Source organism: Ursus arctos, unplaced genomic scaffold, assembly GCF_023065955.2.
Source record: "Ursus arctos isolate Adak ecotype North America unplaced genomic scaffold, UrsArc2.0 scaffold_23, whole genome shotgun sequence".
NCBI lineage: Eukaryota > Metazoa > Chordata > Mammalia > Carnivora > Ursidae > Ursus > Ursus arctos.
The window spans coordinates 34,221,282-34,293,370 of record NW_026622908.1 but is presented as its reverse complement, the minus strand read 5'-3'; the positions used below and the strand labels follow the sequence as shown (position 1 = coordinate 34,293,370).

At 35.9% G+C, this 72,089-nt stretch overlaps 6 protein-coding genes across 6 annotated transcripts; 2 read left to right on the top strand and 4 right to left on the bottom strand.

Annotated features, from left to right (window-relative positions):
* The first annotated feature begins 9,747 nt into the window (after positions 1-9,747).
* On the top strand, positions 9,748-10,680 carry LOC113246481 (olfactory receptor 4P4-like). The gene has a single exon (XM_026487079.3). It carries the CDS (start codon positions 9,748-9,750, stop codon positions 10,678-10,680), a length of 933 nt encoding a protein of 310 aa, XP_026342864.3.
* A 12,303-nt stretch (positions 10,681-22,983) lies between these two features.
* On the top strand, positions 22,984-23,922 carry LOC113246445 (olfactory receptor 4P4-like). The gene has a single exon (XM_026487054.4). It carries the CDS (start codon positions 22,984-22,986, stop codon positions 23,920-23,922), a length of 939 nt encoding a protein of 312 aa, XP_026342839.3.
* A 3,229-nt stretch (positions 23,923-27,151) lies between these two features.
* On the bottom strand, positions 27,152-28,093 carry LOC113246480 (olfactory receptor 4P4-like). The gene has a single exon (XM_026487078.3). It carries the CDS (start codon positions 28,091-28,093, stop codon positions 27,152-27,154), a length of 942 nt encoding a protein of 313 aa, XP_026342863.3.
* Positions 28,094-38,738: 10,645 nt separating this feature from the next.
* LOC113246427 (olfactory receptor 4P4-like) lies at positions 38,739-39,668 on the bottom strand. The gene has a single exon (XM_026487036.4). The coding sequence runs from the start codon at positions 39,666-39,668 to the stop codon at positions 38,739-38,741; it is 930 nt and encodes a 309-aa protein (XP_026342821.3).
* A 10,588-nt stretch (positions 39,669-50,256) lies between these two features.
* LOC113246528 (olfactory receptor 4P4-like) lies at positions 50,257-51,192 on the bottom strand. The gene has a single exon (XM_026487122.1). The coding sequence runs from the start codon at positions 51,190-51,192 to the stop codon at positions 50,257-50,259; it is 936 nt and encodes a 311-aa protein (XP_026342907.1).
* Positions 51,193-62,648: 11,456 nt separating this feature from the next.
* On the bottom strand, positions 62,649-63,578 carry LOC113246461 (olfactory receptor 4P4). The gene has a single exon (XM_026487068.4). The coding sequence runs from the start codon at positions 63,576-63,578 to the stop codon at positions 62,649-62,651; it is 930 nt and encodes a 309-aa protein (XP_026342853.3).
* Between the last annotated feature and the right edge of the window lie 8,511 nt (positions 63,579-72,089).

The following is a 72,089-nucleotide window of genomic DNA, read 5'->3' as shown; positions in this document are numbered from 1 at the left end:
GTGATCTCAGGGTCGTGAGATTGAGCCCCACACTGGGTTCTGTGCAGAGCATGGGGCCTACTTGAGATTCTCTCTCTCCCTGTCCCTCTGCCTACCCTCTTGCTCATGCAAACTCTCTCATTAAAAAAAAAAAAAAAAAAAAGAAAAGAAAAAAAGAAATGAAATGAAAGAAGGGACAGTGTTAATACCTTACAGAAATAAAGAGGATTACAAGAGAATATAATTAACAATTATACACCAACAGTAACACAACCTAGATGAAATTGACAAATTCTTATAAACACCCCAGTTGTCTAAACTAACTCTGGAGGTAGAAAATCTGAAGACCTAATAGTGAAGAGATTGAATCCATAACCAAAACTTTTCAAGAAAGAAAAGCCGTAATCATAGTTTCAACTACTGTGAACTCTACTAAACATTTAAAGAATGAGCACCAATCTTTCTCAAACTCTTCTGAAAAAAAGGGGAAAAAAGTGAACATTCTTTCTCATCTTAAGAAACGACCATTACTCTGATACCAAAGAGAAAGATTAAAAAATCACTAGAAAAGAAAATTACTGAGCAATATTCCTTATGAATATGATGAAAAAATTCTCAACAAAATACTAGCAACCAAATTCAATGGCACACTTAAAGTCTTAGATACCAAGGCCAAGTATGATACATCCCAGGAATTCAAGACTCCATCTAAAAATTGCTAGTACTCATACAGGAAGTCAGCAAAGTGGCAGGATATAAAAATTAATGCACAGAAATCAGTTGTATTTCTATACACTAACACATAGACAGAAGAAAGAGAAATGAAGGAATCAATCCCATTTACAATAGCAGTAAAAACTATAAGATACCTCAGAATAAACCTAACCAAAGAGGTAAAGGATCTATACTCTAAAAACTCCAGAACACTTATAAAAGAAATTGAGAAAGACGCAAAGAGTTGGAAAAACATTCCATGCTCGTGGATTGGAAAAATAAATATTGTTAAAAGGTCTATGCTACCAGAACAATCTACACATTCAATTTCAAACCCTACCAAATACCATCAACATTTTTCACAGAGTTGGAATAAATAATCCTAAAATTTGTATGGAACCAGAAAAGATCCCGGATTGCCAGAGAAATGTTGAAAAAGAAAACCAGAACTGGTGGCATCACAATGTCAGACTTTAGACTATATCACAAAGCTCTAATCATCAAGATAGTGTGGTACGGGCTCAAAAACAGACACATGGATCAATGAAACAAAATAAAGAACCTAGTAATGGACCCCCAACTCTATGGTCAACTAATCTTAGACAAAGCAGGAAAGAATATCCAATGGAAAAAGGACAGTCTCTTCAATAAATGGTGCTGGGAACATTGGACAGCCATATATAAAAGAAGGAAACTGGACCATTTTCTTACATCATACACAGAGATAAACTCAAAATGGATGAAGGACCTAAATGTGAGAGAGGAATCTATCTAATCCTAGAGGAGAACACAGGCAGCAACCTCTGTGACCTTGGACGCAGCAACTTCTTGCTAGACATATCTTTGAAGGCAAAGGAAACAAAAGGAAAACTGAACTATTGGGACTTCATCAAGATAAAAATCTTCTGCACAGTGAAGGAAACAGTCAAGAAAACGAAAAGGCAAACTATTGAATGGGATATTATATGCAAATGACATATCAGATGACTCAACACCCAAAAAACAAATAATCCAGTCAAGAAATGGACAGAAGACATGAACAGACACTTCCCCAAAGACATACAAATGTCAACAGACACATGAAAAAATGCTCCACCTCATTTGGCATCAGGGAAATACAAATCAAAACCACAATGAGATACCACCCTACACCGGTCAGAACGGCTAAAATTAACAAGACAGGAAACAACAAAGGTTGACGAGGATGTAGAAAAGGGGAAACCTGTTTCCCTGCTGGTGGGAATGTAAACTGGTATCTGGAAAACAGGATGGAGATTCCTCGAGACATTAAAAATAGAGCTACCTTATTACCCAGCAATCTCACTACTAGGTATTTACCCCAAAGATACACATGTAGTGATCTGAAGGTGCACCTGCACCCCAATGTTCATAGCAGCAATGTCCACAATAGCCAAACTGTGGAAAGAGCTGAGATGTCCACTGACAGATGAATGGATAAAGAAGATGTGATATACATAAACAATGGAATATTACTCAGCCATCAGAAAGGATGAGTTCTTACCATCTACATGGACATGGAGAGAACTGGAGGGTATTATTCTAAGTGAAATAAGTCAATCAGAGAACAACAAGTATCATATGGTTTCACTCATATGTGAAATATAAGAAACAGCACAGAGGATCCTAGAGGAAGGGAGGGTAAAACTGATTGGGAAGTCATCAGAGAAGGAAAAAAAAAACCATGAGAGACTCTTAAGTATAGGAAACAAACTGAGGGTTGCTGGAGAGGAGGTGGGTGGGGGGATGGGGTAATTGGATGATGGGCATTAAGGAGGGCATGTGATGTGATGATCACTGGGTGTTATATGCAACTGATAAATTATTGAATACTAGATCTGAAACTAATGATGTACTATAGGAGGGCTCATATATGAATGAATGAATGAATGAACAAACAAACAGTAGGTAAAGGTCTTGAATAGACATTTCTCCAAAGAAGATGTGTAAATGGGAAAAAAAGCCCATGAAATGGAGTTCACCATCATTATTTACTAGAGGAATGCGCATGAAAACCACAATGAGAAACCACTCCATACTAAGATATCAATAGCAATGATAATAACAAACAGATGTTGCCAAAGATGTCTAGAATTTGGAACCCTTATACAGTGCTGGTGGGAATTTAACTGGTCCAGCCACCATAGAGTAGGGTTTGTTGGTTTCTCAAAATGTTGTAAGTAAAATTACCACATAACACTACTAGTGATATGCCTAAAATTATTAAAATTAGGGACTCAAATAGATTTCTATATATCAATGTTCTTGGCAGCATTTTTCAAAATAGGCAAAAGGTGAAGACAACCCGTGTCCACCCACAGACAAAGGATAACAAAATGTGCTATATGCCTACAATGGATTACTATTCTTCCATAAAAAGGAATGAAATTCTGACACATGCCGCAACACGGATAAACCTTGAAAATGCCATGCTGAGTGAAATAAGCCATACACAAATGGACAAATATTGTATGAATCCACTTATATGAAATATCTAGATGAGGCAAATTCATAGAGACAAGTCAATCGGAGGATACCAGGGGCAGAGGGAAGGATGATGGGTACATAGTTTCTGTTTGAGATGATGAAAAAGTTTTGGAAATATACTGTAAGGGTCATTGCACAACACTGTAAATGTAATTAATGCTCCTGAATTATGCACCGAAAGTTGCTGAACTGCCAAATTTCAAATTTGAGGAATATGGCCTATGGCTCTTGAGAAAAATTGTATCAGAGAGGATATGGTTACTGAGAAATCAATTGTAAGACAAAAATAAAGCACAAAAAGTGGGGCCTGGGTGGCTCAGTCGTTAAGCATCTACCGTCGGCTCAGGGCGTGATCCCGGAGTTCTGGGATGGAGCCCTGAGTCAGGCTCCTCAGTGGGAAGCCTGCTTCTTCCTCTCCCACTCCCCCTGCTTGTGTTCCCTCTCCCGCTGGCTGTCTCTCTCTCTGTCAAATAAATAAATAAAATCTTTTAAAAAATAAATAAAGCACAAAAAAAGACTTGGGAATATCTTACATTCCAGGGATGTGGTGTATAAGGGGATTGCTTGGATGAATTTTTGACAGAAAAGTCAACAGCCAAGGAAGGAAAAGGAAAAGACAACAGATTGTGGTAACTTATCAAAAAGTTTTATTAGGGGTGCCTGGGTGGCTCAGATGGTTAAGCATCTAACTTTTGCTCAGGTTATGATCTTGCAGTCCTGGGATGGAGCTCTGTATTGGGCTCCCTGCTCAGTGGGGAGTCTGCTTCTCCCTCTCCCTCTGGCCCTCCCCCTACACATGCTTGCTTGCTCTCTCTCTCTCTCTCTTTCTTTATCTCAAGTGAATAATAATATCTTTAAAAAATAAAATAAAAAGTTTTTATTAGACAACAGGAGATGCCTGCTGAAATATTTAGCGTCCTCTGCAAACTGTAAATCGAGGCAACATTAATGTTTTCCTTTTATCTACAACCCAGAGTTTTCTTTGCTTTCTAATTTTTTCTGAAGTGCCAGGTCTTTCAGGTTATCAGATTTTCTGTATAACTACACCCATATTAAATGGAATATGAGCTGGTCTTCGTTTCCATATACACACAGGAAAAATTTCACTTGATTAACAGAATTATTTTTAGGTATTGGAATAAAGTTAAAACATTTTTTTTTTTTAAAGATTTTATTTATTTATTCGACAGAGATAGAGACAGCCAGCGAGAGAGGGAACACAAGCAGGGGGAGTGGGAGAGGAAGAAGCAGGCTCATAGCGGAGGAGCCTGATGTGGGGCTCGATCCCATAACGCCGGGATCACGCCCTGAGCCGAAGGCAGACGCTTAACCGCTGTGCCACCCAGGCGCCCCAAGTTAAAACATTTTTAAACATTAAAAAATAAAAGTTCAGCTTCACATTGGTCAAATTATCCCAATGGGAATTTGTAACCTCACAGATACACTGCAATAAATTTCTGCAAGTTAGGTATCTCCCAGGTAAAGCCGTTTTGGAATCAGACAAGAACCATGTGTATTGTCTTTGTTTTCATTTCCCCCGGAGAATGCCATAAAGTGCTATCTGAGGAGCGATAAAGAGTAGTTGCCAAGATAAATGCTGAAGACATCAGTTTCTTCCTCTACTGAGTTTTAAAATATACCTGGGGAGACTCCTGAATTTGCTTTGGAAGAAAACTGGTCACCTTACCTTAGAGAGCTGGTAAGTTGTAGTTTCAGGATTCTTTGGAACAGTCTAGAAAATGAAATTTATTAAGACACATTCATTGACTTTATTGCTTGATTCTGAGTGTGGTGGTTTTGAATCATTGTACGTACCCTAGATGTAAGCCAAATATCTGGTGACTTGGACACAAGTTAAGTTTTATTTAACCAACCCAAAATTATTCACTGTCCTTAGATCAGAAAGAACTATTATTTTAGAATTTATTGTTAAAATATCAATTTAAGGATTATTTATGCCTTGACCGATGTTTATTGGAAAACTTCAGCCATAATTTATATACAATAAACTATTGAAACTATTGCTTCCTCTATCTGGTAATACAGAATATCTCTGTGGGCATATTTTGTGACAATCCCTATATGATAATTTATCCTCTCTGTGTCAATTGCATAAAGGAATTCAAAACATCACAGTGCTAATTGTTTTGGTTTTTTTCATGACTTGAGATAATTTCAAGGGAAATAAATAAAACAGAAAGTTAGTGATTTGTATTTTGGTGAAGGATACAGAGAAAATCTGAAAAGGAAAACTCAAGAAATACAGAGTGTAACAGATAGCCCAGATTTGGCAGAATCAGAATAGGTGGTGTTTAAATACAAAACTGAAAAATGGCCACTTGACCATTCGTACTTCTTGTTAATCGTCTACGTCATATCTGTAGTCTGTGTTTTTCAGTTTTGTATTTAAACACCACCTATTCTGATTCTGCCAAATCTGGGCTATCTGTTAAAGTGGGAAGTGGATAAAGATGATCTTCCTATGCCTCCAGCATGGGTGAAAGAGTGGGGAATAAAGCACAGCCAGGTTTATATCTGCATTTTGGGGGCCACTAAGGTAGGAGACTGCCACTTTTGGGGAAAGAGACATGAGTGTTAACATATCAGACTCCACTCAAGCGTGGCATCTCCACAGTAAGCCAATGGACTAGTAAGGAATGAGGGAATGTTAGAGGGAGGAGATTTATGTGACTACCAAATAGTTTTTACTAACAAACAGGCACTGGTAGAAATCAAAAGGACCTTTCTAAATGGTTACCTATCTATCTCTGTCATTCAGAAATCACTCTGATTATAAATATTCTGTATTTTTATATCTCTTCAATATAAGAAAAATTATAATGATAATGATATATAATTAAAATGAACTTCCATTTCCTTCTTTTAAACATTGAAAGTAAATTTATTCATTGATTTGGTAAATGAATACTAATTACTTAAAGTGATCAAACTATAATGTGTGGCTATAGAGAGAAAAGAAATAGAAAAAAAAAATTTTTTTAAAGATTTTATTTATTTATTTGACAGAGATAGAGACAGCCAGCGAGAGAGGGAACACAAGCAGGGGGAGTGGGAGAGGAAGCAGGGGTCATAGCAGAGGAGCCCAATGTGGGGCTCAATCCCAGAATGCCGGGATCACGCCCTGAGCCGAAGGCAGACGCTCAACCGCTGTGCCACCCAGGCGCCCCCCAAAAATGTTTTAATACGTGCTGGGGCCAGCTGTCATCTAGTTGATTAAATTATGAATGATTATCTTATTCATCGAATTCTTCACAATTCATGATTTAATTATCTAGTCACAGTCTTACTATGGAGGAATCAGATAACTATCTTACTATTTAGAACTTGAGTGCAGCAGAGGTAATTTCAGGTTTTGCCCATCAAGCCCAATCTGGCACATAATAAGCATGAATTCATTCATTCATTCATTCATTCGACTTTTTTCAGTTTGACAGGAGATGAAATTTATTTTCCTTACTTGATTGATTAAAAATGAGGTTCAGAAAGGTCATATAATTTGTCCAAAAATCAGACACCCAACAGATTCAACACAGATCTGAAAGACATACAATTTTATTTTGTTTTGTTTTGGTTTTCCATTGGGTCCATTTATGCAGTGGCACTAACACTCACCAAGATTCCTTTAGAGAGACAAGCCAAAGCATTTAACAATCAGACAAAAATATGCAATATGAAACAAAGTCGTTAGTTCTAAGTTGGAAGGATTTGGAATATTGGAGCGTGAGTTGTACGGTGGGCTGCAGGAGTCTGTAAAATCTCTCTGGAAATAAGGGGAGTGGAATGGACTCTGATTGTACAGGGCCTGATTGGGAATGGTAAAGGTCCAGTCAGGGGGCTGCAGAGAACCCGTAGGCGTTTCAGGGAAGAATACTTAAATTTAAGCCTATAGGCACAGCCAGAGATTCCTGCGTACCAAAGTACATAAAGGAACCAGTGTTTAGGGAGTTTAAAGTAGCAAGCTATGAAGGACCAGGGAAAGGGATCCTGAGAAGAAAGGCCATTTTGTTGTGATTGTGCAATTAAGTGATTGTGCAATTAACTCAGTTGACCTTGAAGGGGATAAGAGAGGCAGCAATCTGAAGCTTAGTTGAAATTTATTCTGGTGTGTTTGGAAGAAAGGCAATGAGCCATCAATAGCCAGCTGCTGACTCCTCCTAACAGAGGTCAGAATTGCAGATAGGTCAGTCCCAGAAGTTTCCTTAAAGATCTAGTTTAACACCCACAGTTCACTTAGGGTTAAACTGAATACATAAACGGAACACAGCCTATTAAAATCATCCAGTTAAGAAGTAATAGAGCTAGATGAAGGAGATAATGTTTTGTTCTATTTTACAAACAGCCCAGTGGTTTAAGGGATATTTACTGATATTACTAACATTACTATCCATGCTTTAAAATTATGAAATGAATCTTGTCTCATATAGGAATCATCCCTTCTTAGCTTTCTATAGAAATACTTGAAAATAGGGGAAATGATACACTTTCAAGCGACTCAGGAACATAGATTATAGTGTTTGGGTCATGTACTATGTAGATTTTGTATTTCAAAAAGTAAATTAGATAATGTCTTTTTCACATCTTTTTCTCCCCATCTTTCTAACAAAATGGATTGGGTGCATTCACATGATTATACTTTTTAAAAGAACAGTGTGTTTTGTCTGCAATATCTGAGTATTTGCTAAAACAAACTATCTGCATTTTTAAAAGTCTTGTTTATTTTCCTGATAATCCCTAATCATTCTATGTATTTTCCACTTTGGGTTCGAAAACATAATCTTAACAAAATTGCACTTGCACCATATTTTTCAAGTGTGATTTAATCTGCTCCCTGACAAAAAGTTCCTTGCATATTATATCTAGCAGAAATGTAGACTGCCATTAAGGCAAAAAAAATCGAGAAAAACTTAAGTTCATCGATCAGCTCTGGAGCAAGTTGATCACGAAGTAACGACTAGATCGTAATTAAAACTTTAACTTGTAGTCCCTTTCCCTAAATCACAAGAATAGAATATTTGGGAAAAGTTATACTAGAGTGCTAAATTCTTTTAAGTTATTGGGAATAATTTTAAAAGCCTAAAATGTAATTGTTAATTGAATGAGATGGCTTATTTGACCACTATCAGTATCCCTTCTTCATTTTATGGCATAAAAGATACCAAAATATCAGTTTGTGACAATTGATGTTAACTCTCATGCACTGGATAGATTTCTATGTTTTTCTTTTCAAAACCCAACTTTTGGAGCTTTATGTACATAAATTTGAATGATAACTCCACTGAAAGGCAAAAGGGGAAGGGAAGCGTTATAGTTTTGAAAATCAATTGTGAATATGTTGGTCCTGAAGTTACAAATAATTAACACAAAATGTTTTAAATACTAAGGTTAGTGTCCTATATAGCTGAAGCAGAGAATTGATGGTATACTGTAGTGGGAAGTTGAAAGCTTATTTCTCAAAAATTCTTCCTGAATCTATTGATGACATTTGAAATCTACCAACGAGAAAGGTATTTCTCTGTCCTGAGGTTTAATAGTTGTTACCAAAGAGACATTAATAGAGCTGATCGTACAATACTTTATTATAGTGAGAGGGAGGCAAATGCAATGGCAATGAAAGAGAAAAGAAGGAAAGGGATATTAAGACTGGCAATGTGCTAAGTGAAGATAGCACACACTTTCAGGATGGGTGGTTAGGAAAAAGTGAACAATTTATGTACATCAATTAAAAAAAAGCCAATTTATGCAAGTGAGTAGGGCTTTACAGGGAGACCCTAAAATCCAAACTCTACCTACTACCATTATCTTCAAATGCCTTGATTAATGTCAAAGGCATTTGAGATGATAAAGTTTTGATAAATAGAGATATTCATACTTTTCTTGTTATCCATTTATTGACTACGAAATATAATCAATCCTTCATTTGTAAATTAAGCATATTTACAAATGAAGCACAAGAGAAATAAAACTGATTATACCCATGTATAAATACTTCAGAGTTCTAAATATATTGGTTGGTTTTTCTCTTTATTCCCTTTCCACATGGGACATGCGGCAGGAAATTTCTCTCATATAACATTATCCACCTATTATACTACATAAATTTGCATTTTTGTGTGTTTTCTCTCAATGTTTCATTTCTATTTCTCAATAATAAAGAATGAGAACAGCAAGGAGATTTATTTTTCTTTCTCTAAAATACCGTTTTTGTCATTCTATTGAGGCCTATTATCCAGTGATGTTTTATAATACATGTTAAGAATGATTACATAATATACTGTATTTTACAATGTTAGTCTTCATCTCAGGCACCTAAGACATTTATCACTAATTAATATTTTCAAGAAAGTGACACAAAGACCTGCAGAAAAGCCTTCATTGATAACATTTAGATTTCTATTTTCTTCAACCTTTGAATGCTTTCCATTATAGTCTGCCTCTTACCAACGAAAGGTATGTCTCTTCATATTTAAATATATATCATAAGAATTCATAATTTATCTTATTTCAGGTAGCTACACACTGCTCTGGATCATGGAAAATAGGAATAACATCACAGAATTCATTCTTTTAGGACTTTCTCAGAAAAAGGAAATAGAAATCCTCTGCTTTTTACTGTTCTTACTTTGTTACATTGCAATTTTGATTGGAAACCTGCTTGTCATGATTTCTATTACCTGCAGTCAACTCATTAACCATCCGATGTATTTCTTCCTGAGTTTCCTCTCCCTGGCAGACCTTTGCTACACCTCCACTGTGACCCCCAAGTTAATCATTGACTTGTTGGCAGAAAAGAAGGTCATTTCCTACAATGGCTGCATGACACAGCTCTTTACCATGCATTTCTTTGGGGGGATTGAGGTCTTCATCCTCACTGGGATGGCCTACGACCGCTACGTGGCCATCTGTAAGCCTCTGCACTACACACTCATCATGAGCAGGTGGAAGTGTGATGCCATGATTGCAGCTTCCTGCTTTGGTGGATTCCTACATTCCTTTGGTCAGTTTCTCCTTGCCATCATTTTACCCTACTGTGGCCCCAATGAGATAGATCACTTCTTCTGCGATGTGTATCCTTTGCTGAAGCTGGCCTGCTGGGATACAAGTAGAATCGGTCTCCTAGTCGTTGCCAATTCAGGACTAATGGGTCTGGTGACTTTTGTCGTCTTGCTGGTATCGTATGCTGTAATCCTATATACTGTCAGGTCCTACTCTGCAGAGAATCGCCACAAAGCTCTTTCCACATGCAGTTCCCACATCACTGTGGTGGTTCTCTTTTTTGCTCCTTTACTCTTTATTTATATTCGACCAGCAACTACGTTACCAGAAGACAAAGTGTTTGCTCTTTTTTATACTGTCATCGCCCCCATGCTCAACCCTCTCATCTACACACTAAGAAACATGGAGATGAAGAATGCCATAAGGAAACTTTGGTGCCGCATCATGGGAAGTAAGGACATAAATTAAAAGGCATCCCTGATTTTCACTACAGAGTTTATTAAATACATGACTTCTTTACTATGAAACCTTTAAAATGCATAATGCTTTCCTCTGTGTCTTGTATGTAGCAACGTGTGTAGCCCCAAATATGAGCAAAAGATTGGATTTCCCAGATTTACCCAGGCTCCTCTCTGCTGTGTTTCTTTTTTAGTTGCCTTATTTATACCTCCTCTGCCCCATTGACCCTTTGTGCAACTAACTTAGCTATTTATCAGCAGACTACCCAAGGCAGTGTGCCACACAAATCAGCCCTGCAAGCCCACATAGGTCATTTTGGGGTATGGCTACATTCAATGAAGCCAATTCTAGCCACCAAACAATGCTAAAAAAAAATTCTGAACTTTTACTTGCACTATTAAAGAATGTTCTAACATATCTAATTCAGGTGCCACAACAATATTTTTCAAAAAATTCTCCTTCTATTCTGATCGTTTTGTAGCCAGTGGCATTCTGGAGCACATGCCCGACACCAGCCCTTCATCCCAAGCCCCATATCAAAACCTTTTGTTTTGCTTTAAGGCACTTGCTCTCCCAGCTCTGTTCATATATAAACTAACTGCATTTCTCTGGCTAATTCTAGCAACTTTCTCTGAAGATATGGGGTATAAGGATGGGAAAAGTTGAGGAACACTCCCATATTAATGTCACATTCCTGTTACTGGTGAACTTACATTTTCCAAGCGGAAAATATCACTTAAACTCAATGATGTGGTTTTTTAGCCCTGCAAAAGTTAAAGGCAGGTTTTGTTTTGGTTTTAGTGGTAATTGAAAGTCACCCTGGAGAAAATTAATATATGCCCCAAATCAGTAACACCTAGGTTTAAAATCAGGCCATTGGATATTTAATCAGAACAGAGGAGAAACTCAAAGTTGCTTGGAAACTTTCAGACTTGAAATGCTTGCAGAAGAATCTGTGTCAGGCTGATATAAAAGACATACTAAAAAGAGATGGGTTACAATTTATTCTTAAGGCTTTCCTAAAATGGGTGCAGAACATAAAGAGAAAAATAGTAGAGTGCTGTGATTCAGTTTAAAATACCCAACAAATGAAAGTGAAAATATCACAAGCTAAAAATTCTTGAAAAATATACCAAAATACTTTCTTAGTTGTTCTTTGTCTAATTCTCGATAGCTATACCAGAGCTCCTAAGAAGTGATGTGGGGAGGGTGCCTGGGTGGTTCAGATGGTTAAGAATCTGCCTTAGGTTCAGCTCATGATCTCCAGGTCCTGGGATTGAGCCCCATGTCAGGCTCCCAGGTCAGTGGGGAGTCTGCCTCTCCCTCTCCTTCTGCTTCTCCCCACTGCTTGTGCTCTGTCTCTGTCTCTCTCTCTCTCTCTCTCTCAAATGAATTAAAAAAATCTTAAAAAAAAAAAAAAAGAAGTGATGTGGGAAACAGAGGCAGAAGAAAAATTACTAAATTTCCTTACTATCTATAGCCCATTGACAAGTCCTTGAAACAGGCAGAGTGGCATTCCTTGTGGCACTCAGCTTCCTTGATGTTAATAGCTTGCTAAGGGCAAAAGACAATCTTTTTTTTTTTTTTAATATTTATTTTGTTTTATTAGTCACCATACAGTACATCCCCAATTTTTGATGCAATGTTCCATGATTCATTATTTACATATAACACCCAGTGCACCATGCAGTATGTGCCCTCCTTAATACCCATCACTGGCCTATCCCAATCCCCTACCCCCTCCCCTCCAAAACCCTCAGTTTGTTTCCCAGAGTCCATAGTCTTTCATGGTTCATTCCCCTTCTGTTTACCCCTCCTTCATTCTTCCCTTCCTTCTCCTACCGATCTTCCTATTTCTTACGTTCCATAAATGAGTGAAACCATATGATAATTGTCAGGACCCTGTAAGTCTGCTGTAGCATATAAAAATTCCTTTGGAAACTTCCTTTATCTTTACCCCCACCACCCCCAGATACATGTTGGCAATCATCCCCCAAGCACATGACCCACTGATATACATCTGAAGGGTCTCATGACTGAGTTTTTACTAACAGTAATAAATGACCTTTCCCAACAATAACAAGCCCCCTAAAGATCCTGGAAACCTTGTTTCCAAAATACCTGGGAGGCTCATGCTATCCCTAACCCCCTCCCAACTTGAAAGGATACAATGGGCCACTCCTCATGACCCCAGAGCAGCTCTTTTTGCCCACGGGTCCTGTCCCTGTACTTTAACAAAACCACCTTTTTGCACCAAAGATGTCTCAAGAAGTATTTCTTGGCCGTTGGCTCCGGACCTCACCTATATTCAAAACTACATCAGAAGGGCTTGAACAGGACATGCCAGAGGACAGCAGCAGAGCCAAAATGTAAAAGATCACTTTCTGGTATACAATAAGCAGAGTCTCTGGCACGAAGACCAGCAAAACCTTGAACTTGGACGCTGTTTCAGAATCTTTGTCTTCCAGGCCAGCCGGACTTGTATGACTGAAAAATAAAACTTCTCACCTTCTCAAGAAAATGTCTTTGTCATCACCTCATTGATTTTCCTGTCTTTCTCTGCAAGAGCAATTATTCTCTCTCCAGTGGGATCATTGATATCTGCATAAAACTGTAGGGATAAATGATGAGATTCTTTACAATTTAGTGAATGTCCTTCTTAGCTCTTTCATTCATATGAACCACCTTTCACTGTCTTTGACCAGAATATTTCACAACGTTATAGATACAGAAGTTAACTCATAGAAAATAATAGGAATGCCTGTTCATAGAAATGCAAATTATGTCCAATGAAATGCAATTGATTGGAGCCTTGTGGATATTTTGCTAGTTTTGCAGCCACTTATAAATTGATTTCAGCATTCTTTCCCAGACTATAAATGTGTGGAACATATTGTTGTTGTCTGAACCAGTGATAACATCTTACTGGTTTCTGCATTCAATACTGAGTTAAATAAAACCTTTGATGTGTTTGTTCATTATTCGTACAAAAATCATGATTATATCCTCTTTTAAAATTTGTTCTTTAACAAAATAAACTTTCATCTAAAATAAAAGGGGGGTGCCTGGGTGGCTCAGTCGGGTAAGCATCTGCCTTCAGCTCAGGGTCCTTGGATTGACCCCCATTTGAGCCCATGTTTGGCTCCCGGCTCAGCAGGGCGTCTGGTTCTCTCTCTCCCTCTCTCTCTGCACCTAACTCCATTCTTGCTGTCTCTTTCTCTCTCTCTCTCTCAAATAAATAAATAAATCTTTACAAAAAAAAGAAAGAAAGAAAGAAAGAAAGAAAGAAAGAAAGAAAGAAAGAAAGAAAGAAAGAAAGAAAAAGAAAGAAAGAAAAAAAGAAAAAAAATTACATTTACATGTTATTTCAAGATTTGCTGTTTTTATAATATCATTTCCTGGTCTAAATCTTTGAGATATGATTCTATTGGTGTTTATTTTACGGCTTTAATTAAAGTTATATGATTTTCTTTCTATTGATCCACAGCTTCCCTTAGTAAAATGTATTTGTAAATTACTTGTTGTTTTTTTACTATTTTAAATAGAACCTCTTCTTTCCTTTTCTATGTTTTATTCCTAGATTAAATACAATCTATTTATTTGGTGTGTACATATCTTGGATCTAAATACCTTAGCAATTTTCTTACTAAATCTAGATATTTTTACCATTTTTTCCCTTTCATAGAATTACAGTCTACCCCATTTTATAGATGAATAAAGCTGTCTCACAGAATTTTAGTGTCTTTCTCACTAAATTAGTAGCTAAAAATTTATCTCTAATTCTCAGTTCAGGGCATGCTTCACCAAATCATTGCAGCCATTGGTTGATTTAAAGAAAGTCACCTATGAGATAAACTGTTTCCAGGCTGCAAGCATAATACTGTAATTTTATAAGATACATTATTTATTTCTGGAGCATATAAACATTTGTAAAAAGCTCAAAAAATTTTTCAGTTTGAAAGGAAGAGACCACATGCTAAATTAGGAAGTAATGAAGGAGTTTTAACACTGCAACAGCTGGTAAAGTTAGGGCATTGAGATAAACTTAAATTAATTAAGGAAAAGGAGAATTTAATGCTATGGTCCAAGAACTGAGGAAGTGGGATCTGGAATAGTATAAATGTAGTCTAAGTTTACCAGGCTCTGAATCAGGTCTCCTGAACACTATTTTGAAAACAGAAAAAGATGAAAAGTGAAAACAAATGTTACTTAAAAATGAACAAATTATACTAATTTCTCTCTTCCATAAAGGATAGGGGATTGAAATTCAAGGCTTTCCCAATTGCTTTGTATTCAGAATAGAGAGAGCTAGAATTGATGAAACTTAATTTAGTGAGCAAAAGTAGTCCCAAAGGAGAGTAGAGGGTAAAAAGTTCATTGAAGGAAGTAGATATTGGAGAAAATAGAGCAAAATGGTAAAGATAAGGTACTTGTAAGAAATACCTCAATACTGAAGGGCTTTAAAATATTTTACCATGATGTAAAATCTCTTTATTACTTTAAGCCTATAGGAAAGTCTCCCAGAACCAGTAGAACAGTTGGTGTTTGAAACCAAACATTCTGGGTTTAGAGCCCCCCCACATCTCCCAACACACCTATTGCCTATATAAGGTACATAATAATATTTCTAATAAAGAAATTGAGATATACTGTAAGAATTATAAGTCTCGATGAAGTCCCACAAGCTCATTTTATCTTTTGTTTCTCTTGCCTTTGGAGATGTGTCATGAAAAACGTTGCTGTGGCCGATGTCGTAGAGGTTGCTGCTTATGCCCTCCTCTAGGATTTTGATGGATTCCTGTCTCACATCAAGGTCTTTCATCCATTTGGAGTTTATCTTTGTGTATGGTGTGAAGGAGTGGTCAAGTTTCATTCTTTTGCATGTAGCTGTCCAATTTTCCCAGCACCATTTATTGAAGAGACTGTCTTTTTTCCACTGGATGTTTTTTCCTGCTTTGTCAATGATACTACAGATAAAAGACTGGTATCCAAGATCTACAAAGAACTTCTCAAACTCAATACACGAGAAACAAATAAACAAATCAAAAAATGGGCAGAAGATATGAATAGACACTTTTCCAATGAAGACATACAAATGGCTAACAGACACATGAAAAAATGCTCAAAATCATTAGCCATCAGGGAAATTCAAGTCAAAACCACACTAAGATAACACCTTACACCAGTTAGAATGGCAAAAATTGACAAGGCAAGAGACAACAATTGTTGGAGAGGATGTGGAGAAAGGGGATCCCTCCTACATTGTTGGTGGGAATGCAAGTTGGTACAGCCACTCTGGAAAACACTGTGGAGGTCCCTTAAAAAGTTAAAAATTGAGCTAGCCTATGATCCAGCCATTGCACTACTGAGTGTTTACCCAAAAGATACAGACGCAGTGAAGAGAAGAGCCATATGCACCCCAATGTTCATAGCAGCATTGTCCACAATAGCTAAATCATGGAAGGAGCCAAGATGCCCTTCAACAGATGACTGGATTAAGAAGTTGTGGTACATATATACAATGGAATATTACTCAGCTATCAAAAAGAACGATTTCTCAACATTTGCTGCAACATGGACGGCACTGGAGGAGATACTGCTAAGTGAAATAAGTCAAGCAGAGAAAGACAATTATCATATGGTTTCTCTCATCTATGGAACATAAGAACTAGGAAGATCGGTAGAAGAAAGGGATAAAGAAAGGGGGGGTAATCAGAAGGGGGAATGAAGCATGAGAGACTATGGACTCTGAGAAACAAACTGAGGGCTTCAGAGGGGAGGGGGGTGGGGGAATGGGATAGGCTGCTGATGGGTAGTAAGGAGGGCACGTATTGCATGGTGCACTGGGTGTTATACGCAACTAATGAATCATCGAGCCTTACATCGGAAACCGGGGATGTACTGTATGGTGACTAACATAATATAATAAAAAAACACATTAAAAAAAAAGAATTATAAGTCTTACAGTTATTATGTTCAGAAAACAAATAGATTAAAGGACATTCTCACTAAAGATAACTCTCTTGAAATGTGGAATAAAACCTGAAAATTAAAAATCTGAGCATGCAGATGTCTTAAAATATTGCTGAAATTAAAAATAGATGCATTCATAGACATCTGCTGTTTAAAACAATATCAATAATAAATGAAAGGATCTGACAAGCTTTTAGGCAGACAATAAAGACAAAGTACATTTTTAAAAAGCTAATTAAATCATGTAATTGCAGTTTTAGAATGAATCTAGGGGCACCCAGGTAGCACAGTTGTTTAGAGTCTGCCTTCGGCTCAGGGCGTGATCCTAGCATTCTGGGATGGAGCCCCGCATCAGGCTCCTCCGCTGGGAGCCTGCTTCTTCCTCTCCCACTCCCCCTGCTTGTGTTCCCTCTCTCGCTGGCTGTCTCTCTGTCAAATAAATAAATAAAATCTTAAAAAAAAATGAATCTAAAGACAAGATATTTCAGATACAAAAAAGATGAGAAAATGCAAGTGTCTTGTAGAATTAATTACACACTAATTCAAGAGACAAGCAAGCAGTATTATCTCTGTAACATAACAAAGTCAAAGACATGCTATTTAATAGTTTCCATAAATTAAAAGAAAAAAGACTAACAGCACCCAGTTCTTTGCTTTTGAATATTCTGCTTATAATCATACATTTGTTTCTTTTGTTTATTTTCTGCCCCTCTAGTCTCTATCCTCACTGAAGTTAGAGGCTGTTGTTTTCCACCACCATATGCATTCTTTACACTGAATTTTATCCAACAGACACTTTTTATTTTATTTTTTAGAAGATTTATTTTTTCGGTGCCTGGATTGAGTCCCAGGATGGGCTCCCTGCTCAGCAGGGAGTAGGCTTCTCCCTCTCCCCCTCCTCCCTGCTCATGATCCCTCTGTCTCACACACTGTCTTTCTCTCTCTCAAATAAATAAATAAAACCTTAAAAAAAAAATTATTTATTTATTTATTTGAGAGAGAGAGAGAGAGAGTTGGGGAGAGTTGGGGAGAGTGGGGGAAGAGTGGAGGGAGAGAGAGTCCCAAGCAGACCCCACACAGATCTGGGATTCCCACTCAGGCTCAATCCACGAGTCTGAGACCACAACCCTAGCAGAAACCAAGAACGAAGGCTCAAGTAACTGCACCACCCCGGCACCCCAACTGACCCTTCTTAGATGTAGGTGAAAGTAAATATTTTTTAAATGAAGGAATTGATACCATTTTATTTACTGTAATATTTTTCTCTGTGAACATTAGGTGCAATGTTTCCTTATAGTCCTCTGTCCTATGTCTAATCTCAGTGCTTTGGATACCGATGCATTAGGGAAATATAATTATTGACTTTGGCATTGCTGTTAGGGAGAAATTTAAGTGATAGCTCATATCTTTGGCCAAGTATACTGATGGGAAATTTCTAAACCCTCAGAGATGGGAGAGCTATTCTATATAACATGTTTTCTCAGAATTTGCTTTAAATACCAATTTGATATCAAAAAGCATATACATACAATAGATATCAAAGTACATCAATATATATCAATATCAAAATATATATATATAATTATAAAATCATATATATAATTTTTCGAGGCAAATGAATGTCAGAGAGAGGATTCTTTTTTTTGAAATGGAAACATAATATGCTAAAAATCTCAAATTTGGGTCAGTTTACCAAATGTATCTCTATTAATGGTATATCACAAGAGTTTCTTCATAAGACTTTATGCAATTTGTGATTTATAATTGCAGAGCAATGTTAATTTTTCTTTTATTCTGACTTTATCTTAGGTATGAAGCCTCAGCTTACAAGAAATCTGCTGAGTTAAGCAGCTGGTAAGTTAAATCCAATTCATAAATATACCAGTAATTTTGCTTCAAAAGAATATTTGAATCACCTGATTATGATTGGTATCTAATGTTTTTAAGAAACCTTTGGATGGAAAAAAACCATAATCATTAAAATTATGATTTTTTTTTTGTTTGGGGAAAACTTCTGCTTTTCTTCCTTTTTTTTTTTTAAAGATATTATTTATTTATTTATTTGACAGAGAGAGATAGCCAGCGAGAGAGGGAACACAAACAGGGGGAGTGGGAGAGGAAGAAGCAGGCTCCTAGTGGAGGAGCCTGATGTGGGGCTCTATCCCAGGACCCTGGGATCAAGCCCTGAGCCCAAGGCAGACGCTTAATGACTGCACCACCCAGGAGCCCCAGAACTTCTGCTTTTCTTCCATGTATAACAAACTATAGCTATGATGGACCTAAGATTTTTGTGATGGATGTTCGAGTCATCAGTACCATTTTCTCAAGAGCTATCAAAGTATTAGTAGATTTATTTGTTTTGCCTTATTTAGAATGCCATAAATGTCATCATCTCATTAGCCCTCTATATTCCATGATCAAGGACAGTTGAATGTGAAGAAGGATGTACTGGCTCGGCAGGTCACTGGACAGTGTTTCAGTGAAGGGGCTGAATACATAATGATTGAAAAGCAAAATACCAGCATGAACCTAAGGCTGAAGAAACAAACTATGGAAAAATTTTCAGTCAACCTACTCAAATGCATCTACTCGAATGTATCTATGGGGTATGTTTCTTTCTTTCTAGGTTTAATATAGACATTTTATTTATTTACTTATTTTTAGGTGAAGGGGGGATATGAACATCCAACTAACATAGAGAGGGTTAATGATCCAAAGGAAAAAACAAAAGCAAATAATGACTGTCATGAACGGCACACTGGCCTTCAGGTTTGTGGGTTGAAGGTCAGCTGATGAGGAGGGGAAGATTTTGTTTAAATGAAAGAATGTTAATCCCGATGTGAGAAACCCACCTCTCAGGTAAGAAAGAACAGATTGTTCATGGCAGGGAAACTATGCTACGTCTTATCTACCTACCTTCATTCACCCATGTTGAAATATGATGTGTTTTTAATAAGCTATTCAAAATTTGTAATAAGAATAATGATATGACATATTATTCTTAATTTATATTTATGTCCACTGATACGGCAAAAATGTATCATATTAATACTAAAAAGTTTATTGAGTATCTAATTTTTATATAGCGGTTTCTGTAATTAGCTTCTACATAAGTGAACTCAATGAATCCTTATAGTAGACCTCAGAGTTATTGTATTATTCCGTTTATAAATGAAGAAAATGAGGTTACATATTTTTCCCCAAGATTTTCCCATGAATTTTGGAGCCAAGATCCTATCTTATTTTATGTAGCTCCAGAACTGAACTTCTTAATTACTAGGATCTCCTACCACTTGAGTATCTGAGTACCTCCTGCATTATAACACTATTAGGAAGTTCCAATGAGGAAACAGGAGCAACTAGTAGGTTTTGAACATTGAAATTCATATGCATTATTTTATTTGAATTTCACAGTAATTCTGTAAGTTAGGCACTGCAATGTTCATTTTATGGAAAAAGAAAGGAATTGTTCAAGGAAGTAAGAATCTTACATTTAAGTATCAAAGCTATTTTCAGAACTAAGGTCGATCTCCAAAGTTTTTGTCATTTCCAGTATTATGAAGAGAGGGATAGTTAAGGTACAATTTCTGATCTGATCTACTTGCATTTTCTCTAGGGCTTTGACCTTGCATTTAGTAATTGTAGAAGGTGGCTAACAGTCATTGAATGTGTCATACTTTCAGGTACTGCTTTAAGAGATTTCACATTTATGAACTGTACTATTTCTAACATCACCCTATATGGAGATATTATTGTTACTTCAATTTTACAAAGAAGGAAACTGAAGCACAGACATGGTAATAAACTTGCTAATACTATATATTCTATAGTTTCAATGTATCCGAAGGATCTTGGAAGGCATGAGGGAGGCAGACAGGTGTTTTCCCCAAACTAATGGGAAATCAGGAGTCACATATTCAAAATCTGGGAAGAGATCTTCAGAGATTATCTACTCCCAACTCCTTTATTGGATTCCCATCCAAAATCTGAGGGAATCAGCAATTAAGATCTGCTGCTATAACTGATGAATTATTGAATTTTACAACTGAAACTAATATGTAGTAGATGTTGGCTAATTGAATACAATTTAAAAGATACAAGCACCAAAATAAATAAATATAAATAAATAAATATAAATTCTAGTTAGTTAAAATATAGTGGTATATTGGTTTTAGGGGTAGACTTTAGTGATTCATCACTTACATATATAAAAGAAAAAATCTATTGCTTTAGTGCATTGACCACACAATTTCCTCAGAATGTAGTATAACTGCTTCTATTTGACACAATACGAAGAAATTAAATTATTTTCTAGAATCATGCCACGTGTGCAGACGGATTCTCTAAGAAGATAAGGGAGAAAATGAAGCAAAGCAAGCTCCACTATTTTCTTGTATTGTGTTTGAAGGCTCTGTTCTGAAATTAAAGGAGTCCACTTCTTTGTAGGATATTTCCAACCTAGGCAACCATAGTTGATCACTTGATAAAATGGCCTTCAAATAACTTTTCTGAAAAATTACTTATTTTGAAAGAGTATATAATTAGGAAAAAAGCAGGGAATTATTAAAAATGAATTTGCACTGATCTTCACATTATTTCTTCATTCCACGCTGAGTGACAGTCTTGTGACAACAACTTTCAAAATTGTATAATGCTTTGGGATTTTCTGAGTCCTTATTTGTTTGTCTGACATTGCAAGATCTTTGGTATCATTGACACAGAAAATTGAAATATTCCTTTTATTTAACAGATTTGGAAAGAATTTGCAAGTTTATCAATCATCCAAGTAAAAGAAACCTGATAAAAATCAATGCATTTTTGTTTCTCAATAAATTCTCACTTAAGGATAAATAATTTTCAGTGACCCCCTGGTGTTAGTTTCCTATAAAAGTCTAAATGGGCTTCCTAGTCTAAAAGTCTAAATGGGACTCTAGTGGGCATAATTCTTCAATATTTTAAACTATATTTAAAGGATAAATGGATAATCATATTTACAAAGATACCTTCAAATTATTTTAAATCATAAGCATTAGTAATGTAAAACATACTTCTATTTATAAAATATACCCGTTTCTAAAAATGAATAGAAGTACATGGTAACTTTATGTTGGCTAATTGAATTTAAAAAAAAGTTTCGACAATAAAAAAAGAGTATAAATTAGAAAATTTAAATCTCCATAGTGCAATTATCATGAAATAGCCATTGTGAACAATTTACTTAAATATTTAAATTCATTTCTCTTGGATATGACATAACTAAATATAAACTGAAGAACTTTTTCACTTGGGATATATATTTCTTATAAAGAAGCAGCACTGATTCCAACTAATAATTCTGAAGTTAAAAAAAATTAAAAAAAATATTTTTCAGCTACATGCCTCTTACTTAGCATTAAGTTTAATTTTACTTGTAGTAGAATACATCCAATTTTATATAAAAGCAGAAGACATCAATAATGTATACACATGTTTTAATTCATTTAAAAATTACTGAGCCAAGAATAAAATTTGGTTTTCCTATAATCCTTCAGAAGACAGAAATAGGAAAAGTAAAACTGTAGATATATTATGCTACAAATAAATCTTAAGTAATATAAAAGTCTCATGGAGTAATTTCTGTAGTTATTTCTTTTTTTAAATCCAAAAATATTACAAGTCAATTTAGAAAAATAATTTCCTCTTTAGGTCTATCATGAATTACCTGATTAATGTACAAGTGGTTATTTCTAATATTGTATTATTTCTTCAAACCTATAACACAGTCTTTACTTTCTAGTTTTTTCTTTAGTTAATACTTATTTAACATCGACTATATGCCAAGCACTGTATAAATCACTCACATGCCCTCCACCATTTTTGTGATCTCATTAGAAACCATCTGTTGGTAAATTCTATGGTTACCTCCAGTTTACATCCTAAGATGGCACACTATGTCTCCGTAACATTAATTGAATTAATACTTAACATTAATATGTATACTTTGAACTTAGTATTTGAACAAATACTTAACACTGTTTGATATATATATATATATATTTTATTCTTAACAAGTATAATTTCCTGCTTCTTCACACAAGAATTTAAATTACACAAAAGCTAAGAGTTTGTTTAATTCATCATTATATCAAAGTTCTTGGAAGAGTACTGGCACTAGATACTTGAAAAGATTTTATTAAATGAATGAATTACTTCAATGGATCTTAAAATGGCTAAGGTCTTAAAATATGCATTAGGTCATTTTAACTGAATATTAGATTTCTGTTTTCTCATCAATGATTTGCTTTTTTTTTTTTTTTTTTTTTTTTGGTCATTTCAGAGACCTTTCCGGAGCATCAGATCATGGAAAATAGAAATAATGTTACTGAATTTATTCTTTTGGGACTTTCTAAGAATAAGAAAGTTCAAATCCTCTGCTTTTTATTTTTCTTACTCTGTTACCTAGCTATCTGGTTGGGGAATTTGATTATTATGACTTCTATCACATGCAGTCAGCTAATTAATCAGCCCATGTATTTCTTCCTTAATTACCTTGCCCTCTCAGACCTCCTTTACACCTCCACTGTGACACCCAAACTAATGACAGACTTACTGACAGAGAAGAAGGTCATTTCCTATAAAAACTGCATGACACAGCTGTTTACCACGCACTTCTTTGGAGGGGTCGAGGTCTTCATCATCACCGGGATGGCCTATGACCGCTATGTGGCCATCTGTAAACCACTCCATTATGCCATCCTCGTGAATAGGCGAAGATGTAACTCAATTCTCAGAGCATCCTGTGCAGGGGGGTTTCTGCATTCCCTTGGCTTGTTTCTTCTTACGATTTTTTTACCATTCTGTGGCCCCAATGAAATAGATCACTATTTCTGTGATGTATATCCTTTGTTGAAACTGGCCTGCATTGATACACACAAAATTGGTTTCTTAGTCATTGCCAATTCTGGCCTGATGGGACTGCTGATCTTCGTGGTTTTGATGGCCTCCTACTTTATGATATTATATAATGTGAGAGCATATTCTGCAGAGAACCGCCACAAAGCACTTTCCACTTGCAGCTCCCACATCACAGTTGTGATCTTGTTTTTTGCACCTGTCATCTTTGTTTACATTAGACCTGCCACAACTTTACCAGAAGATAAAGTATTTACACTCTTCTACACAATTATTGTCCCCATGCTCAATCCTCTTATCTACACACTTAGAAACGCAGAGATGAAAAATGCCATAAGGAAAGTCTGGTGCACTGAAAGATTTTGGAAAAGGAAGCCAATGATTTGAAGGCTATTCATCTTTGGATGTGAATGGGTATCATTCATCACACATCCCCTTTCTTTGATTCCTTGCCGATGGAAAAATTAGAGTATGTAAAGGCCAAGGCTTAAATATCAGTTTGCCATTGGTGGGTTCCTCTTTCCTATTCCTTTGCTAATGTGTTTCACTGGTTTTCATCCTTCACTAAGTTTTAAGTTCCATGAAAGTAGGTAGGGGTCATGTCATTGTTTTTTCACTGCTAATTTCTTAGTAGTCAGCAAAGTGTATAGTACATATTAGGTGCTCAATAAATATTTATTGAATGAATCTATAAATGTCTTGCCACATAGCTCTCTCATCCCTCATAGGAATCACCTTCATGGCTTAATGACCCTCTTGGACATTAGACACCACCACTGTGTTGATATGTATCCTTCTTCACATATTTCTATTTCCATATATTTTGGCTTCATATAGCCAAGAAGGGATTCTACCCCGGATCCAGTCAGTCAGACAAGATACTCCAAAAAGTGTATGGGTAGCAAAGATTAGTATGGCTGAAATCATACTATTTTAACTTGACATTCAGTATATATGATCAAGGAGTAAACCACAGCTACCTGTCCTGTAAAAAAGAAGAAAACATAAATCCTTCAAGATTAAGGATTTTTTCAAAGTGAGAGATTTTCATTTACTATCTAAATTCAAATTTTAAATAATCTGAAAATAATATCTGACATCAACTATAGAATGGATTTAGTGATGGGTAGATGATGATTATGATGATGATAGATAAGTAGATGATAGATGAGAGAGTGAGTGACTGAGAGGAGGGGGAAAGGGAATGGAACATTTAAGCAGTTCTCTGATGGAATTTAATGGAAAGAAGTGCATCTTTTGGAGAAGTTGGATTCACTCACCCAACTATGTGGGTTTGGGTTTTGTTTTGTTTTGTGCTGTTTTTAGCAGACATTCCTCAGCTGTATCTAGTCTGAAAGTCTCATCTGACTCCATCTTCTACTCTTTCTTTTATGCCTGTTACTATCAAGAATGAATTCTTTGATCTGGCTTTTATGAAGATTTCTTTCTTGCTGGCAAGCTTGAAATAAAACTTTGACATTTGCCTCAATTTGTATAAAAATTCTTTTTCTTTATCAAACTACTTAACTACCACTCTAGGTTCAGGTTTGATGCTTAGAGAAATGTTAAACCTCTGAATTTCAGTTTATTCATGTGTAAAATAAAGCAGATAAGTAGATCATGAATTCGAAATGAAAGCTTTAGAACTTTTTAAGAAAAAAATCCTCACGAATATCTTGCATTGATTGAAATCATGCTTTATTATAATGTTATTTAAACATGTATGGGCATAAGTCACAAAAATGCTAATCTTTCTAAAATAAAAATTTCAAAGTATAAAATGAAATAGTTATGTTAAAATTTTTAATTCAGATGTTTCACAGAAATTATGTACAGATACTAGGGATAATAACAATAATAAAAATGTATTCTGAGCAGTTTCCTTTCTTAAAACAATACTCATTTCCATTCATTTATACAATTACCTTATGAGGTAGTTACCATTACCTCCATTTTACAGAGGGAGAAAAAGAGGAGGAAAGCAGATTTGCCTTCCCAAGATTCCTCAAGTTGGGAGATATTTTTCATCCACTTGCTTAATTATCAGCTGTTACTAACTTCATATTTTTTTGAGCATTAGGAGAAATCCTTTGAATTCTAATTGTCACCTGGTATTAGTTTACTTTGCAATACCAGTTATATATAATCAAAATCATTTTTATTAGACAATAAATTTAAGAGCTTAACCCAAAATCAAGTGCTGATAATAAAGCATTTGTTAATAATTTTCTCACTGTTTCCAGAGTTACCTTTAATGAACTCGTACAGACCGACTGACATGTATCACGATGTTGGCTATATAATAGTTTCACTAAAGATTCAGTTAGGTAATCAACTGCTCTGGTAACAATTCTCTTAAATTTTTAATACCTTTGCAAATATGCCTTTTATAAAGACAACTCTCCAAACATATTTTTCTATTTGAACTTCTCTAAAATTTTTCATTACGCACTGTGCTATGACCTTTTTTTGCTGCTCCATTTACATATTTGGTCTAAGTTCCTTTTTCCCTGTAACCTTTGCAATATAATGCCTCACTCCATTCCATCATATTTGTTTCATGATGTCCAGTGAGTCCAATTTCATTAAATAATTAGACCAAAACAGTTATTTACTTCAATTATTTGAAAACCTTTTTCAATTCTACCAACAGGTATAAATATCCAGATGTACAGAAGTTCTATAGAAAATGGAAATTTGTAGTTTTCATCTTGATGACAATGGAAAAAATAAATTTAAGCATAGTCTAGATCAAGTAGTTCCAATGCTGACATTAATATTTGTTTTTACAATTACATTGTCTAAAAATAATATTAATCTAACTGGTACTAACCTTTCTACTAGGGCATCCATACTTCTCAGACATTTAAAAGTAGCCAAACTTCCTACTCTCCTGACACAATCTCCTTTTATGTCTGTTGTGTCAGCACAATTGTCAGTAGACTCTCATTTTACACTCAAACGAGGCTCATTTGGAGAATGAATTATATGGATACCCTATTTATTACCAACACTACTTTTTCGTTACTATTTTATAGCAAATATTTCTATAATTTTTGAAATGCTGTGATTTTGAAATACCTGTAAGCCATTTGAGAAAAACTCATCCAGTTTTATACAACCATTATTTCATACATAGTGTTTTTATTGCTTAGATGCTGTTTAAACAATTTTTGCTTTTTAAATTGTTGCAGTGAATATGGAAACTCATGAGCTAAGTGAAAAACATGAAATCTAAGTTTCTGATGCTCCCTTCTGTTGAGAAAGCAGGTAGGACCCTTTATGTCTGGGATGATCAAAACGGATACAGCTTATGTACATATAAAGATTCATTCATGATTCCAAAGCATACGGAGATTAGAAGGGGGACCTACAGTTAGCAACTTATGGATAAAATCCAAACAAAAAATAGATCAAAGAAAATTGTAACAGAACTTAAACAAGAAAATGATGACTCAGATTACTAGGGGAAAACGTGAATAAGAAACAAATCAATAAAGAAGAAAGTAATTCAATATAAATGATCATATTAATGGAGTAACACTAAAGTCTGTGATTATTTTTCTTACAGCAAAGTTCATGGTTTTTCAAGTACAGTAACTATCACTTAAGTAGGTTATGTAATGATTTGCCTTCCAATCAAACAGGGTTTCTGACACCACATTTTTCTCATGGCATTCTTCATCTCCATGTTTCTGAATGTGTAGATCAGAGGGTTGAACATGGGGGCAATGATGGTGTAGAAAAGAGCAAACACTTTGTCTTCTGGAAAAGTTGTGGCTGGTCGAATGTAGATGAAGAGAACAGGCACAAAGAACAAAACCACAACTGTGACGTGGGAACTGCAAGTGGAAAGAGCTTTGGTGCGGCTCTCTGCGGGGTAAGCCCTGATGGTGTACAATATCAGTAGGTAAGATAGCACCAAGACCACAAAGGTCACCAAGCCCATCATGCCTGAATTGGCAACCACTAGGATTCCAACTCTGTACGTATCTGTGCAGGCCAGTTTCAGCAAGGGATACACATCACAAAAGTAGTGATCTATTTCATTGGGGCCACAGAAAGGTAAACTGATGGTAAGGAGACATTGGACAAAAGAATGCAGAAATGCCCCAGTACAGCTAGCAAGGACTATGGCATAACACTTCTGCCTGTTCATGATGATGGTGTAGTGCAGGGGCTTACAGATGGCCACGTAGCGGTCATAGGCCATCCCGGTGAGGATAAAGACTTCAATCCCCCCAAAGAAATGCATGACGAAAAGCTGTGCCATACAGCTGGTATAAGAAACCATGTTACTTTCTGCCAGCAAGTCGGTGACCAGCTTGGGTGTCACCGTTGAGGTATAACACAGATCTGAGAGGGCAAGTTTATCGAGGAAGAAATACATGGGTTGGTCAATTAGCTGACTGCATGTGATAGAAATCATTATGAGCAAGTTTCCCATCCAAATAGCTATGTAACAAAATAAGAAGAGTAGAAAGCACAAGTTTTTAATTTTCTTATTCTGGGAAAGTCCCAACAGAACAAATTCAGTGACGTTGTTAATATTTTCCATGGTGTAATGCAGTTAAGTGTTAAAGGTTTGCCTGGGGGAAAAAATGACAAGTCAGCATGAGAAATATTGAACTAAGCATGGGGTAAATTAGAGGGAGTGCTGTAAAAATAAATTCATTTATTAAATTGGTTTCCTACAGTATATTTTAAAGTAATTCTAAGCTTCATATGGATAAATGACCATATAATTTAACAGATCAGGTTATTTTGTAGAGTGAAAAGGAATAGTATTAATAGTTACACTTATTCAAGTCATAAAGATGTGTGGTCATCTTATGTAAGGATTGCAAAAGTGAGCTTAGGGAGGAAGCATTTATTCTCCTGGAGAAGCTCATCTGTTTGATAGGTTGAAATAGCCAGACTTAAATCCAAGTAAGTGAGAGGAATTGTGAAATTGCGAGGTACAATCCTGTCTTTATCTAAAATTCCAGTTTTTGTTGTTGCTGTTGAATCACTGAATTCTCTACCTGAAACTAATATTACAGTGTGTATTAACTAACTGAAATTTAAAAAAAAAACAAACCTTGGAAAAATAGATAAATAGAATTCTATTTTTATGGTGGAATTTGCATTTTTTGAAAATACTGCATAAAAATCTTATTGTTTTCATTATTGAATTGTTTGCACGCAAGGTGAGTAATTCATTTGCCACACCCTAGTCCTGACCCTGGGTTGAAACCATTTAATATTTACCAACATTATAGAGAGCAATAATGAAAATATGATATCAGTTCAAGCCTAAGTGGCTGTGACATTTCTTTTGACTTAAACGGATGTACGAAATAATAATAATAATTAAATACTTAATATTGAGAGTCAAAGACTTTCTACAAGACTAAGCTAGAACAACACATAGAGGCACACGTGGCACTTGTTTGACACACTTTGGACTTCAATCATTGTTTTTTTAAATACATAAAGGATTGCATTAACTAAAAACTTATGATTTCATCATTTCTTTTATTTTTTAAAGGTGACTGAATTATTTCTTGCAGAACTAATATGAATTTCATAAATAGTGAATCCCAAGGACTATTTTTCAGGCTATCACAATATTCTCAGTATTTCCATTATCAGAAAAAATATATAGAAGTTACTTTAAAAAAAGAGCTTTACTTTAGATTGAGGTATGTCCATTTTCAATTAATTTGCCAATATGTTTCTATAGTCGTAGCATACCTTTTGTCCTTTCCAAGAATTGAAGCTCATTTTTAATACTTTTCTTCATATAACCCTTGAAGAAAAACATGATTCACATAATGGAAAAAAAAAAATACAAGTAGCAAAATTTCATTAATTAACCAGCAGGGTAGTTTCAAACTCTTTCTTTCTCTGGCACTCTTCCTCTCATGTTAAGTAGATCCCATACTGGCAAGATGGACAAATAATTCAATGACTTCCCTTGTTTCCCTCAGCTGAATATTTCTTCTTGACAATTCTCCAAAGTATCATCAGATACCCAAAGAATTCGTAATTACGCTATTTAAATTAGAACTTACATTTCCAACACCTTCACATTATTTACAATGTCTCCTTTGTTAATATTACAGTCACTGAATTTTAGATTTACAAGATCCTGATTTTATGTTTGTGTGATTTACATAGAGAACTTGGTATCAGAAACTACGAGGAGTAATTCTGGCGCAAGGCAAATTCACGAGCTGTAACTATAGTCTGGTTTCTTTACTTTCCCCCAGCCCCTCCTTTCTCTAATCTTGTAGCTAAAATAACACTTTCCATCTCTGTACCACATGGGACTTTTCAAAGTTTCAAATCAATTGCATGAATAATGGTTTCAAGATGCTGAGGACAGAAAGTGAAATGAATAATTTCTTTATTTAACAAACATTTTTTGAGTTCCTACTATGTAACAGGTACCATCCCAGGCACTGTAAGGACTTTAAAACTAGATATGGAAGGCCCTGACACTCATGGTGATGACACGGAGAAAAGCAAAATAAATTTCAGAATGAAAATGGAATCCTGGCACTTAAATTTAGGTTTAAATATGGAAACATCACATAAGTATTCTCAACTTTTACGAATACCCACACAATAAATATATGAAACACAAGTAGAAAAATTAAAACTGGCACTTCCTAGTTGATTCAGTTAATTCTGCAACAACATCTATCAAAATCGTGGAAGGTACAGCCCACATGCTTTTGTAGGAAGCATTAGCCTTAACAGACTTTCTCAAATAGGAACAGTGATATGTCTTTTTTTTTTTTTTTAAGATTTATTTATTTATTTTGGAGAGTGGGAGAGCACAAGAGCAAGTGGGGGGGGATGGAGGGGAAGGAGAATCTCTAGTAGACTTGCCACTGAGCGAGGAGCCCAATGTGGGGCTTGATCCCACAACCCTGAGATCATGACCTGAGCTGAAAGCAAGAGTTGGACGCTTAACTAACTGAGCTACCCAGGTGCCCCAGGAGCAGTGATATTTCAACCTTAATTTTATGTGTAGTCAAAGAGCTACCTAGTTTACGAGCTGAGAAACTTTTTTTTTTTTTTGAATTTACTTTGCTGTATTAATTCATATGCCATAAGATCCAGTCCTTCCTAGACTCTTGGGCTTTCCCTTTTTTTTTTTTTTTTCTTTAGAATGTAAGAACTAAACCAATGTTTTTAAGAACTTGAAGTTCTGATGCTAATTGATTCCTTGATTTTGGAAAAAGAATGTATCATTTTTTTTGAAGGATGGAAGGGGTAACAGACTGTTATCTGGCCATCCTAATTTGCAACTACTAGATACTCTAAGGCACTATTGGGGTGATATTTCAGGCTCCCTCCTGCTGTTAGTCCTCTCTCCTTTCTGATAGCAAAGGGTCATATAACAGCACCCAGGTAGTCCCCTTGTGTATGACGGAGATAGTCCACATCTATTTTAATAACTCTGTTTCTTTGTAGTTCACTCAATATACCATGCTAGATTAACCTCTAAAATTTCGGTTTCCTATGTTACACCCACGGCTAAAAGCCACTCTTTTGCAAATATGTGCACTCTTACATTTATTGCCACATTATTTACAATAGCCAAAATATGGAAACAACTCAAGTGTCCATCAATAGATGAATGGATAAAGAATACACACACACACACACACACACACACACGGAATAGTACTCAGCCATAAAAAAGAATAATCTTGCCCTTTACAACAACATGGAGGGACCTAGAGGGCATACTGTCAAGTGAAATAAGTCACTCAGAGAAAAGCAAATACTATATGATTTCACTAGTATATGGAATTTAAGAAACCAAACAAACAGACAAAGGAAAAAAGATACAAACAAACAAAAACTCTTAAATACAGTGAACAAAGGAGTGTTGCCCAAAGGGTGGTGAATGAGGGGATGGGTGAAATAGGTGAAGGGGATTAAAGAGTACACTTACCTCGATGAGCACTGAAAAATGTTGAATAAACAAATTTAAAAAGCCACCTCTTCTTGTCTACCTCCAGGAAGACATTTTTTGGCTCTTTAAACCTATGGAAATCTTTCTCATTTAACCCTCCCTGAAATACTTCCATTTATCTCATTATTAACATTTAAATTTGAGCATCCAGGAAATTAATTTTCATTTAATTTGTTCAAGGCAGCTCATGAGACAGTGATTGTGCCTTGTATTCTTGCCCTTGATAACTTGGTATTATAGTCCGTAAATTAACTTTGGATTCACGCAAAAGACCTGGATAGCAATCTGGCCATATGGTCTGGAGTAAGGTAATTAACTTGTCTGACAATCAGTTTCTCCCATTTTAACATGGGCATTCCTAACACTGATATTCCGTAGTTGTGCGGGTTGAATAATCTTGTACAAAGTATACAATAGGCACTAATTAGTTTCCCTTTCACATTGCTTTTGCTCATATCATTATGTATAAATTAGGTCCCCATATATAATGGAAAAAATAAGCAAATGTACATTAAAATTTTAATAAATAAAAATGCAACCTATTACAATTTATATCAAATAGGTTGCTTTTATCAGCAGTCTTGCACAGATATAAGATAGAAATAATGATAATGCGTAATATTATTTAGTCCTTACCATACTCTGCAGGCAATTCTAAACCTTCTACATGCATTAAATTGTGAACCCTAAAGGGCCCAACGATTCTTTTATTATCTCTAATTTGCAAAAAGGAAACCAAGTCTCTTTACAATTTGGATAAAATACTGATCGTTCTAAACACTAATTTTAGGCATATTTTAATTATTTTTTATTATCTGGATACTGATAAATTTGGTTATCAAGTTCAAATTATTCTTAGAATTATTCTAGGCTCATATTACCATTTTTTGCTATTTCTTTCTGTAACCAAGTTGCCTCTCCCAAAATCAAGGTTGAGCTAAATTTTTGCCAACAATGTCAAAGTTTTCTCCCAGTGCCAGTATCCAAGCTTGACTGACCCAATTCTATTTCCTTTCTTTCTTATTGTTTACCCTTTTCTCATTCCCCCTCTTCAGATTTGCCCCACAATGATGTGTAAGATCCTGTGATATTAAAGTTTTCCAAATCACAACACATCATACTCTTAATCACTCACTGTCCATAAAGAGCAGCAAAAGAGGCGAGGGGGGAACGTGTCTCCACTCTAGTGCATTCCTTTCATTATATTTAATTTATACCTCTTTCCTCTTTATTTTGCTTTCTTCTGCTTAAATTCAAGTTGCTCGCTTGATTTACTATCAATTCTTTTTCAGATACACCCCATATATGCCATGAATAGCATTATTATTTCTTTCATGAATTTCCCAAAATCATACTACAAAATGGTCTGCTTCATTTTGACATCTGCTAAGGGACATAATATTAATCATTCATTGAATTGTACTAATGTAGTGGAAAGTTATGTTACAAAATATTTGCAAAACTTGAAGAGGGAAATGCATCTATAAAATCAGTATACTTATAGATAAAAATTTAATTTTTATTATATACTATATATATATATACAAGCTATTTTTAATTTGAAAGTCATGTTTCTTTACTATATGTTGGTTAGATTTTTACTTACCAGGTGATTATCTCATTAGATACATTTCATTATCTTTGAGGAAAAGGTGGGATCTGGTGTTTTCAATACAGTCAAAATAAATGCTTAATTTTGCTGCTGAAGATTAACGAATTTCATTATGCAAGCAGCCCATGTAGGTCCTGGTTCTGGGACTTTCCTATTTCCCTTATAAAGGGAAGCATTCTCTCCTGATTTTTGAAACTAAAAGGAAATAAAATCATCATTGGCATTTATGTTGAAAAATGTTTTTGTTTGTTTTCTACCCAAAAGTTGCACATCCATTGGTTTCAGTATTGGAAATATATACAAGTTTCCTGTTTAATTTCCAAGTGTCATTTAAAGTAGATTACCTGGGAGAATACAACCCCAAACCTCCCTATCACTTTTGCTATGGAATGAGACATTTCCCAAAAGAAAAGTTGGCCGATGTACATCTGAAAATAGCTTACGTCCTTTCCAGTCCTTAAAAAATGGTTACTCCATAGTTAATAACTTTTTATACTCTGAGGAGTTCAAGCACAAACTAAGAGTTCACTTCTATTCACTGTTGATAGGCCATAAATCATATGCTTTCTATTGAAACATATTATGAGGAGCAGTAGGGAATACTGTCTCAACATGGGTTAAATTAGAAAATGCCCAAGACGCCTAAGGCCAGGTTGTGAAGTCTGCTTTGGCGCAGAATAAATTAATTGAACAATGGGTCCAAACTTCTTGTGCGCTACCTCACATCCCAATGGCCCTACTTCCTCCAGCCCCCATGTTGGCAACCAGTGTCCACAGACCTAACTCAGAGAGCAGGTGTAAATTTATAGCCCTTCCTCCTACAAATACCACAATGAGGAGTTGTGTTCAATAAAATGTAGAAAATGTTCCCCTAAAATAAATAAGATGTTTTTGTACCATTGACCCTTGAACAACATGAGCTTGAACTGTGTGAGTTGTATTATATGTGGAGTTTTTTCAATAAATACAGTATAGCGTTATAATATATTTTCTCTTCCTTATGATCTTCCTAATAACTAGCTTATTTTATTGTAAGAATGCAGTATATAACACATATATCATGTATAACATACAGAATATATGTTCATTGACTGTTCATGTTATCAGTAAGGCTTCCAGTCAACAGTAGGGGATTGGTAGTTAAGTTTGGGGCAGGGCTCAAAAGTTATACACGTCCCTAATCCCCATATTGTTCAAGGGTCAACTGTAGATTATGAAAGGCATAACTGAGGGACTTTCTGATCTGGATGAACAATATGAACAAAGACTTGAGGCAGACTGAGCATGTCTGAAAATGATGCGTAGGTTATGATAAGACCGGATAAGGAGAGTATGCTGACTCATGCAGGAGAGAAGTGAGGAATTTGGTTGTTATCAGGGCAACCATAGTCTAAATAACATTGAAAACCATAGAGCTGGGTATTCCTTTCTGTGGAAAAAAAATTGTTAAGTGCACAAACATTTAAGTTAGTAATTTGAGAGAAACTCTAATAATGCTTATGCTTTAAAAAATTTGACCTTGTGTTTGAAAGAACATTTTTCTAATTTTCCACACAAAAAATTTACTGATTTTCCACAAATAGCATTGACATGTTGGGATTTACAATGACTGTGGAGCTTGAATGGTGTGTGGGCAATACAGAATTATAAGGATTGTGAAGTGGCCTGCCTTCTGTTAGTGGCATGGGCAGCCTAACGTAAAGATAGGGTAGTTATTGCTTGGCCTACACAACTTCAGGTACACCATCATGATGAGAGGTCTTCTGCTGCAGTTCAGTCTCCAGAAGCCAAAACACAGACCCTGATGAAAATGAAGCCATGGGTATGATCATAGGCATGACAGGGCTTTAATGGGAACAGAAAGCACAGCCTCTATGGTCTCTTATGTCAACAACAGAACACTAAAAAGAAAAAATAAAACTGAAATTAGAGATAATGATGTCTAGGATTGAATCTGAGAATTCTGAGCACCCAAATTCCCTGAAACCTCTGCACAACAGAATCCACTTCCTGCATCTTTCTAGAGGAGAACAGATTCTCATGGCCTGGGGATGATATAGTAACCTCACCTGAGTTATTTCCTTGCAAAAATGATGCTTATTTTTTTAAGCTCTGATAGGCTCAAGAAATTTTGATAAAATTCCGTGAAGTTGTCTCCTTTCTCTCAGTCAACACCTGTAGATTTATGGGAAGTTGGCCAAAAAGGAAATATATGATTGTATCTGTAGTTCTATTTGGCAACAACTGAAATGGAATGTTGTAAAAGCCTCAAATATGAAAGTCATAAAAAAGATAGAGGTTAAGGAAAATCTCCTTAGTTAACAAATCCTCAACCAGTGCATTTGGTTGACTACTTTGTACAGACCAAGAGATAACTAGAGGCATAGATCTATTCCAATTCACTGCCGTGAATTGGACCAACGAAAACCTTGCTAAAGGTTTCGCTTGTGTTTAGGGATTTAGAAAGTATGGGTAGATGGTGTGATTATATGGGTAGACCTCATGGACAAAACTAAGACATACAAATGCTCACTACGTGGTGTACATGGCAGAGGAAATTCTCAGTCGTGGTGGATAAGATGACTTCGTGGATCCCAGCCATCATCTTTACCCAACTACCCAAGTTCTAACTCATTGGTCTAGGTCTAAAGAGCCGTGGGTAGGGCACCTGGGTGGCTCAGTCGGTTAAGCTTGAAACTTTTGGTTTCAGGTCATATCGTGATCTCAGGGTTGTGAGATTGAGCCTGGTGTTGGGCTGCACTCTCAGCATGGAGTTTACTTGAGACTCTCTATCCCTCTGCCCCTCCCCCTGCTCTCTCTCTAAAATAAATAAATAAATAAATAAATAAATAAATAAATAAATAATCTTTAAAAACATTTTAAAAAATAAAGTGGTCAAGGTGTTTTAGGAAGCATCCCTATGAAGGCTATTGCTAGGTCTGAACAATATGAAATTTACCTCATGAAGGTTCATCTGGCTTGTGACTACCAAATATCAAATGTTTGCAGTTATTATGACTGTGTAAGATAACCCCAAATTTAGTGTGTAAAACAACCAATTTACTATGCACTTGGACTCTATGGATCAGGAATTTAGACATAGTGAAGATGACTTCTCTATGCCCCATGATGTCTGAGGTCTTAGCTGAGAAAACTCAAAGACTGGGAGTGCTCACTAGCTAGCCGGTGAAATCATCTGGAGTCATCTTGACTTACATGACTGGCAGTTGCCACTGGCCAAGGGCCCAGACATTGGATGAACTGTTGGCCTAAAATTCTACATCTGGCCTCTACATACGGTATCTCCATATGGACTCATTAGGAAATATTGCTGTGACCATCTTTGGAAGCTACTCTGTCACACCAGCATTGAATGCCCAACATGCAAACTCCTCAGGGTGACTACTCAGTCCTGTGGTGGCAAGTTGATTACACTGAAAACCGTCCATCATGGAGGAAACAGAATTTGTCTGCATAGAAATAGACACTGATTCCAGGCAGATTTGTCTTTCCTGTTTATAATACTTGCACGAGCAGCACAATGAATTGACTTATGGAATGTCTTATTCACCATCATGTTATTTCACTTAGGATTGATTCCAATCAAGTAATGTATTTCATAGTAAAAGAAGCATGATAGTGGACATACACACAGGAATTCATTGATCCTACCATATACTCTGTTGTAGACTGAATTGAGTTCCTGAAAATTCATATATTGAATGCCTAAATCCAAGTAACTCAGAAGGTGACTATTTAGAGATAGGGCCTTTAAAGAGGCAATTAAGTTAAAATGAGGCCTTCAGGGTGGGCCCTAATCCCATGTGACTGACATCCTCATAAGAGAAAATTCAGACACACAGAAAACACACCAGGAACGTGTGTGCACAGAAAGGAGACCATGTGAGAACACATGGAGAAGGCAGTCATCTATTTGGCCAAGGAGACAGACTTTTGAAGAAACTAAACCTGTCAGTACTTTGACCTTGGACTTTCAAACTCCAGAACTGATGGAAAATACATTTTTGTTGTTTAAGCCACAATGTCTATGGCATTTCCTTACGGTAGCTCTAGCAAACTACTTTATACCCATTTCTCTGAAGTAACTGGTGAGCTACAATGAGGAAATGGCTTACTGAACAGAGTGCCAATTGAGAAACAGCACCCTGAAAAGCTCGAGTTATATCTTCAAGGATGTGTTGACCAACAGATGATTATATTTCTCCCATAGCCATGATAAACAGTTATAGAATCCTATGGAATCAGAGGATGTATATGCAAGTACATCCTTTATTATTATACTAAAATCCTTTAGAGAATTTTTGTTTAATGTGCCAACATTTTTCAGCTCATCTGGCTGATAGATTTTAGTTGTAGATGTTATGTTTTCATGAGGGAACACAACAATTATTTTATTGAACTGGAAATTGAAGTTGTCACTTGGACACCTTTTGGGCTCTTCATGCCTTTACTAAACCAAAGACAAAAAGGGGCTGGAGCAATTGGTATTGACGATGAGATCAGATCTGTTTGTTTGACACAATGGGGCATGAATGATCAATATCTGGAACCCAGGGCATCTGTTAAAATTTCTAAAACCAATAGTACAAGTTAATTTAAAAAAATGGCAGGACCATTAAAGATTTGGAATTTCAGGAATGACGATTTGGTTCATACTAGTAGATAATGAACCCAAATCAGAGGGAAGAGTGAGTAGGCAGTGCAAGAAAGAAAGGTATAAATGTTAACTAAAATCTCATGACCAATTATAGAAACAAGGACACTTGTTCGAATGTATCAATGTATTGAATAATTTTACAGCCTGTTCTTAATGTTACAGATTTTTCAGGAAGGATCATAACCTGAACTAGAAGAGAAACTAACATTAAAATTAACTTTGTCCAGAACGTTGAGGATGTTATGTTTCCTTTCTGGAAGGGAGAGAGTGAGACTAGGTTCAAATATCATACAGAGAGTGTTTATGAATGCTGAATAGCTCATGAAACTATTCACCTCAGCTCAAAAACCTACCTTTATATGCTCTCCTCTGAAATGCTGGGAGTAAAATCTACCTATATTTCTAATCTTCCAGATGACTTCCTATTGTTTCTGTTAATAGGAACACACAATGTAGTGATAGTGGAAGTCCAGAGGACGTGGGAAAAGACTTCCTTCTATGTTCAAAATAAAGTATCGAATTATGGAGGACTTGGGACTGGTATGCGAGGAGAATAGAGGAAGAATGAACTGAAAAAATAAATGAAAATTGTCCAGTCATCAATAATAATGTAATTACTTTGTGTGGTGACAGATGGTAATTAGACTTGTTGTGGGGATCATTTCAAAATGTATCAAAATATCGAATCACTGTGATGTACACCTGAAATGAACAGACTATTGTATGTCAATAATACTTCAATAAAACAGAAGAAAAAACATTTTTTTTTAAATAGTAAATTGTCCAGGCAGGAGGGGTCTGAGGAAATGCTAAAGATTCTGAGCTCCAACCTGTGGTTGGCTTTTGCAATCACTATACACTGTATATCATTTCTTATTAATTCTAGGGCTCAGGATAGAATATCCTAAAGTGAAATTCGGGAATGCTTTTAACACCAGTTACTTCCCTTCCAAAAACAAATAATGACACCACACTTTCCTCATGGCGTTCTTCATCTCCATGTTTCTCAGCGTGTAGATCAGAGGGTTGAACATGGGCGCAATGATGGTGTAGAACAGAGCAAACACTTTGTCTTCTGGGAAAGTGGTGGCTGGTCGAATGTAAATGAAGAGAACAGGCACAAAGAACAGAACCACAACGGTGACGTGGGAACTGCAAGTGGAAAGAGCTTTGGTGCGGCTCTCTGCAGGGTAAGCCCTGATGGTGTACAATATCAGAAAATAGGACACCATCAAAATCACAAAAGTCATCAGAGCAATCAGTCCTGAATCAACAATTACCAAGAGACCGATTCTGTATGTGTCGGTGCAGGCCAGCTTCAGTAAAGGATACACGTCACAGAAGTAGTGATCTATCTCATTGGGGCCACAGAAGGGCAGGAAGATGGTGAGGAGGAACTGACTGGCAGAGTGGATCAATGCGCCGGTGCAGCAGGCTGTGACGATTGCGTGACACCTCTGTCTGCTCATGATGACGGTGTAGTGCAGGGGCTTGCAGATGGCCACGTAGCGGTCGTAGGCCATCCCTGTGAGGATGAAAACCTCGATGCCTCCAAATAAATGTGTGGTAAAGAGTTGCGTCATGCAGTTACTGTAGGAAATGGTCTTCCTTTCTGCCAGTAAATCAGTCATTAGTTTGGGTGTCACGGTTGACGTGTAGCAAAGGTCAGAGAGTGAGAGGCAGTTAAGGAAGAAATACATGGGTTGGTTCATTAGTGGACTGCACGTGATAGAAATCATTATGAGCAGGTTTCCCACCCAAATAGCAATGTAACAAAATAAAAATAATACAAAACAGAGGATTTCAATGCTCTTGTTTTGAGACAGTCCCAAGAGAATAAACACAGTGACGTTATTCCTACTGTCCATGATCCAGTGCAGTAAAAATGCATAACAGTCCCCTGAAAAGACATAATGCACAAGTCAGTGTCAGACATGTGCTTGGAGAATATGGATGATGACACCGATATCATGAAGCTATATTGAATGGATATAATCCCAGCGTTTTAGAAAATAAGATCTGATATTTAATTTTTTTTTTTTTTTTTTCTGATTAGTCTCATGGTGATTTCCATAAGTTAGTTTTTCAGGACATTAGGTTTGATCTTGACATTATGTTTCATGAATGAATTCAATCAGTAAATTTAAAAAATGTTTAAAAATTATGATTAGTTGCCAAATGTTTTTCAATTCTAGAGGAATATACAACAAAGCCCTTGGAAAGGACATTTCTGCAGGTCCTTGTAAACTCACATTTGTTAAAGATACAAGTATGAGTCATTAAAGTTGCTGTTAAACGATACAGAAGAAACGTTAAGCTTGAGTGGTCACTAGTGGGATATATGCTTCCTCAAAATAGTTTCAGGATGAGGTAGAGAATGAAACTAAAGATTTATATGATATGTATATATTTACAAGGTGTAAGATAAAAAAATCTCTGCAGGGGGCCCCTGAGTTGGTTTGAATAATTTTTTGATTGCTTGTTCATCTTTTACTTAGTGATTTGGGACAGTAAAATGATGACATTTTATATCAAAAGTTTATTTTTATAGGCACATCAGTACAAATCATGTACTTAAAATGAACCACAGAATAAAGTGATAGTTAAAACTAAAAAGAAGAGCAGAAGACATTTTTACCTTTGTGGTTTTGCTCTTGATTCTGCAAGTCAATTTCTTCACAGTGGTTTGAATTATAGTATGAATTTCTTTTTGATATTCCTCCAATGCATGCCTTTTGCCAAACCCTTAAAGGATCTTGATGCTGCATAATTCAAAGAAAAAACTTACAGGAAAGGTTTATATGAAGACAAACAGCTGGAACCCAGGCTCCATTACTAACGGTACCAGTGTGTGAATTTGGATACTAATCAATTTTTTTAATTTAAATTATCTCATTTGTAATATAAGAAAATCTGACTGAACTTTGCCACAAAATGGTTAAGAAACTAACAAAAATATTAAGAAATGACCCTTGCTTTATTAACCATTAGAGTATTAATTGCTAATTTTATTATCTTAGTGCTAGTGTTACCAAATCAGTAAAGTTTTCAATAATGAAGTCTAGTAAATATGATTCTCATGTAGAAAATGAAATTTTAATGTCATAAAATTATTTTGAGCAGGAAGGTAACTTTGAGATCTGCACTAACCAAATCTCCTAGTTCTAAATAGAAGGGATTTTAGTTAAAAGTATATAGAAAATACCGGGACACCTGCCTGGCTTAGTCAGTGGAGCATGTAACTCTTGTTCTTGGGGTTGTGAGTTTGAGCCCCATGTTGGTCATAGAGATTACTTAAAGAAAATCTTCAAAAAAAAAAAAAAACAGCTAAATAACAGTATATAGAAAATACACAGAATGAATGAGGATAGCTTCAATCTCTTCATCATTCACCAATTATATTAAACCTACAGGCAATTTAGTTGGTGTTGACCATAGCTTCTGCTAACTTAATTTGAGCCTCAGTGCTCATGAAAAAAATAACATTGAATTGGTAACCCATGATCCAATTGTTTTTCTTAAATTTTGACCTCAAAATGCATTGCTAATATTTACCATCTTTCTTTAGAAATTTTGATATTCCTTCTTCCCTAATCTTGTAGCTACAGTTTCTCACCAATTAATTTTTAAATTCTCCCCTCATCACTCTCTTTTAGATATTAAAGTAACTGTCACACACCAAATATGAAATTCCTTTGTAATGGGGCCTTAAAACAAATGAATTTATTTTTTTGGTGCAATTTTAAGATTTAGAATTAGCATAGAGAGAACCATTGAAAAGTTAGGTTTGGTGCTTCCAATGATACCATGAAAATTTCTTCTTACCTATAAATAAATGCACACTATTTTTAAAATAATATTTGAAATTCTTGTTTAGTCGTTTTTTAAAGTGATTGCTTGTTCCTTTTGGATGGACCTAAATAAAACCATTATCTTAATCATGTGCACAGAAATAAACAACCACTTGAACTGTTTTGCTTCTTCCTCTGCCCCAAAATTAAACAACAAAATTTTACTTCATACCTGAAATTAATTCTCTGTAGAAACTAGTTGTTAGAATATTCAGGCAAAGCCCATCTTTCTGTCTTCATTCGATAGAAAATTAATTTTCCAATTGATTAAATGTGGTCTAACCTTATAACAAAACAATATTGTTAAATATGTGGTCCAATTTCCTATTTTCTCTATTCTTGAGTCCACAGAAAATGCTTCATTTCCCTTCTTCTTTTTTTTTCTTTTTCATTTCAGTATTCCCCAAACTTATGTGGTTCATCAAGTATAAACTATCACCTATATTTCTAACTATTTTCGACTCAGTCATCAATTTTAAGTGTGAACTCCAAACTGTATTTCCCTCACCTCTTTTGCTTGTACAAAATACAGACAAATTACTTGTTCCCTAAATAAATCAGGGACTTATGAGTTTCAAATTTAAAAACTGATGTATGAGAACTGTGAAAAAAATACATCTAAACGAATATGGTATTAAGTGCAGTTTGATGCACATACGAGAGTAATAATACCTCACAGAGATAAAAATTAGTTGAAGCTTTCCTGAGAAAGTCTACATAGAATGCCTAACTAGTATTTTGCAAAACAGAACTTGAAACCAGAGTTTTCTGAACCAGAGCCCAAGTCCATACATAAAAGATATAGATAACAGAATAAATTTAATGTCAAAAACCCTTTCTTCCAATTACCTAATCACATCATTCCAAACCAGATAACCTCCAAAATCATGGTTCTTAAACCATTTCAGCCATTCTAAATTTGATATGCATGTGACAAAATGAGATAATAAATTAGAACAAAGTCTTTTAGTCTATAAAAGGTAGAAGATACTAAAAAAACCCTACAATTTCTCTCCGTTCCTCTCTCCTCCATATGTAGTCCAATGGCAAAGAGTAAGAAAGTTCTGCTCACATAATGAATAAAATGCACTGAATCTTGCCATGCTCTCAGACACACTATTCCAGCCACAGATAGTCTCCTTGTAAGATCAGTGGTTAGAAAAAAGAGATTGTAATTTATTCTCTGCTATGGTTCTTCACTCACTTTAGAAACTTGTATTTACTTGTTCTAGAGTCCCCATCTTAAAAAGGATAAATCTAGTCTTGATAATTTGTATGTTTCACTTAAGATTTTGCATAACCCTTGGGTTCTCTGCTATTATTAAAGTTTTGAAAAACCTTGAACACAATGAGGTGAACTTGGTTGGGCTTATATTCTGATTTTGCTACGAATGAGCATATGGCCTCACTCCATTACTTTACTACACTAGGAGGAGGTCTAATAATTTGTACATTAGCTTATAATTTTAGCATTCCCACATGCCTAACATAAGCTTTTTAAATTCTCACAATAATTCTAAGAAATAAATATTACTAATAAGTTCATTTTATAAAAAAGGAAACTGAGTCATAGAGAAATTAAGTAATTAGCCCAAGACAATAGACCTAATTAGTAGAGTCTGAAAATCTGAAATAACATGTCTCACTTAGCAGTGCACTTAACAAAATGTTATGTACTTACCATAGTTACTGATACTTAGTATATACTCAATAGATATTTGATACTATAATTATTTAAAATAGTGCCTCACTTGACCAATATTTCCATTTTTAATTTATGCCAAAATAAACCCAATATATTCTTCAGTTTTGTGATCTTAAATTCCTGAATGATGGAGAGACTGTCTTCCTTTCTGCCTTGAAATACTAAGAAGTGCTCGCACAAATTTAACTTTGAATTCTAGCCATGTCTCCCTGATCTGTACGATCTTTGGCATGTACTGTTTTTTCCTCAGATCATCATATTGCAATGGATAAATACATCGGTGGTGGGTACGTCTATCTCCTGACACTGTTGTGAGAATTAACTGGATAAAATGTCTAAGTCACCTAGTACATGATAGGGACTTGATAAGTATTTCTAATTATTTTATCTTTGTTCTATCTCTTGTCAAATACAGGCTACCATTTATTTAACCATTACTCAGTAAAGTTTGTAAATGATTAAAAGAAATAACTTCACTGATTTCAAATGGTCTATAAAGAAGATATTCCATAATTAAAATTATTGTCATAATACTTATTCTCAGAAACAAGGGCAGACGACAAAATAAACAGAGTTAAGGTAAACAGAGACTCGAGTTTTGAGATACTTTCGTTTGATTTTTTTTGTTGACCTGAGTAGGGTCTTAGGTTATGTTGATTCTTGGGGCTGTTTTTGGAGGCGTGGGGAGGGAGGTATCAGTAATCATGATAGTGGTTACTGCAAGGAGCTTTTTTGTCTTTTGAATCTGGGCTTTATCACTTTCCTAGTAACCTGTGAATCACTTTTTTCTTAATCAATACTTTTTCAGCTTTCCCCCAAAAGTTCTAAAAGTGTTCTTTTTTTTTAATTTGAAATTTGTTATCCACTTAAGCATCATTTCCCGTTCACTGTCTGCCTGTCTCTTTATGAATGTCGTATGGCCCTCTCAGTGGGCAGCTCTTTGAATTTATTGCTGCCCCAACCTCAAAACAAACTAATCTATAACATTCAGAGAAGATGCCTGTATTTAACTTTAACTGAAAGTCAGTCTGCTAGCTATACAATGGAGGCAAAAATATATTTAGTGGATATCACAGTCAGGCAGGATAATGGGAAGGGAGGAGAAATAATTCACCACATGTTCTTTCACTCTGTTGTGGATCCATTCCCACTTCTTCCTTCCTTCCTTCCTCCTCTCTTTCTTCACTGAAATTCTGGTTATTCACCTACTGTTCAGAGCATTTCATTTCATCTTCTTGAATTCACATTTCTCTCAGCGTAACTCGTTAGCCATTCACAGAGAGAAAGCTTGTATCATTTTAGAGACAACTGACACCACTCAACCAACATTTCCAGTGAGAAGTCATACATTCCGAGTGACGGTTTGAAGTCAAGTGGGATAATTTTGTATCCAAAGGGATCAAATCACAATCTATATTTTCATCATTAAAGTTACTCCTAGAGATGCCCAAGCTCACATGGATAATTAATACTTACTAGAGAATACATTCTAAAACTACCTTTCTTTTATTCTAGAGCACTGACTCTTCTTTCCAAGTAGTTTGGATTTACCTTCCCAAATATAAGTTCACCAGGTGGATTTCCTTTAGATCTAAGTTATCAGACAAAGTGCAGCTAGGATAGGATCTGGATTATAAACTGTATGCAAGCTGCAATTACCATTGCGTGTGATTGAGGAATTTGTCATTAGAAATTCCTCCTGGGCCCCAGTGACTGCACTTAAGGAATTTTGTGTTGAAAACAAACTTGAGGGACTTTCTCTTTAAGGGCCTTTTCCTTTCTCTAATCTCTATAAATTGACAGGAGTATAGACAGCCGTGGCCCTCAAGGTAGCTAATGGTCTTCACCTCTCCTCAAAAACTGTCTTATTGTTTTCTCTAAGAGTTGCAATGGGTTATAGTATATTTTCAAGTATATAGGTAAATTTCTGGAAAAATTACAAACTAATAAAGTTTAGTATTATTTTGTATTATTTTTGGTTTAGAAAAAAATTTTAGAGATTTATTTTTAGAGAGAGACCGAGAAAGAACATGAGCAGGGGGAGGGGCAGAGGGAGAGGGAGAAAAACCTCAAGCAGACTCCCCACTGACACAGGGCTTGATCCCACCACCCTGAGATCATGAGCTGAGTTGAAATCAAGAGTTGGACGCTTAAGGGACTAAACCACCCAGGTGCCCCTGGTTTAGAACATTTTTTTTTTTTTAAGATTTTTATTTATTTATTTGACAGAGATAGAGACAGCCAGCGAGAGAGGGAACACAAGTAGGGGGAGTGGGAGAGGAAGAAGCAGGCTCATAGAGGAGGAGCCTGACGTGGGGCTCGATCCCGGAACGCCAGGGTCACGCCCTGAGCCAAAGGCAGATGCTTTAACCGCTGTGCCACCCAGGCGCCCCTAGAACATTTTTAAAAAGTAATTTGAAAAACAAAGTTTGCATTTCAACAAAATTTGCATTTGAAAAATTTTAAAGGAGGGTTTGCTGTGTATCATACACCAAGCACTCCTGTTTAATCTTCACAAGGACCCACTGTGTTCTTATTTTACCCACAAGAAAACCCTGTAAAAGCTAAGATAAATACTTGGCTAACTAAGGTCGCTGGACAAGGAGGAGATATCCATAAATGTCAAGAGAATAGTTAGTACTGGGGAAGGGGAGGAGTGAGGACAGGATGGTTGACTCTGGAGGTGATGGCAGTGTTCTGCTTTTTGATTCATATGGAGATTACAGGGATATTCCTGCCCAGTTCTCTCCCCCAACCCCAGGCCCCATCTCTCTCTCTCTCTTATAAGTTTCGTTGTGTGTTTTATTTCATAAGTTAAATATGGGAAAGATACATAGCAAGACAACCCTAAAACCATATCCAAGGCACTGAAGCTACCTGGGGTAGAGTTTGAGGTTGAATTTGCCTTCAAATAATTAACTTGAAAGCAAGTCTAGGTATTTCATCTTGGTCCAGTCTATTCCCCATCCTCCTAAGGAAATCTGGTGGTGGTGTTTTTTTTTTTTTTTTTAACTTTATTGAAGAATCATTAACAAATATATTGTATATATTTAAAGTGTACAATGTGATGATTTTATATGCATATATACTGTGGAAGTATTAATAATACATTATTACCATCATTTTACATAGTTAACCACTATTTGTGTGTGTGGTAAGAATGCTTACCATCCACTCTCAGCAACTTTGAAGTATACAAATCTGTATTATTAACTGCAGTCACCGTATTATGGTTACATCTTCAGAACTGATTCTTCTCATAACTGAAAGTTTCTACCCTTTGTCCTAGGTCACCCCACTGAAACCTGATTTAAGATATTCTAACACTTTACTTAAAGATGCCTTCTCTACTCTAGGTCATGTTTTCACCATTATTCCTATTCTCAGCCCAGAACTTCCGTGGGATCCCCTCTCAGCTTCCAGTTTCCTAAGCAGTCATCTCCAGGCTCTCCTCTGCAGCCCCTACCCCCGAATCTTTCTAGCTTTACTTCCTCACCAAGGGAGATTGTTTGCTCCCATAGACTCACCATCCTCCAAAATGAAAACATCCAAGTATGTCTCGCTATACTGGCTTTTTAGAAAATATCAATTTAAAAAAGTATATAAACTATAGTATCCCTATATTTAGATAGAAACACCATTAATACATATCATATGTATATACATATACATTTTTTCAAACCACTTTTTCAGTACTAATAGTATCACTATAGTATCACTAACTCTTGAAATAGGCATAAAGGCAAAATAAAACCTATTGCTCTCTTTCTTCTTCCAGCAATAATTACATTCAATTTTGGGGAATATTTTAATATGACTTTTGGTCTTTGCTTTTTGCTTTTTTATTTTTACATATTTGAACATTGTATGTGTTTTATGACTTCTTATCATAAATTTCTTGTTCCTTAATTTTATTAATGTTATAATATTTTCTCTTGTGCATTAAATTCTTAATGGAAAACGCCTTAGTGGAAAATTTCAGTTTCTTTGGTGATACAATACAAACGTTTAATAAAAATTCTCTATATTGACATCAAAGAGAAATACAGCTAATAATACCTTTGTTTCTTGCTCAAATTATGAGTCAAAATGGGAATTAAAGGCGTTTCATTACAAAAGTCTTAATACTTACAGTAGCATTTAAGAGGTTAATGTAACATGAATAGGCTATCAGTTAAAAATGATGAATGAGTTAATATTAACTCATAAAGCACAACAGGAGGAAAGTTGTTGAAAGAGGAATATGCTCTTGATAAAGGCTGCTGTGATGTATTAGTAAAAAGTCTAGCCGGCTTTATTAAAAATATATATTTTGGATAGGTTGAGTTTGGATAGAATCTGGGCAACTCTAAAGGTTAATTAAACATATGTGCTAGCTGCCTATCTTGTATAGTTAAACCTCAATTTTAGCAGTTTGGGAGAATTTATTATAACTTATGTTTCTCTAACTAACATGCTGTCTTCTCTGTGGGTTCATTTCTTCAAGAAGAAGATCAAGAAGAAAGCATCATGAAGACAGAGCCGTTGAGGGAAACATATGGAAATAGTTATACGACTTCTGTTGTAGATGATTATGTCTTAAGTAATAACTACTCCATGTATCTTAGCCACTAATCAATTTCTCAAATGCAATATCAACTTATCATTTCATATTTAAGTGACATGAATAAATTTACTTACCAGTTTTATATTGTAAATGGAGAATACAAGATGCATAGATGTTTGTTGATTTGACCAGAGTCATGACATTAACAAAATGGTATGCCATGCAAATCAAAGTATAAGGACTCCTGGTTTGATGCTCATTCTTTTCCCTAAGTGTTATTAAACATGGTTTTTGAGGATGAAGGAAAAATATATCAATTCTTTATATTCTGACTTTACTTTAAGTTTTTTATATGGATTCAACACTTACGGTGTTATAAAATTTTTCAGTAATGTAAAACATTTGATAAAGTGAACACGTGGGTAGTAAATATTAGGCTGATATGAAGGTGTCTTTTTATGTTTTGCATAAACGAAAGGCAGTAGGACTAGGAATAAGACTTCTCACTCTCATTCTTTTTCTCTCAAAACCCGTAGGCTTTGCTACACTGTCTCTTACTCTTTGGTATTAGTGATGTGTTTTAAGCCAGCACAATATTCATTTTTTATTAGTAATTTGTCTAAATTGTAATGTATATAATTCTTCTCTCACATAAATTTGGTACAATTTGCATTTCTTATCATTTTCTCTCCCTTTCCTTCTCCATTTTTTTAAAAGATTTATTTATTTATTTTAGAGAGAAAGAGAGCACAAATGGGAGGAGCGGAGGGAAAGGGAGAGAAGGTCTCAACCAGACTCCACGCTGAGTGTGGAGCCTGACACTGGGGTCAATCTCATGACCCTGAGATCATGACTTGAGCCAAAACCAAGAATCAGATGCATAACCCACTGTGTCATGCAAATGCCCCACCTTCCCTTTCATTTTATGTTACTGTTGAAATTATTTTTATGAAATTCTATTGCATTTTGTTTTCAAATATTCTTCATGTTTTTAAAATAACTCCCCTTACCCTATTACCCACCTTCTTATGAATGTCAATTCTTTTTCATAAAGATCTTAATTATTTGCATTCTATTGATGATAAAAAAAAATATTTTCTTACATTGTTTTCTTATTCTCTTGGGAAATCTTTCTCTAAAATACCTACAGATAATATATTTTATTCATGGACGATGGTAGTATATTTTCGAATATCACAAATAACTGTGTTTTTTTATTATTACTTCTTTTAACACCTTAAGATGAAAAAATATATATACAATAATTATGTTAAAGGAAGATTTCTATCTCAAAAAAAGTTCAGGTGGCCCTATTTCTTGTCCATTAGGATATAAATGGAATTCATTTCTCATGTCTACATATCAAGGCAAGCTGATATGTGCAGTTTCTCCCAAATGCACAGTCTTGAGGTCACTCAACTAATTGAGCTCTATGGAAGGGGATATGATCTATTAATTTTCTCATCTTGTATTTCCACATTCTGAGTATCTGTGATGTAATAAATACTACAACAGAAACATAAATTTCTACCTGTCCCTTTATCCCTGCCTATGACCCTTTAAGGGAGATGGGGTGGCGGTGGGTGTTGTAGCTCCCAGCAGGAAAGTATAACCACCCCTTTTTTTTTGCTTTTTCTTTGGTTTAGAACCAAATTATCTAAATGGATTTTTTTCATCACATACATTATTTCACATAAGATTTAGATGAATATTAGGGGCGCCTGGGTGGCACAGCAGTTAAGCGTCTGCCTTCGGCTCAGGGCGTGATCCCGGCATTATGGGATCGAGCCCCACATCAGGCTCTTCCGCTATGAGCCTGCTTCTTCCTCTCCCACTCCCCCTGCTTGTGTTCCCTCTCTCGCTGGCTGTCTCTATCTCTGTCAAATAAATAAATAAAATCTTAAAAAAAAAAAAAAGAAAAAAAAAGATTTAGATGAATATCCTACAGGAAATGAAGTTCAAAACAACAAAAAATCTTTTCTTAATTTCTGAAAACCACTTTTAATCTCCATTTCTACAGAATGCCAAAATGTTGTCAAATCTTCATGTATAAATTTCATATGCAAATTAATATTAAAATTCACAATCAGTCTCACAGCTTTAGAACTGCTTACTGTATATGACATAGCCACCATTCCTTTAGCTTAGAATATTTTTTATATACATATGCTCCTACCCAATCTCAGTTCCACTAGTAAAATTGTCACCTTACTCATAATTCCTCAGCTTATCATGTCCGACATTCATAAAGTGAAAGATCTGGTTTCAATGATCTGAAAGCTAATAGAGAGCTCTCTGATTCCGGGTCCACTTTTGCTCCTGCATAAAGTTTTTAGCATATTGAATAGGACAAGTCAATTGTGTTTTTCTTCTGAAAATATCCTTTGACACCAAACCCTTCTCATGGCTTTTTTCATCTCTGTATTTCTCAGAGTATAGATTAGGGGATTGAACATAGGAGCAATGATGGTATAAAATAAAGCAAATATTTTGTCCTCAGGGAAAGTGGTAGGAGGTCGAAGGTAGGCAAAGATCGAAGGCCCAAAAAATAAAATGACCACAGTGATATGAGACCCACAGGTGGAGAGGGCTTTGTGTCTTCCCTCAGCTGAGTGATTTCTTAAACTGAATAATATAACAATATAAGACCCAAACAAGAGAACAAAGGTTACTAAAGCGACCATTCCTGAATTGGCAACCACAAGGACCCCGGTGATGTAGATATCGGTGCAGGCGACTTTCAGCAAAGGGAAAATATCACAATAGTAGTGATTGATTTCATTGGGGCCACAGAAGGGCAACAAGATTATCATAGAAAACTGAGAAAAAGAATGGATGGCCCCACCAGCCCAAGCAGCCAAGACTAGGAGATGGCACCTTGTCCTGTTCATGATAAGCAGGTAGTGGAGAGGTCTGCAGATGGCAGCATAGCGATCAAAGGCCATGACTGTAAGGATGAAGATTTCAATCATTCCCAAGAAGTGCAAGGAAAAGACCTGTAACATGCAGTTATCATAAGAGATGGTTTTTCTAGCCAATAGCAGGTCACCAATCAGTTTGGGGGTCACGCAGGAGGTGTAGCAAATGTCCATAAAGGATAAGTGGCTGAGGAAATAGTACATCGGTTGGTAAAAAAGGTCACTGCATCGAATGGAGACAAGAATTAGGAGATTTCCCGCCAAGATGGAAACATAACAAAATAAGAAGAAAACAAAGCAAAATATTTGTGTATTCTGGTTATATGAAAGTCCCAAAAGGATAAATTCTGAGATGTTCCTCTGACTTTCCATAAATTGTGTGTTATGCACAATAACTGAGTCCCTGAAAAGAAAAATAATTTGGATGAAAATGTTGACAATATTAACACAATCATATAAAATTTACTAACAAAACATAAACCTCATTCAACAATTTACAATAGCTAATTTATAAATCAATATTATGGGTTTTTTTCTCAGGAATCATAACTGATTTTACTATGATTTTTAAAATTTTTTCAAATATTCTATTATTTTGAAAAGCAAAAAATATTTTTGATTAAATTTTAAAAATATAATGATTTAAAATTTACTGTTTTCTTTTTTCTTTTTTTTTTAAAGATTTTATTTATTTATTTGACAGATATAGAGACAGCCAGCGAGAGAGGAAACACAAGCAAGGGGAGTGGGAGAGGAAGAAGCAGGCTCATAGCGGAGGAGCCTGATGTGGGGCTTGATCCCATAACACTAGGATCACACCCTGAGCCGAAGGCAGACGCTTAACCGCTGTGCCACCCAGGCGCCCCCAAATTTACTGTTTTCTAACAAGAAATTGTACCACTGTTATTTATAACATTTAGATGGTAGTGGGATTAATTTAATGCAGGAAATTTATTTTACTCAAAACGTTCCATTGTGTTCTTTATTTATAATAGACTTTTCATTCTAGGTAATGTTCCATTTCCCCAGCATGATATGGAACATTCTCCTAAATTGGCTGTAGACATGCGATCAAGGAATGTGGTTGCATTTAAAAAAAACAGAAACAAAAATACATCTGCCTAAATCGTGAGTTGGGTGATTAGGATCACAAGTAATATTCTTTGAAATACGAGGGTGGGTGTGGGGTGGGTACTATACATTGAGCTTAAGGAACCAATCTTACTAGCTACGTTGTAAGGCAAAAATAGTTGAAAATACAACAAAAAGTAGATTGTCTTTTTTGGTCAGTGAAATTTTGAAAAACAATTAGAAAAAATAGGTATATCTTTTACTTAAATTTTAGTGTAAAAGAATGTTTTAAGGTAAACTCCATAGCCATTAAACTTAATAGTGTTAATAAATAAAGACAAAAAACACTAATGGAAATGGAAGACATTCTAGTCTCCCTTTTTAACATGAAGGCGTCAGATCTTATCCTCAAAATTATATACACGTTATAGTTCTTTCATAAAATTTAATGTTTGTCTTATATCTTTATGTACATTGTTACAATTACAGTTGCAAATAATAGTTTATGAAAATATTATATTGCATTCCTTTAAATAAGTTTGCATAAAAACTGAAAGTGAGATAGTTTTGAAAACAATTATTAAATAATAAGTAAGTCTAGTTATGAGAATGATTTAAATATTCAAATACTCATCTAATCCCACCACATTCTTTTCAGTGTAAAAGGAGCAGATTAAGAGAAACTAAATGAATTTCCCAAATCAAAAAGCCAATAAAATGAAGTATTTATAAGTTATATCTCCTAATTCTTATTCTTTTAGTGTGCCTTCCCACAGAAAGGAGCATGCATCAGAGAAGATAGCAGTGGAGGAATTATCATAATTTGCATCTCATGAGAGATGATGGACGCCCAGATCACTGTAAAATAGAGCACAATAGTTCTAAGGGTAAATGTGTGGTGTTGTAGCCTTTCTGTTTTGAAGTCCCTTCACAGCATTGGGCTTTCAATTTTACCACTACAGCTGTTACTATTCCAGTCTGTGTACTCGTGGAAATACCATCACTCTTGGAGGCGCTAGTAGAACAACAATGTGACCAACTTCCTGAGAAAGAAATTTTAGCAAGGGAAATACATGTCATTTTTTAAAAAATCTTCATGGCGCATTGGGTGTTATACGCAACTAATGAGTCATCGAACTTTATATTGGGAACTGGGGATGTACTGTATGGTGACTAACATAATATAATAAAAAATCATTAAAAAAATCTTCAAAGCATTAAACATAAAAATGAAGAAAAGGAGACATTTTCAAATAAAAGAATTAGCGATATTACAAAAGCAATACAGAGAGAATTAGAAATGATGAGGAAGATAAAGTAGGGTAGAGCACAAACCACTTGTGTTCAAGCATTGTGTATATTATCACTCAATTTCTGATGCTATTGGTCACCTAGAGGCTTTCAACATTCAGCTGTTTGATAACAAGTGGAATAACGTGAACTGCAATGTGGTGACTTTTGGGTTTCAATCTGAATACGTAAGCTTTATTTGGAAGCTGATATCCAAATCTAAGCAGACTAGAGGAGATAATCATCAAGCATGAATTTAGATAATTGCCACACCTTATTCCCAAAGTTTTATACATTTGACATTCTGTTACCATTTATAATGAAATTTTACCAAAAATAAGTAAAACTGCTTTGGATTTCTCCGTTCACATAAGCAGTTCTCACTGGTACAAAACACTGAACCTTTCTAATCTTGAGCTTCAAACTTTGTAACTCTGATCTAGACACATCACCTGAAGAAACAATGATGAATTTATGAAACAAAATTGCCAGGGAAAATTGAGAATATGTAACAATTTTCCTTTGTTCAACAAGTTTCCTTTGTTGAGAATATGTAACAACTTTTCCTTAAGTGCCTCTTTCTTTGAATGAAAAGATTAAGAAGTAAATTGTCCTCCAAACAGACATACGCCCTGATTCAAATCTCTTGAAATAAACAAAACAAAACTGCAACAGAGATTTTAGGAGGACAACAGAAACAAACTTCAAATGGATAATGTTTTGGTGGCAAAACAAAATTGATCTGGTGAAATTATTGGTTACCTGGGGGAGTTTCTTAACACTTAATTTTAAATAGTCTTTTTAAATGCTACCAAAATTAAATAAAAAACCACTTTGTACCTTTTGTAGTATTGCTTAACAGTTGTGTTCCCCCCTTATGAGTTACCACCAGCTCTGTAAAACCGCATTCTCCCATAGGTCAACTAGGGTAAATATATATTAAATATATACCTTTCTATTGATATAATCAACATGTGCCTTACTACAAACTTACTTTACCTGATTCTGATGAATCTAGAAAAATTTTAAGAGACTGATGATTTGAAAGGTGGGATTTTCTTCAAAGATTGGAGGCTGAAAGGTCCCTGGCAGCCTGAAGATTTTATTATTTTTACGTGTATTTTTCAAAAACACAAATTCTGTTTGTAATACACAATAAAACTATTGCAATTTTTTACTCTTGCTTTAATTTTGGTATACCACATCAGAATGTATAATCCTTAAAATAACAGAATAAATGGCAAATAGATCTAATGAGCCTAAAACAAGGGTTATAAGTGTGATTACCTGAATGTCAATTCTGGGTGGTCTTCCAGTTAGTTTTCGGTTACTCAGGAAAATGTCTTGGTCACACATATGCCCGCTTCAGTTTCACTGGCATTTACATCTGGAAATGTGAGACTAGAAAGCAGTGATTCAAACAGATCTCAGTAAATTCTCTAAAAATATCTATTAGTATTGCTTTCCTTGAATTTCCAGGAAGGAAAGTCTTACCCTTTTGCAAAGTGGGTGAAAATATAAATACCACTGAAAACGATCCTGATTCACAGAGAAGTATGCGTTCGCTTCACAAGAAAGTGATCTGGGACTTTAAATGCCGAGACATAATTCCCTGACACCTGCTCATATTCAGAAGTAAACAAGAGCATTTTGAATTATCTGCTAAAGTATCCTGCATATAAATGCCCTAGAAGTCACGTCTTTCAGGTGTATGACTGCAGGAAGTTCGCTCTCCAAGAGCCAAATACAAACTGAGAAGAGATCATAAGAATTTGTTGACTTTGAAAGTTAAAGAGATTGTTTTCCCAGAAGTATTTCTTAAAAGATCCTCAGCAAATAATACTAATCGGTTGTCCAAGTTTATATTCCCTAGCCTCCTGGGAATTTTCAGGCTTTAAATGTATTTTCTGCTTTTGCATTAGCCAAGCTCTGGGCATGGTGTCTCTAGAGGTCACTCTTGTTATTCAGATCCAGAGTAGCTAAAGAAATTCTGCTATTTCTGGCTAATTTCTTCCTCTGAAAAGCAGGAGGGAAACATGGGTAACCCTATGGGAACATTGCTTTGTTTTGGAAGAGGTCTCTATTTCTAGGGAGGAGAAGGTAAAAGAAAATCAGAAAGAGGCATTTCCAGAGTCCCAACAAGAGTCATTAACAAGATGCCTAACAGCCAGTTAACAAGTCAATGACCTGTCATCCCACTATTCTCCTGGACCAGTAGCCACACCCAATAGTAATTAACTGTCATTGCTGCCATGAGAGATTGGGTTGTGAAAAGAAAAAAAAATGATTAGCAAAACAAATGAAAAATTAAAGCAAATTTCCCACTCCTGTTTGTAGGTTTGAAAAGGATTCATAGTTTTTGTTGAAAAATATTGGAGAGGATAACCAATGAAATACGTACAGCTCTGTTCTAATTACTACCAGGTACTTTCCTGTGTGTGGTTTCAGTGCTGCGAGGCATATAAACTCGGAATCATGTGCACTGAAATTCAGGTGGCCTCCCTTCTTGAACAGAAAATCCATTCATCTGCGTATTCATGTGATTTCAGAAAATCAGTGTTTTAGAGCTTCTCATCTGGAACAGAACAATTCACATAGTAAACTAATCATAATATTTATAAGCATTTTAAAATTACTATATGTCAAACACTGTATTAAGTATCTCAAGTGCATTCACTGATTTAATTCTTCAAAAGAAAATTCTAAAAAAATTTTTTTCAGGGGAATTATTGCCCCTTTTCCTCAAAGGGGGAAAAAAAGAAATCTTCTAGAGGTTAAACGGCTTGCTTAAGATAACAGAGCTGGTTTCCAAAATAATAACAATATATCTGGTCTTCATAACTTTTGTAGAACTAAAACATATAGCAACATTACATAAAGGTTGGAAGGAGAGAAATGGAAGGATATTATTGTAAAGCTATTATATTATACATAAAGTGGTATCATAAGAATGCTCAATTGATTCAAGGGAAGACAAAGAAAAATAGAAGAACAAATAGAATTAATAGAAATTATTACAAGGTGATAGATTTACACTCAAACTTATCAATTATTACATTACATGGAAATGATCTAAGCAATAAAATTGAAAGTTAAGATAGGACAAAAAAGCAAAACAAAAACAAACAAACAAAAAAACCCCTCATAACCTAACTATACTCTGGAAACAGAAAATGATGTATTTTACATATGAAGATACAAATAATAGATTAGAGGTAAAAGGATGGAAAAGATAGGGGCGCCTGGGTGGCTCAGTCGTTAATCATCTGCCTTCGGCTCAGGTCATGATCCCAGAGTCCTGGGATCGAGTCCCACATGGGGCTTCCTGTTCGGCAGGAGGGCTTCTTCTCCCTCTCCCACTTCCCTGCTTGTTTTCCCTCTCTTATTCTCTCTCTCTCTGTCAAATAAAGAAATAAAATCTTTAAAAAAAAAAAAGGATGGAAAAGATAAATAATGCTAACACCAATGAAAGATGGAAAGGCTTTTCAATTATCAAAGGAAATTTAAGAGCAAAAAATATTACCAAAGATAAAAAAAATCATGTCATATGATAAAGGGGTCAACTAATCAAGGAGACATAACTACCTAAATGTTTATGATCCTAATAACAAGCCTGTAAAATTCATAAAACAACTTATAGAATCTTAAGAAAAAATAGACAAATTCACAATGTGACTATTTCAGAATACATCCATCAATAATTAATAGAACACGTAGACAGAAAATCAGCAAAGATAGAGTAGACTTGAGCAAAACCATCAACTGGCTTGACATGCCTCTATGAAATACTTCATCTGACCCTAGCAGAATACATATTCTCATCAGGTTAGCTCAGAGCATTTACTATGACACATCATTTTCTGGGCCATCAAGTCTCACTAATAAAAGGATTCTAGTCTTTCAATGTTATTTGACCACAATGGAATCACATTTGAAATATTAGAAAGAAATCTAGGAAATTTCCAAGTATCTGGAAATTATATAAGGCACTTCTAAGTTACCTCATGGGTCAAGAAGAAATCAAAAGAGAAATTAGAAAGTAGCTTTATATGAATAAAAAGAAAACAAATTCATCATAGATTGCTGGATCCTGCTAATGAAGGACTTTTAGGGAAATTTATTGCACTAAACATCTATGTTGGAAAAGAATAAAGTTTCAAATTAATGTCTTCAGCCTCCAGCTTAAAATTAGAAAAAGAAGAGCAAGTTAAGCCGGAATGAAAAGAAGGAAATAATAAAGCTCAAAGTGAAAAATCCATGAAAAACAAAAGAGAAAAACAACAGGGAAAAAGGAAAGCAAAAAATCTATTTGAGAAATCCAATTAAGTTGATAAACCCCTGGCCAGATTGATTGAGAGCAAAGGAAAGAAGACATAAATTACCAATAGCAAGAATGAGAGAATTGACCTCACTACAAATTTTGCAAATATTGAAAGGTTAATCAGAGAACAGTATAAGCAATTTTATGTCTAAAAATTCAACAACTTAGATGAAAGTCTTTAAGATGGGCAAAAGATTTTGAAAAGGCATTCACCAAAAGACATTGCACCATTTTCACCATGTCAAGAAAGTGCGTGAAAATCTGCTCAATATCATTAGTTATTAATGTAATGCAAATTAAAGCTGCAATAAAACACCAGTTCATAGCTTTTAGAGTGGCTATAATTAAGAAAATTGGTGTACAAAGAATGGAAGAGAAATGGGAACACTCATAAACTTCCTGTGGGGATGTAACTTTGAAAAGATAGCTTGGTGGTTACTTAAAATGTGAAATATACAGCTACATATGACCAACCATTCCACACCTAAGGATTCACCTAACAGAACTGAAAGCATATGGTCCACACAGACACTTGTGCTTGAATGTCTATAATCAGCTTTATTTGTAATAGCCCAAAACTGGAAACAACCCAAATGCCCAAGAGCAGAATTTTAGAATTTGCGGAGTAGACTTCCATTCAGCAATAAAAAGAGAACACACAACTGACACATGCAACAATATGAATTAATCTCAAAATGTTATATGGAAGGAAGCTAGTGAACACAGAATATATACTGTATGATAAATTTTTGTAAAAATCTAGAGAACACTAAAACTAATCTATAAAGACACAAAGCGAATCACCAGTTACCAGGGAAAACTTTTCAGAGGGATGGGTACTCTCACAATCTTGATTATGGTGATGGGTTCACAGGTTTATACTTGTGTCACAACTTAATCAGATTGTACATTTTAAATATGTGCTGTTTATTGTATGTGAAGTATACTTCAGTAAAAGTGTTAAAAGTAATCTGGGACTGAGGAAGAATACCCAAAGAATGAACTTGGAAGAGAAGAACCCTCCCCAAAGTTGGGATTGGAAAAGGTGAAGTTGTAGGCGTGGCCAGAACAGCCACAGTCAGCCTGCAAGTGGGAAGTGCTTTGGGAATGCAGGACAGTGCAGGCTGGCAGGAGGCTATGCACAGGTTGAGTGCAGAGAATAAGTTAATGCAGGGCTGTGTGAGGCTAGGAGCAGGCATAGGTCCTTACAGAAGAGCCTAGTGAACTATCTTTCTTGGATGTAGGCTGGCAGATGCTGAGTGGGGAGTGCTCAGATACAGTGGAGACTTGTGAACTGGGAGGCTCAAGGCTCAGGGTACGAGTGTCGGCTTCTGGAGGGTCAGGACGGTCAATGCTAAGCATTTGTCTCCTCTATCCTTTTCATCTTTTCCACTTCACTTTTCATGCCCTATAATCTTTTGTAAAAGCACATTACCATATTTTAATCCATTATGATAATCTTTGTTTTCCTACCGGAGAATTTAGTCCATTGTATTGATTTTGTTTTACTTCTGTATTTGGACTGAGTTCTTTCTATGACTTTTTCTTTTCTCCTTCTTATCCTTCCCCTTCCTCCTCTTCTTCCACTTCCTCTTCCTCCTCCTCCTCCTCCTCCTCCCCCTCCCCCTCGTCCTCCTTCTTCTTCTTCTTCTCCTTCCCCTTCCTCTCCTCCTCCCCCTACTCTCTTCCTCCTTCTCCTTCTCCTCCTCCTCCTCCTTCTTTCTCCTTCTTCTTCTCTTCCTCCTTCTCCTTTCCCAATTTGTCTATTTTTTCCCTTTTCTTGCTTTTTAATTGGATTGGCCTCCTTTCATTCCTTCAATGCATTTTTACTTATCTGTTTATCTACCTCCCTTACCACCCTCCTACCTCCCTATCTCTCTTATTACTTTAGCTGTAAGAAATCATGTCTGTACATTAATGCCCACAAGTGTCTGAAGCTGACAGCAATTACCCTCCTGCTGAACCACATGGTACTTACAACCCTTTTTTTCGGAGTGTTTTCTTCCAACCCACATGATGTTGTGGACAAGGATCTTTGTTCTCTCTTCTATGCTTTATCTCATATATTAGATAAGATTGCCAATTTTAATACAATTTTTAGGATTACAAATAAGCCGACCATTTTCACTCTTCATTCCTCCTAGAATTTATCTTCCTTCTCAAACTTCCTCCCTTTTTAATGAAAACATTCTTCACAACTTCTTTTAGTGAGCATAGGTTTGTAGTCAATTCTTGGTTATTTTTCAGTGTTGTTCCATTGTACTGAAAATCCTCATTTCACTCTTCTTGAAAAATCCAGAAGTCAAGGGTAACAGTTTTCTTTTAGTGCTTTCATTATGCAATTCCATTTTCTTCTGTTTTCTACTCTTACTATGATTTAAATATCATTGACTGGAAATTGTGTTTTCTGTGATTCTTCTTAAGAGCAAATCTTTTTGGGGACACCTGGATGGCTCAGTTGGTTAAGTATCTGCCTTCAGCTCAGGTCTTGGTCCCAGGGTTCTGGGATCAAGCCCTGCATCGGGCTCTCCCGGCTCGGTCGGGAGTCTGCCTCTCCTTCTCCACTTGCCTCTCCCCCAGTTCATGCTCTCTCTCAAATAAATAAATAAAATCTTTACAAAAAAAGGAGCAAATATATTTTTTCTTGTGAATATTTTCTAAAGATTACTTTCATCAGTTCTCAAAAATTGCCAATAATTGTATTTTTAATTTTTTTTTTCTATTAGCCAAACCCTGGAGTCTGATAGATACATGTTACTTTCTCTTACTTCATTCATAATGTCTCTTAATATATCTACATTTTATATCACCTCTTCTTTCTAATTCAGTGTTCTGGTGATTTGTTAATATCAAAATTCCATTCACCCTATCTTTCTTAATATAGTTACTCTGTTTTATCCATCAAGTTTCTAATTAGAATATTCTATTTTTATTTCTTAAATTATTTTGTCTTTTAACACCTTGGACAGTTTTGAGATTCCTGTTCCTATATCATGCTTTTATTTATTTTTTTAAAAAGATTTTATTTATTTATGAGAGACACAGATAGAGAGAGAGAGCACAAGCAGGGGATGGGGGGTGGGAGGGAGAAGAAGGCTCCCTGCTAAGCAGGGTGCCTGATGCAGGGCTTGATCCCAGGACCCAGGATCATGACCTGAGCTGAAGGCAGATGCTTAACTGACTAAGCCACTCAGGCACCCCTATATCATGCTTTTAAAATTATTTTTTATTTTTATATAATAAACATACTCAAATTCTATTTGTGTTTGAGAACTGCACCCAAAGTACCCTTGTATTATATATTCTGCTATAGCCGTTTTCAACATAACTTCCTCCTTTATCAGTAATTTTTGCTGTGTGATCATATGCTTTGCACAAAAATTAAATATTTTCTCTCTCACATTTCATTTTCTACTCAAGTCTGTAATTCGGATTATGGCAGAGATAGAAGTCCCTGGAAAATGTTATTTTCTCTACTGTGTACTTCTGCACATGTGTGTGGATGTGTGGCAATCCAATGTTAGCATGTCTGTATAGCATACCGTCTTCACCTGGAACCACTGCCCTTATTTGAAGTCTACCAAAATATATTTTTTTTTCCTTTTTAGGAGTTATATAAAGAATTTTCTAGTTTTGCTTACTATGACAAACAACTTCATATACTCCAATGAATATCCTATGTATTAAAATTTCCCAGTTGTGATCACCAATGTGTTAATCTTGCTAACATAACCTAATTCCTGAAAGATTTTCTCACCTATGTTGTATGGACTATCTTTCTAAGAGCCCTCTTCTTTCTAAGAACTGTATGTCTATGACAGACAGGTTGTTTGAATTAATTAACATATTACATACCATGGATCCTAGAAGTGTCAGAAGTTTTACATATTTCTAAACCATTTATCATACTCACCCTAACATTTTTCTATTGATAATATTTTTTATTTAATATATTTTATTTTAAGTCAGTAACATATTAGGAAAGAACATTAACACAGGTATACAACCACTATCTTAAAATTTTAAGTCTTAATTACAATATAAAGCATGTTAAAGAAACAATAGAAGACCTATATTCACCAAAAGAAATGTTCAAGAACGTTCAAAGCAGTGCTACTCATAATGACCTAAATGGGAAACTACCCAAATGTCTAGCAGCAAGAGAATGGATAAATTAGCTGTTACATGCTCATACAATGAAAAACTATAGATCAATGAAAACACTCAGAAAATACTCAAAACATGAGGAACGAATATCACAAACATAATGAAGAGACACTAAGAGTATGATCTGTATCATTATTTTTCCACAAAGTACAAAAGTTTGTCAAACTAATTGATTTAGAGATGAAGATAGCAAGGGGAGGTTAGTGGTTTTAAAGAGAAATGGGGAGGACTTCAGGTGTAATGGTAATTCCCAACTCTTACTCTGGTGGCTGATTACAGGATATTATGGCTCCATTTGTAGTAATGCATGAACTGTGTATAAATGTTACGTGCCACTTTCTGTGTTGAGAGTTGAGTAAGCAGTTGAAAAATAGAAGGTATGCTTTTCTTCAGCTCTTTAGCATTTTAAGGTGAACAAACAGATGGTCTGTTTTATCTGCTGTGTTTTGATTTTTTTCAACACAATGGCCAATAGGTGATATAATCTTTTATATTTAAGAAATCATCTGGTTATTTCATATCATATAAGCACAAGACTTTTTAAAATATTTATTTATTTTAGAGACAGAAAGAGAGAGAGCAAGAACACGGGGGTGGGGAGGGGATAGAGGGAGAGGGAGAGGGAGAGAGAATCTCAGGCAGACTCCCGCTGAGTGCAGAGCCCTACCTGGGTTCCTTCTCAGGACCCTGAGATCATGACCTGAGCTGAAATCAAGAGTCAGGTGCTCAAACGTGTGAGCCACCCAGGCCCTCTATAAGCACAATTCTTAATGACTGTATCAGCTGAAGAAGCATGTGAATAAGAATTATACTCGGTTTGTTGATGAAGTGTCAGATTGAGGCATGAAACAACAGAGGTGATGTGTTTCCTGCTTGCCCACCTCTCTCTCCAAGCAGCGGGGATGATAAGAATGGATCTTATTCGCAGTCATGGGTTTCACGGAACTGCAGCCTGAAAATCAGAAAAGCTTCCGCAAACCTACTTTCCTTCCAAGAGTACATGACGACACCACACTTTCCTCAAGGCGTTCTTCATCTCCGTGTTTCTCAGCGTGTAGATCAGTGGGTTGAACATGGGCGCAATGATGGTGTAGAACAGAGCAAACACTTTGTCTTCTGGGAAAGTGGTGGCTGGTCGAATGTAAATGAATAGAGCAGGTGCAAAAAACAGAACCACGACGGTGACGTGGGAAGTGCAGGTGGAAAGAGCTTTGCTGCGGCTCTCTGCAGAATACGCTCTGATGCTGCACAGTATAGAACAATATGACAACATCAGCACGACAAAGGTCGCCAAAGCAATTAGGCCTGAATTAGCAATGACTAAGAGACCTATAAGATGCGTATTAGAACAGGCCAGCTTCAGTAAAGGATACACATCACAAAAGTAGTGATCTATCTCATTGGGGCCACAGAAGGGCAGGAAGATGGTGAGGAGGAACTGACTGGCAGAGTGGATCAATGCGCCGGTGCAGCAGGCTGTGACGATTGCGTGACACCTCCGTCTGCTCATGATGAAGGTGTAGTGCAGGGGCTTGCAGATGGCCACGTAGCGGTCGTAGGCCATCCCTGTGAGGATGAAGATCTCCACGCCTCCAAATAAATGTGTGGTAAAGAGTTGCGTCATGCAGTTACTGTAGGAAATGGTCTTCCTTTCCGCCAATAAGTCAGTCATTAGTTTGGGTGTCACAGTGGACGTGTAGCAAAGGTCGGAGAGTGAGAGGTAATTAAGGAAAAAATACATGGGTTGCTCAATTAGTTGACTGCACGTGATAGAAATCATTATGAGCAGGTTTCCCACCCAAATAGCAATGTAGCAAAATAAAAATAATACAAAACAAAGGATTTCAATGTTCTTGTTTTTGGAAAGTCCCAAGAGAATAAATATGGTGACATTATTGCTTTGATCCATGGTCCAGTGTAGGTAGAATATAGGAATCACCTGGAATACAGAATTCATGAGGCCATATTTAGAAGGATTTCTTAAGTAGTGGGATGATCATATCCTATTCAAGGAATTTACTAGGTTGAATATGTCTCATTCAAGAGTCTCAGATTATATAAATGAAGTATTCAATTAAAATGACCCCTAAGTAGACTCTGGGGAAACAGAAACTAGCAGATTTCCATTAAATCTACCAGCAAATTGTGATCAGTGTCTGCCTTAGTCAACATGAAGGCCTTTGATCTATCCGCCATTGAGTTGTGGATGATACTCAAAACATGGTACTGATTGCCTAACAATAGGTTCCACCCAATACTTTTATAATTTTAGGATCAATTCTAACCAGCTATCTTCATGATATCTGTATTTTCATGGTTCAGGGTCATGATGCAACCCTGACCTTACACCTGGCTTCTCAATCAATTCGTATTACTGAGTAAGTTAGCATGGTCACCCATACAATGAATAATCACGCTATGATAGATCTGGAATTTTAAAACAAAAAATTTCATTTCTATAGGGGAATTTTAAGAACTTGAATTAATTAAGGACAAATTATTGAGAAACAACTTCTGATGATTCTCCAAATCAGATTATACTGATATTAGCCAATAAATTAAAGAGGCTATTTTAATTTAACTAAAATATAATGCTGAATATACCACTGGCTTGAATTATCCATTAAAAATACCTGAAATATGTTCCTTATGCAGAAGGCTTAAGCATAAAGGCTTTTTACATAATTTTAAGTGTCTAAGTAAAGAAAGTCCTGGAATGTTCTCAGGCAAAGCCATTTCATCAATATGTCTGCATTTATTTGGAGTTTGCTGAAAATATTACTTGAATCTCTAGTTGTCTTGGTGCAGAAGACAGCTATGCTTAATGTCCTTCCTGGCAGTCCTTGGTTCACCTTCCTTACAGACATAGGGCTACCGTGATTAACTGCCACATATTTTCATGTCTTTACAAAATCGTGTGTAGGGCACCTGGGTGGCTCAGTAGGTTAAGCAACTGCCTTTGGCTCAGGTCATGTTCTCGGGGTTCTGGGATCGAGTCCTGCACCCGGATCCTTGCTCAGCAGGGAGACTGCTTCTCCCACTCCCTCTGCTCCTCCCCCTGCTCATGCACTCTCTCTCTCTCAAGTAAATAAATAATCTTTAAAAAAAATAAAAATAAAAATTATTTTAAAAATCATATGTATTATGGGATCATTCATTATAGTTTTGGAGGAATCTCTGCTTACATATCTTAATTCAGCCACTAACTTCAGATATGACCTTTGCACATCCGTTAATTTATTTTAAAAAGTTTTTTCGTAAGGAGGGCACATATTGCATGGTGCACTGGGTGTTATACACAACTAATGAATCATCGAGCCTTACATCGAAAACCGGGGATGTACTGTATGGTGACTAACATAATATAATAAAAAATCATTATAAAAAAAAATAAACTCACACACACACACACACACACACACACACAAAGAAAGAAACCTAGGAAAATATATCCTGCTCTATATAATTCAGACTATCGCTGAGACTCAACTTTGATCATAGGTAAGAAAGATTTAAAAAAAAAAACAAATAAACATGCACACATGACAGTATTATTGTATTGAAATTAATGTGCACAAAGAAAAATAAAATTACCTTAGGTTTATAGAGGTTAAGGAACGTACGCATAGGGAGATGGCTAGTGTATAGGCAATATGGTTTATAACCTGAGTTTTCTGACTCCAGTGCCTGTGTTTCTAAACACTTTACTATATAGCCTCTCAAAAGGAAAATACTGAAGCAACAATATACATTTAATATGAACTCTGGCTGTCCCAACTCTGAAATTTGCACACATTTCTGAATCTTCCAGACAAAACCAGGATCTCTCCTAAATGGATCACTGTCCCAATGTATGCACTCAAATTTACACCGATGTTTAAAAAAATGTGTAAAAGGAAACACAGAACTATAAGATAAACTCAAGTCTCCATGAAAAACCACAAACTAAATCAGTTCAGGATTCTGGAATGAATAAGCCAGCTCTAGAAAGAAAACAAACGTACAGCTCCTGTGTTTCTCTGGGAAACAGTGTATTTCTTTTTTTTTTTTTTAAGATTTTTTATTTATTCGACAGAGATAGAGACAGCCAGCAAGAGAGGGAACACAAGCAGGGGGAGTGGGAGAGGAAGAAGCAGGCTCCCAGCGGAGGAGCCTGATGTGGGGCTTGATCCCACAACGCCAGGATCACGCCCTGAGCCGAAGGCAGACGCTTAACCGCTGTGCCACCCAGGTGCCCCAAAACAATGTATTTCTTATTCTCTCTAGCATGAGTAGTGATACTGCAACTTCAGCTATTGGCCAAGTGAGACAAATAGGTAGGCGAAAACTATTCGGGCGCATGCCCTCATACCGCCACACCTTACATTTGGGACCTGGTACACACTTGGCATATACATTTCCTCTCTGTAGAATGAGGGCACTAGCTTCAGTGATCCCATCATGATGTCTTTTGCAGAATTAAAATTACTTTATTCTTGATCAATGATTTATTGACCATCTCCTTAAAGTTGTAATAATTTGTCCTTTTTTTATGTTCAGTCATCTAATAAAATCTAATAAAACTTCGATCTTAGTTTTCTAGAATATGTCATCCTACCCTCAGTAGAAAAACAAAATCTCTTTGAATTTAGTCCTTTCTTAAACCAGAAAGTCTTAGACTGTAGAATTCACTGTAAAAATCTACTTTAAAATTAGCTGCTAATTAATGTTTTCCCATTTTAGTATATGCGTTACCAAAGCGAGCACTGTTTTCCTAACACAGTAGTTAAAAATATTTTTTCCAAAGTTATTATTATAGATTTGTGCAGAATAATGGTAAAAAAAATTACTCACATTTTTTTCCTCTGCACTTATTTTGAATGTGTTCTTTTATAGTTTTTGATGTCTTCTCTTCATTGAAATCACAGGCATTCTTTAACTATTTGAATGATTTTCTTTTAAGTTTCTGCCTTGAAATTTTTCTCAGCTCAGCAAGTGCTACTGATGAGTTTCACTTTCTAATTTCCCCCGATGTACACAGGAAAAATTACAAAATTCATGCATTTTTTGTAACTACTCTCACCTGTCATACCTTCAGTTCAAATAAATGATAGGAGGTCACCTGCAGGAAAAAAAAAAAAAAAAGCTTGAAGTCAAGAAAGGACTTCGTTTTCCAAAATTAGTCAAATCATATTTTATATGCTCTGTAACTGTACCACCACATTATTCTTGAGGGTCTCAAGGCTCAAATGCTAAGTAAAATTTTAGGTAAAGTTTATATCCTGAAAGTACATTTGTTTCCTCCCAAGGTGTTGCTTTTTTAGTTTGAGTTAATTATTTTCTGTCCCCAAGTAATCAATTCACCAGTTGGTATCCTCTTAGATCCAAGTTACCTGGAGAGCTCTACAGCTGGATGGCAGATGCCCTATGCAGAAGGTAACTGCGGCTTGTCGTTAGAATGCCACTCATTAAAAAGTCCTTGGTGACTGAGTTCTGTTGTTTATGCAATTTGAGTTTCTTTCTCCCTTCCCTATAATCTGGGGATCGAACGTTAAGTTTTGGTCCTTATGTTAAGAAATCATATGGTCCATTCCCACGTACTATTTTTATCATTCTTTGGGGGAAAGGATGTGTGTGTGTTCTTTAATGTATTTTCATTTAAGGTGAATTTTCTACTTTCCATTTAAGGTGAAATTTTAATGGTGTATTTCCTTTAAGGTAAATTTCCATTTCAGATAAATTAATTTCCCTTAAGGTAAATTTTAAGGAAAATTACAGACATCTAGAACTTTCTTTCATCTCTTTTTAGGTTTACAAAATGCTCATTAAAATACTTTGTCAACATTGGAGTTGAACATTCTATAATTTTGCTCTAGCCTATGTCACTTGCAATAAGCTTTCCTCTTCTTACATTTCTATTCAAAACTAAGACTCCATTCTGCTTTGCCCTCTGAGCTCCACTAACAATAGCAAATATTAGGTAAGCACGTGTTCTGTGTTGGACCTGAACCATTGATGGGGTTAGGTTATTTCTCTTTATAACAACTCTATGCCATAGATAATATCTATTTCACAAAAATTAATCAGAATCATGTCAAACCTAGAGAGAAATATATTTGAAGAGTGCTGAAGAAAGGTACTACATTAGTACGATACCTTAGAACTCACAGCATCAATGAAGTGTTCATTGAAAATTGAGAACAAAATAGTGCAGTGACATGAAAAAAACACACACACAGAATGTACCTGATGAAGAATATTAATTTTTGTTTAAAATATCCCACAATATCACGTAGCACCATGAATTAATTTGCTTTAAATATTCCATATCATTGCACAGAACACTGTAAATTAATTCATTTTTTTGCAGGTAAATCGTTTCACACCTGCCCTTCTCCTCATTCATGGTCATGCACCTGAATAATATGAATACATTTTTCTGCTTGGGTTGATCCAGGATCCTGTTGGGAAGAAAATAGTGTTTGTCACTATTTTCAAGAAGTTTCTTGAACTTCTATTTGGGGACGTGTTGAGTAACTTTCTGATTATTACAACTATCAAGATGAGCTGGACACTCGGGAGCCCAATATACTTCTTCCTTTTCCACCTATCCTAATCAGACACGAGCTTCTGTACTTCCACAGCCCCTAGAATGATTACGGATGCCCTTTTGAAGAAGACCTCTATCTCTTTCAGTAAGTGCATGAGACAAGGATTTTCGTTCCATTCCTTTGGCTGCCTGGGCTTCTTCATCCTTATCCTCATGACCACTGACAGCTATGTGGCCATCTGTAAGGCCCTGCGCTACACAACCATCATGAGTCCACGAATCTGTGCTGTATTGGTGGCTGTGGCCTGGGTGGGGTCCTATGTGCACTCTGTAGCTCAGATGTTTCTGGCCTTGAGTTACCTTTCTGTGGTCCCAATGTGAGCGATCACTATTTTTGTGACTTGCAGCCCTTGCTGAAACTTGCCTGAGCAAACACCTATGTGATCAACCTACTCCTGGTGTCCAAAAGTGGGGCTATTCACACACTGAGTTTGTCCTGCTGATGTGCTCCTATGTTATCATCTTGCATTCTCTGAACACCACGGTGCTGAAGGGAGGAGAAAAGCCCTCCCCCACATCATTGTGCTCATGCTGTTCCTTGGTCCTTGCATATTTATATACACACACCCTGCAACCACCTGCCACATAGATAAGACGATAGCTGTGTTTTATACACTTGGAACACCTTTGCTCAGCCCTCTGATGACACTCCGAGGAATGCAGAAGTGAAAGTACCATAGGAAATTATGCACCAAGATGTGCATTTCAGATGATCAAAGATGGAAGGATGTTTCAAATTTTTCTTCAGTTCTTGGATTTACCTACAAGTCCATAAGGAATGTCATCTCCAATGTGGAGCTAATACAATCCTGTCTTTGGACATGAGCACTACTTCCTTCAGGAAAATAAGCCATATGAACACACACACTGGTTGGTCTTAAGTCAATTTTATGTAGAGGAATAGACAGAAAAAGGTACAAAGAGACACATAAGGTCTATAGCCTTAGATGTCCTTCACCATTCTGTCTCTGCCTGTCTTGCCTGCCCACTCACTTGTGGCTTTGTCTAGCGCTTGCCCTGTCCCTCTTCATGTGTGGACTCCTGGTGCCCTCTGCTGCTCCGCTGCTCTGTCCCACCTGTATGTTTGCATCCACAGACTGGAGGCTTTCCCTCCTCCAGTTTCCTTTATTAGGCACTTCCGTGTTATCATCGCAGACCATGAACCTTCAATTTAGTTGTTCTTCCCGACTTGTAGAAGGTATCAGATTCAAATAATTATAGGAGCTTCATGTTGTAAAGGACGCTATGCAATCTAATAATCTCCCTTCCAATTATTGGGGTCATATTCTGAAATCCCTTTTTTTAAGATTTATTTATTTATTTTAGAGAAACAGAGAAAGACAGTGAGACAGACAAACAGAGGGACAGACAGAGATGGCATGAGGTTGGTGGGGGGGGAGCAGAGGGAGAAACTCAAGCAGACTCCACTGAACAAGGGGCCAGAGTTGGGGATCCCATGACCCCGAGATCGTGACCTGAAGTGAAATCAAGTGTCATACAATCAACCAACTGAGACACCCAGGCGCCCCTATATTCTGAAATCTTATGATATGTTTACCTACATCCTTCTAGAACAGTAACAGAACTTGTTGAGAAAATTCATGTTTCTGAGGTAGTTCTTTGATATTAAGAAGACTTTAGTGGTTGTGTTTATATGTCTATTCGGATTCTCTTGGTAAAATCTACTTTATGCTCCTATATAGTTCCCTTCTAATTTTGGGGGTGTTAGGTTTCTTTTGAACCATACCAATTATAGTAATTTGTGTATAATACTAATTATGATAATTATAGCATGGATGACCCAACTTAAGGATGATATATTTATGTGGCAGAAGTAGAGAGTGTAAGCAGTAGATAATAGTGAATTTTAAATTATTAATTACTAAAACAATAAATGAGATAGTCCCAAGGAGGATATATAGGCTTTGAAACAGAAATACATTACATAACATGAATTACGAATTCCTTTTTTTTGATAAGGAAAACCTGGTCTTAGTAAAAAAAAAAAAAAAAAAAAAAAAAAAAGAATCACTGGTTGGCAGAGACTCAGGGATAAAGGAGAAGGGGTGAAGAGGTGGAGCATGGGGCATTTTTAGGGAAGGGAAACTATTCTGCGTGATACTGTAATGGTGGCTACATGACATAATGCCTATGTCAAAATCCATAAAACTCGAGGACACCAGGAGTAAATCCTAATGTAAGCTACGACCTTTAGGAATACTGTATCAATATTCGTTCACTACCGGTAACAAATGACCCCACTGCAAGATGTCAGAAAACAGAAATGGTGAGGGGCAGAGTGTGTATATGGGAAATCACTGTACTTTTTGTATAATGTTTCTGCAAAGCTAAGTCTGCTTTAAAAAATAAAATCTATTTAAAAAACATATTCATGAGAACGTGCCATTCTGCCATTACAGTGCTTAAAAATGGTTTATTTGAACTTTTATACAAATTTATTATAAAAGCCACATATTGATGCCCAGAAATCCTTAACAGTTTATGCTGGTTGCCCACTCCCCCCACCCCCCTGCTCTCTGAAACCCTCAGTTTGTTTCCCGGGGTCCATAGTCTCTCACGGTTCGTCTCCCTCTCTGATTTCTCCCCCTTCAGATTTCCCTCCCTTCCCCATGGTCCTCCATGCTATTGCTTATGTTCCACATATGAGTGAAACCATATGATATGGAGTAATTCTATAATCTATATCTTTAAATCCTCGGGCAGGATTTGTGTAACAAAAATGACTGGCATCTAAAAAATTCATGTCACAGGAAAACAATTTGTTGAGTATGTGTGTGATGGATGTTAGCTAGATTTATTGTGGTGACTATTTTTCAATATATACTCTTATCAAATCATGATGTTGTGTACAAGAAACTAATATGTTACACATCATTTATATCTCAATTAAAAAAAAAAGAAAGACAAAGCTCTTAACTTACTAAACGTGAAAGCCACAGTCCGAAGTCATTTCTGTGAAAGTTATTGATTTGATAGAATGCGAAAGTCTCTTTACCTTGAAATGTGTGTCTAGATTTGTAACAGAAAAAGTCATTAGCCCCAGGTCGACATTGTTTGCAGATAGTAATTTTGATCACTAGTAATGTTCTAAAAGAGAAATTCACGTTATTAAGAAAGCATGATAATGAAAACAAATAATATCCACTATATAAAAGAGTCCTTTAAAATGAATCTGTTGTTTAATTATCTGAACTTCTATTTCATTTTTAGAGACAGCTTTCTTTGGTCCAGTTAAGTAATTAAACATTACAGAACATGCCCAGGAGAAAAGTTTTAATCTGGCAACAGTGTTGTTACTTTGTGAATAACCGCTGAGACAATCTGCCCACTTCCTCTCTGCTGTAACAGCTCTGGTTAATTTCACCTTCCTCATTATTCTTTCTGCTCTTTATTCCTGTTTGTATGGTGCCTCCAGGCTGATAGGAACTCTTGCAATTGACTTACATGTTCTAAAATGCTTTCTGTATTTTTACCATCTTCCTTTCAATAAAATCCTGTTATCTAGCATCTTCTCAAGAATGCTACTTGCTGTGTTTCTTAAGTGACCTTTATTTAAATCCTATCAAGCATGCAAAAAAGGCCTTTCTTAATTTTTTTTTCTGTAGAAAATGTTTTTCAGATGTCTCTTCTTCATTACAGTTACAAGATTGGATATATCAATCGCGCCATAGCATATATTTTTAATTAGTAAACTTTATTTTTATTTTTTTTAAGATTTTATTTATTTATTCGACAGAGATAGAGACAGCCAGCAAGAGAAGGAACTCAAGCAGGGAGAGTGGGAGAGGAAGAAGCAGGCTCATAGTGGAG

Excerpts from the sequence above, each read along its gene's own strand:
- LOC113246481 (XM_026487079.3), top strand. The coding sequence starts at position 9,748 with ATGGAAAATAGGAATAACATCACAGAATTCATTCTTTTAGGACTTTCT.
- LOC113246445 (XM_026487054.4), top strand. The coding sequence starts at position 22,984 with ATGGAAAATAGAAATAATGTTACTGAATTTATTCTTTTGGGACTTTCT.
- LOC113246480 (XM_026487078.3), bottom strand. The coding sequence starts at position 28,093 with ATGGAAAATATTAACAACGTCACTGAATTTGTTCTGTTGGGACTTTCC.
- LOC113246427 (XM_026487036.4), bottom strand. The coding sequence starts at position 39,668 with ATGGACAGTAGGAATAACGTCACTGTGTTTATTCTCTTGGGACTGTCT.
- LOC113246528 (XM_026487122.1), bottom strand. The coding sequence starts at position 51,192 with ATGGAAAGTCAGAGGAACATCTCAGAATTTATCCTTTTGGGACTTTCA.
- LOC113246461 (XM_026487068.4), bottom strand. The coding sequence starts at position 63,578 with ATGGATCAAAGCAATAATGTCACCATATTTATTCTCTTGGGACTTTCC.